The sequence below is a fragment of the Urocitellus parryii genome, chromosome 7 (assembly GCF_045843805.1).
Source record: "Urocitellus parryii isolate mUroPar1 chromosome 7, mUroPar1.hap1, whole genome shotgun sequence".
Classification (NCBI taxonomy): domain Eukaryota; kingdom Metazoa; phylum Chordata; class Mammalia; order Rodentia; family Sciuridae; genus Urocitellus; species Urocitellus parryii.
The window spans coordinates 183,351,321-183,419,250 of record NC_135537.1 but is presented as its reverse complement, the minus strand read 5'-3'; the positions used below and the strand labels follow the sequence as shown (position 1 = coordinate 183,419,250).

At 56.0% G+C, this 67,930-nt stretch overlaps 2 protein-coding genes and 2 long non-coding RNA genes across 8 annotated transcripts; 2 read left to right on the top strand and 2 right to left on the bottom strand.

Annotated features, from left to right (window-relative positions):
• Nucleotides 1-9,312: 9,312 nt before the first annotated feature.
• On the bottom strand, nt 9,313-15,706 carry LOC113198173 (uncharacterized). The gene is made up of 5 exons (XR_013344003.1): nt 15,583-15,706; nt 13,141-13,207; nt 12,555-12,597; nt 10,865-11,215; nt 9,313-10,448 (listed from the first exon to the last, which is right to left on the bottom strand). It is a non-coding gene; the product is annotated as an uncharacterized LOC113198173 (long non-coding RNA).
• A 552-nt stretch (nt 15,707-16,258) lies between these two features.
• Nucleotides 16,259-45,601, top strand: Csnk1d (casein kinase 1 delta). Of its 2 annotated transcripts, XM_026410739.2 has the most exons (10): nt 16,259-16,656; nt 23,872-23,982; nt 31,571-31,719; nt 32,269-32,497; nt 33,109-33,279; nt 34,013-34,161; nt 35,981-36,152; nt 36,532-36,671; nt 39,522-39,583; nt 40,628-42,718. In XM_026410739.2, the coding sequence occupies exons 1-9, from the start codon at nt 16,581-16,583 to the stop codon at nt 39,552-39,554; spliced, it is 1,230 nt and encodes a 409-aa protein (XP_026266524.1). In that variant the 5' UTR covers nt 16,259-16,580; the 3' UTR covers nt 39,555-39,583; nt 40,628-42,718. The 2 variants fall into 2 exon arrangements, with proteins under 2 accessions (XP_026266524.1, XP_026266522.1); XM_026410737.2 differs by lacking the exons at nt 39,522-39,583; nt 40,628-42,718 and adding an exon at nt 45,105-45,601.
• Nucleotides 45,602-45,700: 99 nt separating this feature from the next.
• On the bottom strand, nt 45,701-54,921 carry Slc16a3 (solute carrier family 16 member 3). Of its 3 annotated transcripts, XM_026410734.2 has the most exons (7): nt 54,815-54,902; nt 50,254-50,398; nt 49,736-49,843; nt 48,693-48,941; nt 48,101-48,244; nt 47,152-47,910; nt 45,701-46,475 (listed from the first exon to the last, which is right to left on the bottom strand). In XM_026410734.2, exons 4-7 carry the CDS (start codon nt 48,913-48,915, stop codon nt 46,201-46,203), a joined length of 1,401 nt encoding a protein of 466 aa, XP_026266519.2. In that variant the 5' UTR covers nt 48,916-48,941; nt 49,736-49,843; nt 50,254-50,398; nt 54,815-54,902; the 3' UTR covers nt 45,701-46,200. The 3 variants fall into 3 exon arrangements, with proteins under 3 accessions (XP_026266519.2, XP_077656599.1, XP_026266520.2); XM_077800473.1 differs by lacking the exon at nt 50,254-50,398 and having other exon boundaries at nt 49,731-49,843; nt 54,815-54,921; XM_026410735.2 differs by lacking the exon at nt 50,254-50,398 and having other exon boundaries at nt 54,815-54,921.
• Nucleotides 50,408-57,537, top strand: LOC144255699 (uncharacterized). 2 transcript variants are annotated; one of them, XR_013343891.1, is made up of 3 exons: nt 50,408-52,651; nt 55,263-57,012; nt 57,144-57,537. It is a non-coding gene; the product is annotated as an uncharacterized LOC144255699 (long non-coding RNA). The 2 variants fall into 2 exon arrangements; XR_013343890.1 differs by lacking the exon at nt 50,408-52,651 and having other exon boundaries at nt 55,051-57,012.
• The last annotated feature ends 10,393 nt before the right edge of the window (nt 57,538-67,930 follow it).

Below are 67,930 nucleotides of genomic sequence, written 5' to 3'. Positions count from 1 at the left end.
ATAGACCACAGAGAAAGACACCAGAAAACAAGGGGCCGGAGCTCTTGGAAGACACCAGCAAGGGCTAGGCACCCTCCGCAGTCCCCTGGCTAGGCACTGGGGTCTTGGGTGCTCCGAGCCTGGGGGTCCTGCCAGCATGTCACAAGCCAGAGGCCATGCCAGCTGCACTGTGGACAGCACCATCCGCACTCGTCCACAGCAGGTGGACTGCTGTGGGATCTGAGAAGCAGCTCCAGGAGGTCAAGCAGAAGGTGGGGTGCCAGGCTGGCTGTGACCCTGTGTGAGAAGATGCCGTTGAGCTGAGGCCTCCCCCCACAGCCACAACCTCAATGTCAAGCCCACAGGGCAGGACCTGGCACAGGGCCCCCAGTGTCGCTGCTGAGGCTGAACTTCCTGTTTCTCAGGTGGGCTCCAGCCGCATCCTGCCTCCGGAGGTGTTTGTTCTCTCTTCTGCCACTGGGTCCCCAGCAGCAAGCCCCAGCCCCTCCTACCCAGGGGCCCAGCTGCCTGGGAGACCCCCACCCCTTGCAGGACCCCTTCCTAGCAGTCTCCTGGCCCCTACCACCTCAAGGCCTGGAGAGTGAGGCCCAGAGCAGACCCAGCTGCCTGAGGGCTTCTTCCGGGCAGGACCCCATCCCCAAGGAGGTGATTATGTTCCAGTGGAGGAGAGGCATCCCTTGCCTCCCCAGTCCCCGCCTTGAGGGCCACTGAAACCCTCTTGGGGAGGTGGGAGCAGGTCCTGAGGCCACAGCCGGATGAGCATGGTCACTGTGGTCACCTGGTACTGACTGTCCAGACTGCAGGGTCCCCCATGTCCCCTGGAAACGTCTGGGCGGACTGGGGTATGACTCCCTCTGCCTGCAGTCCCAGGTCATGTTTCCTGTCGGTGAAACCTGAGCCTGGGAGCTGAGCTGATGCCCTCTTCTGCAGGCCGTGGCCTGGCACCTGCCTGACCACACCTCACATGTCCCCAGGGACTGAGCAGGCTCAGTCACCCGTGTCCTGTGGAAGCCCCCTCCAAGAACCTGGCCCAGCCCCTCTTAGAAGACAAGAGAGTCAGGGAAGAGCAGCTGTGAGAGACCCCAGGTCAGACCCACCTAGCACACCTGTAAGCCAGGGGTGGGCCTAGGGACAGCAGGTGACCAGGTGGCACCAGTCCCACTGCTAGGGCTGTGGTCCTTAGCCTGGGGGGAAGCTAGTCCCCACAGAGGCCCAGACTGCCGCCACGAAGGCAGCCCAGCGGTGCCCTGGGTCCTCATGACAGGGCTGAGGGCCGCCTTCTACTGTCAGACACCACGCAGACGCCTCACCTCGCCCGGCACTGCAGTGTCCGGCCCTGAGAGGAGCCCCCTTCCCTGGGACCACCTCTCTCAGGGCTCCGTGGGTCACAGCTCCCCGGGGAGCTCCCCTGGCTTGAGCCCCCGCTGCAGGCCAGGACCCCCCAGGAGGCAGAGGTGTCAAGGACGACACCAGCCAGCCCCTTTGAGGCCCCCCACATCCCTCCAAGAGGTCTCTGGGGCAGCTAAGCCCCCTCCTCCCTTTCCTCTTGCTTTGGACCTGGGCTGTCCCCATCAACATGGCCCCATCATGGAGGTATGAGTCACATGACATCCAGAGGGCATCCCTGGGGGCAGAGCTGCACCACAGGTGTAGGGCGTTGGAGGAAACCCACACTCTCACCCACACACCTTGCACAGTGAGGAGGCAGGAGGTCACACACAGCACCTGCCCAGAGATGACCTTTACCTTGCAAATCCCGGCCGCCCCCGCTCAGCCTGAGCCCGGCCCTCCTCACCCAGCACACCATGGACCTCAGATGCTCCCCAGTCCCTGTGGTCCCAGGTGACCTCAGACGCTCCCCAGTCAGTCACTGTGGTCCCAGGTGACCTCAGACGCTCCCCAGTCACTGTGGTCCAAGGTCACCTCTGCCTTTCATTCCAAGGGCCTCACAAGAGACCAGGCTGAGTCCAGGCTAAGAGGCTGCTGCTCTGTGGGGCCAGCGAGCAGTGGTCAACCCTGGCAGTTGGCTGTGGTCCTGCAGCTGCTGCAGCCCCAGGGACACAGTGACTCGCCCTCCCTTGGTCACGGAGCGCACGGCCCCTGTCCCATCATTCCCACAGCCGTTGGAAGGACAGGTGCTGAGGGGTGGGTCGCCGCCCTCGACCCCTCCCAGAGTCTCATGTGTCTGTGGGGTCAGTGCTCCAGGGTCCAAGACCCCTGCCCAGGACCTTTCCTCAGCTTCAGACGGGCAGCCCCTTCGTACAGCCCTGGACCTGTTTTTCCTATTTCCTCTGCCCCCCACACCCAGAATGGAAGACCTTCTCCCTCTTCCCTGGAGAGCCCGCCCCACAGTGCCACCCTCTCCCTGCTCTGCACACAGATGGTGGAAGACCTTCTCCCTCCTCTGGAGAGCCCGCCCCACAGTGCCACCCTCTCCCTGCTCTGCACACAGATGGCTTCCTTCATGCCCTTCTCGCGCCCAGCCCACCTGGCCTGGCCACTTCCCCAGGCTCTGTCCACCTCAGCCTGGCCGCTCTCATGGCACCCAGGACCTCCTTGCCAGGCAGAGCCTTGAGGGTGGACGTGGGAAGGTCAGCATGTCCTGCCTCCGCAGCTGACCAGGCCAGGACCTGATTGCAGCCCTTCCTCTCCCTGGACCCTCTGAGCCAGCCGGGGTCTACCCTGAGCCTAGGGATGGCTCTGGCTCTAAGCCCTCTACTGCCCTCTGGTGACAAATTCCTGGACTGTCTTCCACCCTGTGGCCTCCCACAGCTTTTTGGCTGAGGGTCTCCCAGGCCCAGCAACACCCTCTACCCTCAATGAGCACAGGCCAGTGGCCCTCTGGTGGCAGACTGGGGGGGGGGGCAGGGGAGCCACAGTCAGACACTGCAGACCTCCCTTGGTGGAGGCAAGGCTGGCCTCCAGGGAAGGCCCAAGCTTTGAACTTCTCTGGGGCAGTTGCTTGTTAGGAGAAAGGAGCAAGCCACCTGGGTGCTGTCCTGGTGAAGACTTGGTGGCAGCAACATGGAGGGCGCCAGTCCTCGGCCCTGTCCAGGCCCACACGAAGAAAGGAGAGCTGGGGGAGGGGTGAGCCCAGAGAAGAGGCAGGCCCAACGGGTACCACGTCCCTCCTGGGGCAGTGGAGAGAGGTGTGGGGGAGCCCGCCTCCACCAGGCTGGAGAGAAAGGCCACTGGGAGGGGCCAGCTGGACATCCGTCCTCTGTCCCTCCCTGCTGTTTGATGTCCTCCAGGGCCTGCAGGCCCTCTTCCAGGTGTGTTTCCACATTCCTTAGTCACTTTTAGGTATTCCTCTGTTCTTTTCGGGGGTTTTGCAGGGGATCAGGCTCCTGTGGAAGGAAGCCTGGTGCTGCTGCCCTCACATTGGCATGGAGGAAGAGGCTCTGCGCCAGGCAAGATCTCCTCCTCGGAGCCACGGGTGACCTTGTGTCCCTGCCTTCTCCTGCCCCGCCTCCACCTGTCCTCCCTCTGCCCACCCAGGGACCCCAGCTCCTACATCAGATGAAAGACCACGGTCTCCAGAGACCACTCGGCCAGCCTCATGATCACGGGAGGCCAAGACCCCATACAAATCCCCCACTCCCTGGGAACTCCTCCACATCCCCTACAGCAAGCCCCAAGAGCCCAGTCACCATGTCCTGCTCACCCCCGGCTCCCAGACAGCATTTCCAAGATCCACAGTCAGCCACCCAGTGAGAGCTGAACTCCAGTCTCCCATCAATGGGGATGCTAGCTGGGCAGGATAACTCCTGTCACTGAATTTCTGGCTTTCAAGCTTGTTACGGTGATGAGGGCTGGGGCTAAGGACCTAGTTCAGAGGCAGTGCTTGTCTAGTGTCACGAGGTCATGGGTTCCATCTTTGGCATCACCAAAACCCAACAAAAAACCTGCAGGTGTGGAGGCTTCAATCCATTTCCCAGCTGTGCTCTGGGAGAGAGCATGCCCCCTGGCCCTTCACTGTGTAGGTGGGGGACCTAGGCCTTTCCTTCCAGGACTGGCCTCAAGGCTGCAGCCACGGCTGGGCCCTGTTCCCAGGCCCTGCACCCTGTCTACTGCCCCACCACATCAGCAGAGAGCTCATCCTGCTTCCACCCCCTTCAGGAGTCTGCGATGCAGTTCTGTCCTGGGAGAGGACTCCTGTGGGAGGCTGCCCCTGCTGATGACCAGCCAGCTCCAGGGATGGCCCCTCGGGGGCAGGAAGAGGTTTGGGCACTGTTCTGAGGAAAGGAGGCCAGGGTCCCTGCAGCCCTGGGCTGCAGAAAGGTTCAACCCCCCACCCCTTTCATTTCCTTGCCAAAGGGCTGTTTCCATTGTTCACTTTCTCTGAGCTGTCAACACTCTCGGCCCACAACTTCCTGGTAGCTGCGATCACAGTCCACGCTGATGCGGTTCTGGACTTGGTAATGGAAATGAGGTGAGTTCAGGAGTGTAGTGGAAACCTGCTTGTCACATGAACAGCCTACGTGACACAGCACCATGTCTGAACGCCACAGCTTCTGAAAAGGTTCACTTCTGCTGGCAGGAGGTACAGGTCCCAGCCACACAAAAGTTCTGGGAAGGGGCCCAGGCCAGCCTGCCCCCACCTCATGAACCCTCCCTGCACACTCTCCCCACCCTGGACCCTCCCAGCTGTGTCTCTCTTCCATCCACACACGGACACCCCTCTGGCCTCGTGAGGACTTCTGTCCAGAACTCCTGTGGAGGGACCTGGAGGGGACAGACACTCTGAGGCCAGCACTGGGCCCAGCCTTGAAAGCTGTCCTCCCCTGTGTACCAGGAAATGAACAACAGCACCCTGTTTTTAGTTATTGTGGTAGTTATTTAAATTATTCAAAAGTCAGCTTACCAATAAATTTAAAAGAAAATCAGAAACAGTGGAAACCTTGATCAGGAACGTTAGTAAGAATCTAAACAGAAAACCTCTGTGTTTGTATCCCTAAGCTTGGAAGAGCAGGGGTCATAAAAGATGAAAGAGTACTGAGTTCGTGTGGGGTGGTCCAGGTGCCGGGTGAGAAGGAAGCTCTTCACTCCCCGTCGGTGGAGTGAAGAAGGTGTCGGTGAGGACCTTGTCACCTGAAGGCGGCTTTTCTGCTCTGCCACCAGGGGCAACCAATGCAAGACTTGGGCTCGGAGCGCTCCGCCAGCAGCAGCCCAGACACGGCCTGCTCGACGACGACGGCGGCGTCATCCTTCCGGGGAGGGAACTCGTTTCCCCGATTTCTTACGATTTCGGTCGTGGTGAGCAGGGTCGGGGAAAAGGGGACCATAGCGATGACTAACCCTGGGATGAGGGAGGAGCAGACTTCCCGGAGCGCGGACCAGTGCCCTCGACCTGCGCTCCCGGGACGGCAGAGCCGCGACGCTGCTGGGGCCGCGGGCGGGCAGGCGGGCAGGGCCTGGGAAGGTCCCCGGGCCTGCTGCTCCGAGCTGTCGCCGGCGCTAAACTCGCGACGCACCTGGCACCTGCCAACACTGCACCCGGGCCAGTGCGCTGGAGCTCGGGGCCCAGCCCGCGAGGCCCGGCTCCCAGGCCGGGCTCCCGCACTCGCACGCCAGCCCACACCCGCCCGGACGTCGCGGGCAGGCGCCGAGGCTCGGCGCGCTCCGGGGGGGGGGTCTGGCCACGGGCAGGGCCAGGGCCGGGCGCCGGCGGCCGCGGGTGACGCGGACCTCAGCTCACGGGCCCCAGGGGTCTCCTGGGGCGGGGGGCCTCAGTTCGCTACCGAGACGCGGCCCCGGAGGACCCGACCCGCGAAGGTTCCGGGGATGGCCCTCCTCCGCCGCCGTAGCCCAGACGGTCGCGGTCTCCCTGGGCACGTGACCCAGGCCTGGCCAGTCAGAGAACGCCAGAGACGGCACGTGACCCACGAGGGACCCCTGAGAGCCCAGCCCTGAACGTTTAGGGCGGAGCCAGAGTCAGTGGAGCCGCTGGCAGAATCTGAAGACTGCGGAGTGCCCGCCAGGGTCCCCGGGAGACTCCCGTCCGAGGCCCGAGCGCGCGGGAACCACGGCACGCGACGTCACGGAGGGCCAGCCCCGAGGTCCCGCCCCGAGGTCCCCAGGGCGCCGGAGGTGCGGTCGCGGCTGGGTCTCGGAGCCAGACGGGGCACGCGCGCCGCGTGGCAGGTGACAGCCCTTCGCTCTGGTCCTGAGAAGTGGGCTGAGGACGCCGTCGGGCACACACCCTGCCGGTGGCCGAGACGGGAGGGCGGCGGGCATGGCCCTCGGGACCACCCCACTCCCCAGGAGCACTGGGACTCCGAGTCGAGGAGACGTCACTGATGACCGATTTTACTTTTCATTTCCCAGAAAGAACGCTGTACCCATTAGCAGCCACTCTCTCCGCTCCTCCCCCAGCCATAGAAATCTACTGTCAGTCCCTACAGATCTACCTTTAATATCTCATGGGACATACTGATACTAAAAAATTATCCTTTGCTTAAGACTTCCCAGTAAGAACCCTAAAGCTTAGGAAATAATGCCAAGAATTAATAAATGGGATGGCCTCAAATTAAAAAGTTCTGCACAGCAAAGGAAGTAATTAGGGAAATAAAGAGAAAACCAACAGAATGGGAGGAAATCTGACAGGATTAATAAATAGAATATATAAAGAATTCAAAAAACTTAGCAGCAAATGATCCCATTAATAAAGGAACCAAACATACATTTCTCAAAATAAATACATATGGCCAACAAATATATGAACCAATGTTCAACATTGTTAACAATTAGGGAAATGCAAATCAAAACTACATGAGGGGCTGGGGTTGTGACTGGGTTTGATCCTCAGCACCACATAAAGATAAATAAAGGTATTGTGTCCACCTTCAACTAAAAAATATTTTTAAAAGACTACATTGAGATTTCATTTCACTCCAGTCAGAATGGCAGTCATCAAGAATACAAAAAAATAAATACTAGACAAATGTGCAGGAAAAGGGACACTTTTACACTGTTGGGGAGACTGTCAATTAGTACAATCACTATGGAATTCAGCATGGAGTTTTCTCAAAAGTCTAGGCATGGAAGCACCTTGTGACCCATTTATACCACTCCTCAGTATTTATCCCAAAGAATTAAAGTCAGTATACTACAGTGGTACATGCATCCCTATGTCTATAGCAGCAGGATTCACAAGAGCCAAACTATGGACCCAGCCTATGTGTCTATCAGTGATGAATGGATAAATAAAATGTGGTATATTTTGGAGTTATATTCAGCCATAAAGAAAAATGAAAATATGTGATTTTCAGGAAAATGGATGGAACTAGAGACCATCATGTTAAACGGCATAAGTCAAGCCCAGAAGGTGAAGGGTTGTATGTTTTCACATGTGCAGAAGCTAGAGAGGAAAACAGCAAAGGAAGGTAGGGGTGAATCTCTTGAAAATTGAAGGGAGATCAGTAGAGGAAAAGGACCAAAGGGAGGGATGGAGGGAGGGGGAAGTGCTGGAGAGTGATATTGGCCAAATGATGATCATATTGTGTGCATGTATGAATATGAAACAAATCCCACCATTACCTACAACTATAGTGTACCAATTAAAATGTGGAAAATTTATATTTTGCTTATCTGAAGTAAAAATCTATCTATACTTTTTTTATTTGCTAACTCTGGCCACCCTGAGGTGGGTATTGGAGCACCCTCACCTAGGAGGTGATAAGAACCCATGGACATTTGACACACATCACTACCACCTCCAGGTTTCCAAGAAGACAGTCAGGCATCCGATCCCATCCCTGACTCTGCATGGATCCTCAGGGGCTCTCCTTCATAGCCCTGTGAAGTTTCTGGACTCAAGGTGTGATGCCAGGAGAGGGAGAGTTAGTAAGGATGATTTTAGGCCTAACACACCCAGATCTTTCAAGAGTGTATTATTGTCCAAATTTTTCTTTATTCCATACTTACTAGTTCTCTTTCCATATTTAAAAATAGTTCTATTTGAGTGTTTCTTAAATTGTGACATTAATTTCTGTTGTTTTTCTTTTTTTTTTATAGTTGGACACAATACCCCTATTCCATTTGTTTACTTTCATGTGGTGCTGAGGATCGAACCCAGGGCCCCACACATGCTAGGCAAGCGCTCTACCGTTAAGCCACAATCCCAGCCCCTATTTTTTCATCATCTCCCATAACTTCACAGTGGGTATCCTGTGGCTGGTGCATCGAGTGGCCAGTCTTCTCCCTGCCAGGTCAACAGATGCTCTCCAGAAAGTCAGTGAGGCTCTGCAGCTGGCTCACCAGCTTTCTATCTTACAACCAATTTTCTTCTTTTATTTGTGTTTTGTTTTGTTTTTGCAGTGCTGGGGGTTTAGACCCAGGACCTCGCATATGCTAGGCAAACACTCTACCATTAAGCTACATCCCCAGCCCGTTTTTAAAAATTATTTTGAGATAGGGTCTCACTGAGTTGTCCTAGCTGACCTTGAACTTTCGATCCTCCTGCCTCAGCTCCTGGGTATTGGGACCACAGGTGGGACCCTTGCCTGGCTTCCTTCTTTCTTTCTTTTGATGGACCTACTTTAGGCAGTCCCTGGTGCCGCAGTCTTGGCTGGGCACAAAATCACGAGCCACCACACACCTTGTAGATTCAAACAGCAATTCTTTATTCCCGAACTCACACCGGCCCTGTACAAACACGTTCTGAGGAAATCCAAGTTCTCCCGCACAATTCACATCCTAAATACTTTCTGAATTCCACGAGAGCTCAACGGGAACTCAGGCAGCAGGAACGCCCTATTCCCAGCAGCAATAACCTTAAACCTGGAACTTCCCTAAACCCAGATTGTCTTAAACCGGGAACGCCTTAAACCCAAATTATCCTAAACCGGGATACTTCCTAAAACCTGCAGGATACACCCTAAACCTGGATCCACCCTCGTCCTTGAGCAGGGTCACCTTTCTCAAACACACATGCAATGTCACAGCAAATTTCCAAGGCAAGTCCATTTAACATGGGGTACGCTGGCAAGAAATTTCGATGCGTCATTCCTACTTGGCAATGGCCCTCAGCACCCTGGGTCATGGAATATGATTCCATCTCAGCACTCCACTGAATCATTCCTTGCTCATTCCCCTGACCCACGGGCAACCCTGTTGATGTGTTTTGTGTGCTTCTATTTTATCATCTCAAGAAATGATAGATTTAAAGACCCATTGTTATTAGCAAGCTGGGAGTAACAGGGAAGACCTTTAGCTTGTTGTGGGAACAATCGGAAAACTAAAGCAATTTTTATTTATTTTATTTTTTTTTTGAATTTTTTTTTTAATATTTATTTTCTAGTTCTCGGCGGACACAACATCTTTGTTGGTATGTGGTGCTGAGGATCGAACCCCAGACGGGCACGCTACCGCTTGAGCCACATCCCCAGCCCTAAAGCAATTTTTAAACATTTTTTTGGTAACATTTTTAGTTTAGAGTGAATTTAGGTTTACAGATCAGCTGTGGAGATATCAGAGAGTTCCCGTGACCCCACACTCAGTTTCCCTTCTGTTAACAGCTTCCATTAGGGCCAGTGTTGGTGCATCACTAAAGCTTATACTTCATCCAAGTTCCCCGAGATGCTTTTCTCTCCAGGATCCCATCCTGGATCCCACGTGACACTTACTTGTCCTGTCTCCTCATGGCTATGCTTTTCTCAGACTTTTCATTGTTCTGGTCTTCACAGTTAGGAGCACTGGTCAGTTGTTTTTACTGGTCAGTTGTCCCTCTGCTGGGATTTGCCTGATGTTTTCCTCCTGTTTTGACTGGGGCTTGGGATGTTAGGGAAGGAAGATCACAGAGACAAAGTGCCTTTCCCATCTCATCGTTTCAAGAGGCAGTACTCCAATGAAGGATTCTTTCCCCCAACTCCTCATACTGTACAGTCAGTATGCACAGTCCACATGGGGGACCAGGAAGCTGATGGGCAGCACCAGTGGTCATTCTGTCCACTGCTTGGACAGACGGGCCTCTGATGTTTCCAAGAAGTGATCAGGACAGGGTTGGATAGCAAGCCTGCTGAGAGCCTCTGATGGGGATGGTGGTTAGAACCCGAGTCTGGAAGTCTCTGGGCCAAGTGCCTGCCATTGCCTCAAAGCCTGGAGCACCCAGACCCCAGACTGCAAGCCCAGCTGGCTCTCCACCACTCTAGGGCTCCCCCGTGCCCCGCAGGCCTCCTCTCCATGGAACCCTTGCACTCACCCATGGTCAACAGAGCTGAAGAGCTTCTTGCTGCCATGTGGGTTGCTGCGCCTCCCTGGCCTTGTGCAAGAGGCAGGCCAAGCCCTGGAGGGCTCCTGGTCCCTCCTCTTCAGGGTCTGCAGGAAAGGATGCCATCCTGCTAGGGGGCCACTGTCCATTGCCACAGACAAGGGCAGCAGAAAGGACCCATCGTCCCCACTAGCGCAGAGCTCTTCTTGTCCGGAGGAGAGAGCATATGGACAGTGTCCTGTGGGAGAGTGGGGCAGACGCCAAGAACCTTGGTTAATTCCAGCTTCCTAGGGAAGCCCACCCACGGGGCTCTGTGGTCTGCCTGAGCTCAGGGGGGTATGGGGCTTCTCACAATGCCAAGGCAGAGGGAGGGATGTTCCTGAGCCAGGAATGAAATCCTGGGCCAGGGAACCCTGGGACACCTTTGCCCACAAAGACCGGAGCTGCACCCAACCCAAGGGCCAGTCAGGTCCAAGCATCCAGTATTGGGATGAGCATCCTAGCTCAGACTCTAATGTCAGACCTGAACCATCTCCATTCAGAGAGCACAGCCCCTGCCTCAAATATCCACAACGTGGGCCACCTCTACCTTGTCCAGGGCTAGCATAGTAGAACTCCTGCCACTGCCTGGCCTCTTCGGGGGTCCATGCTCACCTGACCCAAAGCCTCAGCAGGAGTCCGTTCCACTGAGGCCACCTTTGCATGGCCAGGGGTTGCTGCAGTTGGGGGCTGGGTCTGGCAGGAGCTCTTTGTCTTGGCCCTACTGGGCCATTCCCTGTGGCAGGGAGCAAAATCAGCCCCAGCTGAGACACCTGGTCTCTGGCAGACTGTGCAGCTGTGCTGCCAAACCCAGGTATCACTGAGGTTGGAACGTGGTTTGAGGCTGAGCAGCTGCTTCTCTACTTTAGTTCCACATGGCCAGTGGCTGCTGTCTTGGGTAGTGCACCCGGGAACCCGGCACCACAGCCCTGGGCTCTGTCAGGCCTCAGTTGAGCTGGGATGGATCTAAGGAGGTTAAGACATGAACTCACTTCCGTTGCTCTGGTGTGGGTCAGGGATTGCTTTCCTCTGCCCAGTTAGTCATCAGGGTTGCCACCAAGCTCTGAGAACCTAAAGGACTTTTTTCCTTGGGTCCCCTAGATGTCTGGGTCTCACCTGAGCCCTAGGTGACCCCAGCACTTCCTGGCCTTACCCTCGGCCTTTGGCTGGGTGTTAGCTTCATTCAACATGCACATACCCCACCTCTCTCTCTTGGAACACCCCTACATCGCACCATGGACCTTCACCCTAACCCCTCTCCCTCTGGCTAAGGCTACTCTTTGTCCTTGGGACCTTAGTGAGCCCCCTGGAAGCTGCCAGAAGCTGCTAACAGCAGCCCTTCTGGGTTCCCCCATAGCCTCTGTCCAGCCAGCAACTGTATTCACTTGTATGTGGGTGGGCTTGTCCATCTTCATCCCCACCTTCGACAAGGACAGGGACCCTATCAGATCATGCTACCCCCGGGGGCTCAGACCAAAGCCTGCAAGTAAAAGGGGAAATAATCCAGCCAGAAATGGTCTCCCAGAGGTTTCTTCCAGGGGTTCCCTGGGGGCAGGGAAAAGAGCACCCCGATGTCAGGTCCACTAATCCCAGCTTATGTGGACCCTCCTCAAGCTCCAGGAAGTTCCCTGGACTGGCTGCCTTTCCTACCCACCAGGCAAGAGCAGGTCCCCAGAGTTCCACCACAGACAAAGGCACAGGCTCCTAAGCTCCCCAGGCTGTCCACAGCTCCACATCACCTCCAGGGGCTGACTGCCCATTTCCTGTGCCCCCCACACACTTCCTGGCCTCTAGCCTGCTCTCCATACCTCCCTCCCACAACAGTCTCCCAGTTGCCACCAGGAGCTCCCTGAACTTGGAGCAAGGGCCCAGAGGAAGCAGCCACCAGGTCTTTAATCCCAACACCCAGGGTGTTCCATGAAGCCCAGACCAGGGCCAGTCACAAAGTTCCGCAGCCAAGAGGGCTAGTCACATCAGGACCCAGGGGCAGAGGCTAGGGCCTTGGGCTCCAGTGGGTATGAGCCAGTCTCAAAAAGCCACTATTGCAGGGGCTGGGGCTGCAGCTCAGTGGCAGAACACTTGCCTAGTATGTCTGAGGCACTGGGTCTGATCCTCAGCACCACATAAAAATAAACAAAATAAAAGCATTCTGTCCATACACAACTAAAAAAAAAAGCCACTAGTGCAAATCCGTTTTTTGCTGTTGGAACAGAATACTACTGTCACATTCCTCACGACTAAAACACTCAGGGTCACTCCAGGTGAACTGGGCTGCATGAAATAACCACACAAGAGACAGAGATACCTTTTCCTTTTGGTCCTGTGACGGCTCCTCTGACCTTAAGGGTCTGCAGAAAGAGAGAGAGAGAGAGAGAGCAGGTGCCGACCCCTTTTATTGGGGAGAAGCCACTCAAATGAGGCAAGGGGTCAGGTTTTAGGGAGATGAGTCCAGCTTCCTGATGTCCACTGTCAGCAGACTGACTGACACCTGGGTAGGCCACACCCAAAGTCAGAGCAAGAGAAGGGGACACACAAAGGGGGCTTCCATGGAACATTCTATCCCAAACAGGGCAAGGGGTTAATATCACAAAGGAACAGGTGAGCACAGCTAGACCCCATGGGTGACACACCTACATCTGAAGTCACGCCCTCAACTTCTTGAATGGGGACAAGGTCCAAGTCACTGTGAAATGTAGGGATTGGTCAGAGCCTCTTGCTTCAGTATGTGCAGGCTGGGTCATTCAGAGTGGCCCCCCACCTACCACCCACTGGGTGATCTATAAGGAATAGAGCTGGGGATAGGGCATTTGCCTAGCATGCGCCAGGCTCTGGTTTCATGCCCATCACTGAGGGGTCAGGGGCCAATCAACGAGCAGAGATAAATTTCTTACCCTTTGGAGGCTGAAGAGCCCAAGGTCAAGAGGCTTGCATCTGGCAAGGGCCTTCTGTGCCATCCCCCTGTGGAAGGTAGAAGGCCAAAGGACATGTGTGAGGGGTGGAGGCGCCTAAGTACCCCCTTGTGCCAGGAGCCACTCCTGGGTCTACTTGAGCCCAGAACCGTCCTGTCCTGATCACTTTCTGAAGGGCCTGCCTTGCAGCTCTGTCCCACTGGCATTGTCCACAGCACCTGAACTGTGAGGGACACATTCAGACCATAACCCACAGCCTTGACGATGACCTGCCAGCTGCCCAGGACCACCAGTTTGGGGCAGAGGCAGGCCTCCCCTGATCATCCCCACCAGGATCCTGCTACCTCCCATTTTGCTCTCTCCACATGGTGGCTCTACTTAGAGTGTGGGCAAGACTGAGGGGCATCCAGGCCTTGGCTTTACAGTAGGTGAGTGGGGCACAGGATCTCTCTGCAAAGTCAGCAAAGGAGCAGCAGGGAAAGGTGGGATGGCCCTTTTTTGCAAAATCTGGCTATGGTTCAAACAGCAGACTGAAGGGAATAAGAGTAGTTACTGGGGCAGGGGCTAGGACATCAGTCAGCAGAGAGCTTCAAACACCACACAGGGGGTTAACTCCTCGCTGCTGGCCATAGAGACCCACCAAGGTTCTGGAGACCTCTCCTGTCACGTGGAAGTGTGAGTGAGTGAGTCTGACCTGGAGTCTGCAAGCAGGCTGACCCCAGGCTGAGGCCCCCTCAGCACAGGCTGGAGGTCCCCAGGGTTATCATCTCTCCGTCACTAAGGGAAACACAGGGTACTGCAAGATGATCCAGGGCTTACAGAACATGGCCCACAAATCGGAGGCCCCCAACTGTGTGGGGGGCAGCATCTACCAAGCACTCCTTGCAGTGTCTGGGGGCATGCTCAGCTTTTCAGGTGGTCAGTTTGGGACTGCTCTAGCTGCAAGCTGAGCTTGTGGGGGCATAGTAGTGGAAGGAGAAAGAAGGTGCTGGTGTGGTTCCTGAAGTCAGGTTCTATCCCAGTCAGAAATGATCTGGATCCTAGTGCAGAATTATGACCTTAACTCCCACACCCAAGGGTTGGCAAGCTGCCAGGAGAGAATTGACACCAGTCACTAAGAAGAAAGCACGAGGAGTTGCTGTCAGGTCAGAGGGATGCTGGGACCAAGAGCAGGTTGTGGGGGGCCTGGGATGCCTGGGATGTGGGGGGAGGTGTTGGACAGACAGCAGTAAGACAGACGGGAGCACACAGGATCCCACAGCCACTCACTCCACTGCTGTGAGTGAGGGAGTTCAGGCAACGTCTTGAACTGGACTCTCTTTTTCAGGGCAACCTGACCTGGTGGTTGTCAGTTGGCCTCTGACCAGGCAAGGTCAAAGGTGGTTTCCAGCCAGGAGGATGGGGAGGGAAGAGCTAAAGGGGGCCTGGCTAAGACCAGTGAGACTGTGCTCACCTCCCCATGCTCACCCTTTACAGTCCAGCCAGGCACAGGCCAGTGGCAGCAGTTCATGGGGCATTTTGGGGGTGATCCTGCCCAGAAAGAGAGGTCATGTTTTTTTGTGGGAGTAATGCCCCCTGGATACTTTGTGCCTCTGCCCAGCCCAAGGGACCCCTCATGGGCAGTTTATCCTCCCCACAGGCAAGGTTAAGAAGTGCCCCTTTGGTGGGTCTTCTGTATGTCAGAGGTCCCTACATACTGCCGTAGTGCTAGTCACATGTGCCAGAACATGGGTGGTCTATCTGTCCAGCACACAGTGATTCCTTCAGACTCCCAAGAAGCATCAGGGCCACAAGCAGGTTAAAGACAAAGCAAGACACTTCCAGGTGTCTCTCTTCCTTCAGACTTGATGACACAATATCTGAGATGTTGGCTGCTTCTTCCCTCTGGTCTCATGGCATAAATTCTTTTTTTTGGGGTGGGTACCAGAGATTGAACTCAGGGGCACTGTACCACTGAGCCACGTACCCAGCCCTATTTTGTATTTTATTTATATTTTATTTAGAGACAGGGTCTAAGTTGCTTAGTGCCTCGATTTTGCTGAGGCTGGCTTTTGAACTCATGATCTTCCTGCCTCAGCCTTTTGAGCTGCTGGGGTTACAGGCAGGCACCACCATGCCCTGCCATCATGGCATAGACTGTTGATGTTTTAAGTCTCTGGGCCTGGGTCTGTCTTACTGCCACATGCCCAGCTTGGCTGACTATACAGTCTGTGACTATCTCATCTCAAAATGTCCAGCGATTGATAATGGACTTCTGGCAGGTGCTGCCCTGTGGGTACAGAAGAGCTTTAATCCACAGAGCAGGTGCCAAATGTTCTGACACAGGCATCAAGCTGTCGAACGGTCAGGCTGTTGGATGGCCCTTCGTTTTCTGCTGGGCTGTGAGCAGAGATGCCTGATGAGAGAGCCTGTGCCTGCACTTACTGTGTGGGGCTTCTCTGGGGGATTCCTACGTCTGAAGCCAGTTGTCAACTTGAACTTCCACATCCTTGTTTGCTTTTTCCAGAGCAAGTTCACATTCAACAAGGATCAGATAAAGATGTTGACTTCGTGTCCAGGCTGATGGCACTGCAGGGAGAGGAGACAGACGGCTGGGCCTCACCCTCTGCACCCTGGGTGGTTTCACCATCCACCCATCTTATTGCCCACTCTGAGGGCCCCAGAGGTGGACAGAGGTGGACCAGGAGGCCAGCTCTTCCTCCCCCTTCGCTTGGTACTGAGAAGGGGTGGGCAGCCAAACACCGCAGGTACCGATGTCCTGCAGCGCCCAAAGTCCAGAAAATGGCAGCTCCTGTCAGGGTGGACTGCACACTTATGACCCCTGATCCAGGGCTGGGGGGCCCTCTGTCCTCGTGCAAAGGGCACTGCCTGGCACCTTTCCCAGGTCTGTCGAGAGGACCGGCTGGCTTCCCTGACACTTGCAACCCAAAGCCCCGCGCGACCCAGGGGAGCCCGCCAGTGGGCAGGCGGGACAAGCCCCAGATCCCGGAGCCCAGAGCGGATGCGGCTGGGCGCATGCGCCAGCGCCGGCCAGAGCATCGGGCCCCGCCCCTTCCCCGCCCCAGCGGCGTGGCCCCGCCCCTCCGGGTTGCTAGGGGAAGTGACGTCACAGCGCGATGGCGGCGGCTCCTTTAGGCAGCTGAAGGGGGACTTAGGCCCGGAAGATCCGAGTCCATCCGCGGCGGGGAGAAGGCAAGCGGGGCCGGCAGGGGCCGGAGCAGCGGCGGCGGCGCTCGGACTGTCCCATCCGCCCCGTATTGAGGCGCTGGGAGCGGCGGGGCGGCCGGAAAGCGATGGTGAAAGCGGGGCCGTGAGGGGGGCGGAGCCGGACCGGACCCGCAGTAGCGGCAGCAGCGGCGCCGCCTCCCGGAGCGCAGACCCAGGAAGCGGCCGGGCGGGCAGGAGCGAGCCGTATCGCCGTCATGGAGTTGAGGGTCGGGAACAGGTACCGGCTGGGCCGCAAGATCGGCAGCGGCTCCTTCGGAGACATCTATCTCGGTGAGACCCGGTCGAGCGCCGCGGGAGGGTGCGGGGCCGCGGGCGGGGTCGCGGGGGGCCGGGCCTGCGCCCAACGGCCACGGGCGAGCGGGCTGGGCTGCGGGGCCGGTGGGCCGGGGAGGGAGGCAGGGGCCCGCGGCAGCGGGCCTGGGGCTGAGTCTGTGGGGGAGAGGCTGGGGGCTTTGGGCCTGGGGTTGAGTGCAGGGTAGAGGCAGGCGCTTGGGGCCGGGGCTGGGGCCGGGGCTGGGGCCGGGGGGTGGGCGGGCCCCGGAGAGGCAGGGGCTTGGGGGCCGGGGGCTTGGGGCTGGGACTGGGACTGGGACTGCGGGGCCGCCGGGCCCCAGAGAGGCAGGGGTTGAGGGCAAGCCTGGGGCTGGGGCTGGGGGGGCCCCGGGCCTGGAGGCCAAGTCTGCAGGGCAGGGGCAGGGGCGGGGACCGCGGGGTCGTTGGGCCTGGGTTTGGGGCTGCGCGGGGGCCGGGTGGAGGCTGGGGCCTGGGGGTGGGGCCCGGAGGGGCAGGGCCTGGGCTGCCGGGCGGGGCCTTGGCTCCCTACCCCCATCTAAGGTCACAGCAGTAAACAAAGGCCACGCGCGGCTCCACCGCGGGTCTTGCTCTGGCTGTCTCCACCCACTCACTTGCAGGCTGACCCCGCTTCTTGCACATGGTGGGGGGGGGATGTCAAAACAACCCAAGTGCAGTGTGGAGGTGGGGAGTGACCCAGTCAAATGGGGAAACCCTGGGCTGGTTCTGAAGGCTCCTTGTTGCTGTCTGATCTTGCCTTTTCCAAAAATGGCAGCTTCAGGTAACTAACCCACTGGAGGGGCCCCATGTCTCTCCAAGTTACCACCTTAGTCATAAACAGACTGAAAATGTTCCCCTTGAGCTAGGACTTTGGCTGGCCCTGGTCAGAGTCCCTCCACCTTGGAGTAGAAATTGAGTACATTATAAGCATCTGAATTGAATACTTAATACCTGGAAATAAAAAATAACTAAACTTAGCTGATTTCAGACAAAGATAAGATGTTGGCAGAAGTGGAGGCTAGGGGAGCGGTAGGAAAGTTCTCATGAGTTGTACTTTGGACTTAAAGTTCTCAAGGTAGACTTGAAAAAACATTTGGGTGGGGATGTCCTGAGTTGTGTTAGTAAAAGGATCTATGTGGGTATACACGGGTAATAAAAGGTTGGCTTAAAGCTTCTAGTTGGGAATTTGAACTTTTCTAGAAAACTTAAAATTCCATTAATTTTCTCAGTGGAATTGTGTACAAATTCTTCCAAACCCCTGAATTTGAGAGTGTGTGGCCTAACAATGATGGGTCTGTAGAGCGACTGCTGCCTGAGTTAGGGTAAAGTTATGATGTTGAGCAGCCCTGCCTGGGTGTGTATCTCCCTGTCAGGGATGGTTGAGAGTCAGCAGTGCCTTGGGCCTTGCCTTTCAGATTATCCCAAGTTTGAGTGCTTCTCACTCTCACCCTTTCCAGGACCTTGATGGCTGACAGTGTTAATGAACTAGCACTGTCCGGTAGTTCTTAACTCGTTTTGGTTCCCAGTTAACCTACAGGGTAACCCCATCACATGCCATTTGATGTTTTTGAATTTGTATTTCTGCTTTAATGGCCTGCTGAGAAAAGTGTGCTGTAAAGACATTTGGGTTTCACTATTTAAATATTTATAATTAAGTAGTCAGCCAGATGCCTTCTCACCAGTGTTTTGGGACTCAGAAGTGCTGGGTAAATGGAAGCCGTTTAGCTTATTTATAGAACAATGGATTTTGGCATAGGTTTTAACCTCAGGATCTAGGAGTTGTACTGAAAAGTCAATCTGTTAGGCACCCTTTTGCAGGCACCAAAAAGTAGGTGTTTTGAAATTTTTTGCTTTCTGAGACCTTGCCAAATAACTGTGCTTTCTGAAGATTGACTCTGACAATCAAGTTGTGGTTTGGCTGCCACATGTCATTCAGAGGTGTAAGCATGTTGCATGAGCATGCAGACTTCACAAGTGTTCTGCTTCCTCAGTGTTGCATCCTTTGGGTACCTTGTGCTGGACACAGTGGGCACTTGACCATTTGGGTCAACCTCTTCGGAGGGATTTGTTTTGTCTCCTCTGTGTGTTTTAAAAGGAACTGGTTTGTCCATCAGGGCATACTCACTTGCATGGGGTTGGGTACCACAAGTCTTTACATTGGCATTGTCTCTTTGCCCACGTTGCGCCCCTTTCAAGCCACCCCACTTAGGAACTGAAACAAAAATGCTGTACTAACATGAGTATGGAACTGTGGGTCTATGGAAGGTGCAGAGTCTGAAGACCATGGGATGGGTGGACTAATCTACCATTTTTCTGCAACCAGACATGAGGAACTGGGTCTTGACTTAAAGTCTATGTGTGAGTTCTGGTGTGAGTATGATTAAAACCATTCCTAACTGTGGCAACTCGGGTTGTTTTTCAGAAAGCACTTCACTCCTCCAGTGGGGCTCATCTTCCTTTGAGCCTGACACTGTAGTTTTGGATTTCAACCCAGGACTTTTCTGTATTTCCAGGTATTTGAGACTGGAAGGAAGGGAAGGCTATCCTTGAGTTTATTTTATTTTATTTTATTTTAATATTTATTTATTTTTTAGTTTTCGGCGGACACAGCATCTTTGTTTGTATGTGGTGCTGAGGATCAAACCCGGGCCGCATGCATGCCAGGCGAGTGCGCTACCGCTTGAGCCACATCCCCAGCCCGCTATCCTTGAGTTTATGGCAGTGCCCCTAGTTGGCCTGTACCCTCTGGCCTCCTGCTGTGCAGTAACCAGGAGAAAGGGCTGCAGTGCCACCATGTTGTACACATCTTTCCCAAAATTGTCCCTTCAGAGAGGGGCAGCATGTAGAGCTGTTTCTTGAATGTCCAAGTTTCAGAAAGCGTGTGTACTGGAGCTACCATGGGAGCCAGAAAAATCCAGTCTCCTTCCTCAGTCCAAGCCAACCCCGTGTGGAAGGCTCTTTAGGGGGCAGATTGGAACAGTAGCACAGCCCACAGGCCTGTGGAGAGCACATCTGGGCAGGATGTCATGTGCTGGTATTGCAGGTAGGTTTAAGGCAGTCTCAGCCCAGTGTCCTTCCCAGTGTCAGCCCATCACTGGAGGTGGTGGTTTGTTGTTTTTTGTTTTTTGGTTTTTTTTTTGATGCAGAGGAAACCAGAAATTCTTTCATTTTGGGTGGCAGTGTGCCTCTTAGAAACTTGATAACATCTGAAAATGGAGCCAGTGCTCTTGTTGTGGACCATGTGTTCCCAGTCCAATGTGGTGGTATCAGGGAAGAAAAGCCTGTGGCATGGGCCAGGCTGAAGGCCAGTTTGTCTGATGGTGTCATGGTAAGTGGAGTGTCACTGTGTTAGCCATTGTGGATAGAGTGCCTGCAAGGTGCCATGTGGTCTAGGTTTGGTCTCATCATTTGTTTTCTAGAAGCACGCGGTATGGTCAAGGACCCAGCTAGGAGAATGGAGTTTGTTCTTGACAACTGTTTCACCATCACTCCTTCAGTTTCTGGGATTCTCATCTGTCCGTCCATCTCTTACCTGGATGGACTGTGCATCAGACTATGTGATGTCCCATATTTGGGGAACTAAACTTTAGTAACCTATTCATCTCTGGTTTTCACATTTCCCCCTCACTACCCTGATGTCTCTGGCGAGTGACCCCACTGCTGGCTGACCATGAGAATAGAGCAGTCATTGCCTCTTACTGGGACTCCATTTACCTTGGAATTTGGTATTACATGAGCATCTCAGTGAGAAGTCATGATATTCTTCCACACCACCTTGTCAGTTTCCTTGAGAGATAACTTTGACCTGTTGTTCCAAGGTGGTTCCCTTTTTTCTATTGATAACCCTGGGTGGGAATTACCAACAGCCACACTGGTAATTTAGCGTGACTCCTTCCTATTCCAGGACAGAGTCATACTCTGGGTTATGTTTATGTAATTCACTATTTGTTATTTCTTTTTAAAAAGTATTTATTTTTTAGTTGTAGTTGGACATGTTACCTTTATTTATTTAATTTTTTTAATGTGGTGCTGAGGATGGAACCCAGTGCCTTGCATGTGCTAGGTAAGCGGTCTACCAACTGAGCCACAACACCAGTACTCACTACTTGTTATTATCTGCTCAACTCAAAGGACATAATTTTGTCTTTTTGGAATTAGCAATATCCTATGTCTAAACACAGACCGACATTTATGCTGAGTGAGGGAGCCCTGTCTTAACAGAAGACCAGAATCATTGAGGTGCACAAAAAAGGGTTTGATTAACGTCCTCAAATATACAACCTGAATAAACATCTGCTGGTTACCTGATTTTGTCTTGTTCTGAATCATAGCTCTTAAATGCCTTTGTTCCTTCTTAGAGTATTTCTCAGGCATACTTATAATAAAGGAACAGGTTTTATAATTTCCACTTTTATAAAATAAGATAGACATGTTGCAACAATGCCAAATGGCTGTCAGACCTTGTCAGTGCTTCCTTATCCTGTGTTTGTCCCCTTGAGGATTAGTAGCAGTGTAGGGAAGCATTGCTGGTGGGGCATGGGGATGCTGCCAGCCAGGGAGGTGGGGCAGGGCTTCAGGGCTGCAGGCTAGTGGGTTTGCATTGGGACCTGCAGGGTGCACAGAAGCTGTCTGCCTGGTCTTTCTTCTTGATAGGTAATGAAGTCCATGGAGGAAATCCTGGAGGGTGTAAGAGTGTACTACTTTCAAGCATTTGTCTTTTTTGGCTGATTTTTGCCTTTGTGTGTGTGTGTGTGTGTGTGTGTGTGTGTGTGTATGCGTGCCAGGGATTGAACCCAGGGGTACTTAACCACTGAGCCATGTCCCTAACCCTTTTAATTTTTTATTTAGAGACAGGGTCTGCTAAGTTCCTAAACAACTACCATTCCTTTCCAGCTGGTCAGCAGATTCAGGGCAATCTTCCTGTATGGTCCTGCAGGAAAACCGGCTCTGTTTGCTGTTATAACACATGCATGGCAGGATATAATTCAGGTTATGTTTCAGAGTTGCCAGTGGTCATTTGTTCCCACAACTGTCAGTATTGTAGGGGTGACGTTAGACATGAGCTTTATCAGCTGCAGAGTACTAGGTAGAGTCATCCTCTGTCTTCGTGAAGATCCTGGTCCTAGGTTCATTGGTCCTAGACTGTCCTATCAGTGTGGACTTGCCAGCTGGCAAGGAGCGTGGTGTTGTCCCCCGGAGCTGTGCTGCTTTGAGGTGCAGGGAGTCGCTGATGTAACTGGTGAGATGAGTCATCATTCCTCCTGGATGGTGAGTTCAGCTCAGAGTCCAGGTCCTTAGGGGAACTCGGAGGTCATTTTTCATCCGCATGGTATGTTTTAGATGAAGTCATTTCTTTTGCAATTGGATAGATTGTCCCAGCTGTGGGCAGGAAGAATGAGCTCTGTTACCATCTTGTGATTGCCCCCAAAGTGTCTATTGAATGGTATGTGAAGTTAAATCTGAGTGGTCACTGGTAATGATCAGGTGCTATTAGCTCTGCAGATCTTCAGCGTTGCCCAGGGGCTTTGGTAGGCTTCTGGGAGTGCTGCGTCTTGTGCAGAACTCTGAGCCACCAGAGTGACTGGTTCTTGGGTCTGAGCCACCAGAGTGACTGGTTCTTGGGGGCTCGCTGGACAGCAGTCATGTCCTCATGCTTGTTGGCCTTGATCTGGTATTCCTCTGGGACTCAAGCTCTGTGCAACCATAGCCCCTTCATATCCCCAGCTCCCTGTGAAACAGACTGCAGAGTCCCCTCAACCCGTCTCAACTGAGAAGAGAAGCTGAGTTGCTTAGGGCTGGCCAGACTGCTCTGCCTCCACTGCAGTCTGTCTAGCACAACCTCCAAAGGGGGGGGGGGTCTCCTAGGAGTCTCAGCTTGTGGGAGCCCTGTTAATCACTTTGCAAATGACCACATCCCTGGGCAGGATGAAAGTGTTCTGTACTTTTGTCAGGGGTGGGCATGGTATTGGGGATGGAACCCAGGGGAGTTCTACCACTGAACTACATCCCCAGCCCTTTTTTGTTTGTTTTATTTTGAGTCAGGATCTTTCTAAACTGTCCAGGCTGACCTTAGTCTTATGACCTTCCTGCCTCAGCCTCCTGAGTAGCTAGTACTTCCTATTTAGAAGGACCCTTTGAGGGGAGAGGAGGGCCAGGTGTGCCATCGCAGAAGACCTTGTTTCTGTTTTCAGAGCCCTTGGCTGCATCGTGTGATGAAAACGGGTCAGGAGTTATCAAGCAGGGCTTCAGGTCAGGCATGGGCTCGGGAACATTCTTGTGAGCCTGGAGAAAAGGTGGTTGCCAGCTCTGCGGGTCCTTATTGGAGAAAAACAGAGGCATGACATCCCTACATAAAAACTCTAAACTGGGCTGAGGTTGTGGCTCAGTGGTAGAGCACTTGCCTAATGTGTGAGGCACTGGGTTTGATTCTTAGCACTGCGTAGGTCCATTGACTACTAAAAAAATATTTTAAAGAATGAAATAAAAATAAAAAACTCTAAACTCATAGAGTAGTTCATTACAGTATTAGTCACAAACTGACAAAAGTTGTGTGCCCAGTATATGTTCCATAGGTGGTACCAGTGGAGCCCTGGGAAGGGTCCTTTTTTCTGATCTAACGTCCCCTGGAAGGGAGTGAGGGAATCCTTTGGCTTAATTGAGAGTCTGGCTGGAAATGGCTTCTGCAGCTATGTAGGCACTGGGCCTACTTGAAACTGCCTGACTGCCGAGGGTTGTGATGAGTGGATGCTATGCCTGTCTGGACTGAGGCTGTGGAGGTTTGGCATTTAAACCCCCTCCCTCATTCTAGAGGGAGACTCAAGCACACTCCCAAAGGCCTATTAAGGCAGCATGGAGAAATATCATGGCACTTTCCAGTGGCATGCCCTGGGCAAGTGAATGCAGAGGCCGGTGGACAGGGCTGAAAGGAAGTTGGAGACCAGAAAGGAAGGCCCTTTGGCTGTGGCAACCCTGGCATGGGTACAGATGTAAGCAGGTGGTAGAATTCCAAATGAACTTTCTTATGCATGTCAGACAATTGTCAACCGTTGATACCATTTTTGAAAATGGAGAGCATCCATCATTGGTTTATCTCAGAAAATTAAAAGCTACCAGCATTTCTGCAGTGAACTGTGACGTTGGGTCATTTGGTAGACATCAGATGATTAATGTGTATGGTTTTCTTTCTTTGCCAAGGTACGGATATTGCTGCAGGAGAAGAGGTTGCCATCAAGCTTGAATGTGTCAAAACCAAACACCCTCAACTCCACATTGAGAGCAAAATCTACAAAATGATGCAAGGAGGAGGTATGTCCTTTACCTGTTGAAGGAGAAAGCCAAGGTTTTATCCAATAAGAGAGGATGTGTCTCAAGCCAGTCTCTGGTTTATTTTGGGAAAGTAGGGAAAGGTATCTGTCCATACCCTTGACCAAGTTGTTTGTGGCTTCTTCCTTGAAGAGACTGGCTCAGCCACATAAGACCTCACTCAACAAAGAGAAATAGTTGTATACTTTTCTGCTTACATACCACTTTTCTTAGCTTCTGCTAGGTTATACTGTCCTTGAAATGTAGGATTTGTGTGAATTTTAAAATACATGGTGTCTATTGATGGTGGCAGGTGTCACCAGTGATATTGCATATTGTACTATGGCCTCTGGTGGGTCACATATTGTGTTTACAGCTTTGGGGGTCCCTTCAGACTGTCTGGCTTCAGTTTTCTCTTGAATACAATAAAAGTTTTCAACTGAGCAACTTTTGTGACACTTTCCAGGTCAGTCCCTGTTCCAGTTCTGTGGAACCTTGCCCCAGGACCTTGGGGTGCTTGAATCCAGTAGGTGTACCAGATCTGGAACCAGAGAGTATCCATCTTGATCTCAGAAGTGTTGCTTTTAGAATTTTCTGGACTTAAAATATAGTTTTAGTGGAGCAGAAGAGAATTTTTATTGGGAAATTCAAAGCCATGGAAACAGCAACATTGTGGAGGGTGGGGCTCACCAACATGTTCATCTGAGGGTGCGGTCTTGGCCTGAGTGAGGGAACCCATTTGGGAGCAGTGTTTGTATCTGAGGGATGGCTGCACTTTGCTAGAAGTAGCCTTCAGTACTGTTATAGTTGGAGGGTAGAGGGAGTCCCCCTCATTTGTCCACATTGTCTTCATTGACCAAAAGGGCCAGTAGGAGAAGGAGGATGTTGAGGGAATCTTTGAGGCTTGAGGTCTTCTCACCACAAAAGCAGCATTTTTGTAACAAAGTGTCTTTGGCTGCAGATACATCTCAAAATAGCATACCTGTACCTGTTTCTGTGGTTCATCTTAGTGATGTCCAGAGCACCGTGTCCTGGGCTTTGTGACCAGAGGAGGCTACGGTGATGAAAACTCTTCTGGTGTCATTCCTCCTCCACTGTCCCAAGGAGAGGTCGCCAGAGACTTCTCTGAGGGACCTTCTGTAGAGGATCAGCTTCTCTGGGGCGTAGAAATTATAATGCAGCTTTTAGGTTGTGACGAGTAGGGTAGAACAAGGTGACACTGGGTTTGACCTTTGCTGGGGGTTACATAAAACCTACAAGCTTAAAAAAAGCATTAAGGAGTGATTCTTCATGAGAACATGCAAACTGGGGGAGCCTGTGATGGGAGAGGGAAGAACTGTCCCACTGGTGCAGACATCTGGCAATGGCCAGAGAGGAACCTATTCCACCCAGGAGGTCTCAAATCCAGCACCATTGCTGCTCCCTGTGCATGCTCTTCTCTGCCAGTTGCTTCTCTCCTCCTCAGTTGTGGAGAGCTATCTGCAGACCATGCCAGCTGCCCCTGGTGGGCAGTATTGCCTCCTGCTTTGAACTTAATGTAGAGTGGGAGGAATCACTTGCTCCCTTGTTTTTGCCCACATCGCTTTTCCAGGATTCTGGAATCCAGACATGATTCCAAAAAAATGGGCTTTCTTCCATTTGGGCCTTTGATTGCCATTCCCCAGACGTGGGTCGGGTTTTACTATTGGATAAACCAGGGTTTTGAACCCTGTTGCGTGTTTGGTAGATACCTTGAAGGTTTGCTCTAGAAAACACATAATGTTGCACCTGGGCATCACAGTGCACTCCTGTAATCCCAGTTACTTGGGAGGCTGAAGCAAGAGGATCACAAGTTGGAGGCCAGATTGGCCTACTTAGCAAGATTTTTGTTTTAAAAAAACAAAAAGGGTTGAGGGTGCAGCTCAGTGGTAGAGTGCTTGCCTGGCATGCACAGAGCCCAGGTTCTAGTACCACAAAAGGGGAATAAGAGCATGCTGTGTTCAGCAGTTCCTGTTGGATGAATTCTAGCCAGGACCACACTAGGGTCAGCAGGTACAGGATGAAGGCACCTGCTCTGCTTGGAAATCACTGTGCTTTGCTGCACTCCAGCCTCTTGCAGCATGTCCTCTGCATAGGTGGTTGTGGGTTATTCTTCAGGAAGAGACAACAATTAACTCTAGACAGTGCTTGTTCTGACCTTGCTTAATGTGGGTCATCTCAGGATGTGCTGGAAGAGAAAGTCAGGGCAGAATGGATGTGATCGTTCTCTGACTTGCAACACATTCATCTGGGAAACTTGTAAGGCTGGTAGTGCCACAGTGCCTGACCAGAGAGCTACTGCACTCGGGTGGTCACGCTGCTTCAGGGAGACACGCTGTCCTCAAGTCAAGGTGTTTCTGTGTAGTATATACTGACTCCTCAACCACATGCTGCAAGTGAGGTACAGGAGACTTCCTGATGTTCCAGGGACACAGGCAGGAACTTGAGTATTCTGCCCTGCAGCACTGAGCATCATTAGGAGCCCAGAGAGTTCCATCTATTCACAATCTGGTTGAGACAATAGGTTGAAAACAGTGGTGCACACATATAATCTCAGTGGCTTGGGAGGCTGAGGCAGGAGGATCACAAGTTAAAGGCCAATCTCAGCAATTTAGTGAGGCCCTAGGCAACTTAGTGAAACTTGTCTCAAATTTTAAAAGGGTGGTGCTGGGGAGATGATTCTGTAGTAAAGCACCTTAGGTTAAATCTCCAGTACCAAAAGGCGGGGGCGGGGAGAAAACTTGAGCAGAAATAAATTAAAATTAACCATGTTGGTGAAAGATTGGGATAGACAGCCAGTGTTTACCGACACTAAGTGACTGCCAGATAGACCTAGAGACCAAAGTCACTGCTCTTTTCCAACCCTAATGTGCCCAGGAGTAGCTTTAGAATGCTCTTCTTAGTAAGCCCCCCAGCAGAGAACATTTTACTGGGTTCACAGCTGCTTCTGGTCCAGGTTGAAAGTGGCTGGTGTGGTCTGGGGCAGGGAGAGTGGGGTCTCTGTAGGCAGGGGTGCACACACCATGATCCTTCTGTCACGAGGTGTGGGGAACTGTAAGCGTGTGTGTCAAGAAAGGTGTGGTGGGTGATAGAGTGGACACTTGTGCCACTCACCCCAGCAGGGAATTGGGCTCCCTGCTGGAGCATGGGCACCTGCCCTGCACGAGTTTGTCTCCACAGGCACTTGCCCCTTGATGTTTCCAGGGTTTTTGGTTTTTGTTTTCCAGTGTGGGACATCAAATTCAGAGCTAATGAACACTAGGCAAGTCCTCTGCCACTGTGCTGCACCCCAGCCCTGCTCTGTTTTTATTTCTGTCATCCCACAAGACATTAATGTTTTAAAAAATTTAACTAATGATATGTCAGGAAACATTTGGCAGGTGTTTTGTTTGTTAAATTGGGGTCTTGCAGTTTTGCCCAGTGAGGCCTTGAACTTGAGATCCTCCAACTTCAGCCTGCCCGAGATCTGTGATTGCAGGCCTGCACCAATGTTCCCAGTTGCCATTTTTATTTTTAGTCATCTTTTTTTTTTTTTTAATATTATTTTAGGTGTTGATGGACTTTTATTTTATTCACTTATTTATATGGATGCTGAGAATCAAACCCAGTGCCTCACACTTGATGGGCAAGTGCTCTAGCACTGATCCACAACTCGAGCGTTATTTTTAGTCATCTTAAAATTGCTGAAAAATTCATGAAGACTTTTATTTGTATTAATGCTGAGTCCCCACATTTGTAGTGTATCTTCTTGTAAATCATAAGGAAGGTTTGTGCCAGTATATGACTCTGTCCCCTGGTTTTCATCCCAAACATTTGTCTGGTTCTTAGGCCCCATAAGGGGAAGCATCTGGGTTCACAGCTATAAGTGGCAACAGCAGTAGCTGGTGTCCTCCTTGTGGTGCTTGGGTCTCTGCTGGCCTCAGTTGTTTCCACAAAAACACCAGAATTGGTACTTTTCAGGCACAGATCCGTTTCTGGATTTTTTTTTTTTATTTTATTTTTTTTTAAAGAAAGAGTGAGAGAGAGGGAGAGAGAATTTTAATATTTATTTTTTAGTATTTGGCGGACACAACATCTTTGTTTGTATGTGGTGCTGAGGATCGAACCCGGGCTGCACACGCATGCCAGGCAAGCGCGCTACCGCTTGAGCCACATCCCCAGCCCCCCGCTTCTGGATTTTGCTGGTGTGAAATGCCTGGTTTCACAGAGTCCTGTTTATTAGCCTGTGACCAGAAGGTTCTTTACCTTGCATCAGCAGGATGTCCTCTTGAGTGTTTCTGTGGCCACTCTGCACAGGCTTCACCTGTTTGCTGGCAGCTGAGAATGAAGCATGCCACAAAGCTTCATCTTTTCTGGCCAGGGATCCCTGAGAGCAGGAGCCCTTTGGTGGTAACTGTACTTTATTCTGTTTTTAATGCCACAGGTGGTAACAATGTTACCACTGTGTTAGTGCTGCCCTCATCCTGGAAGGAGAGGGCACTGGATTGGGTGCACCCAGAGTTTGGTGAGTCTGTGCCACTTGTGTATCCAGATAGACACAGCTCTGAATGTTGTATAGTACAGTTATATTCTGTAACTTTTTTTGACCTAATACATTGCTGAAAACTGCTATTATTTATAGACAATAAAATTTTTACTTGGTGAACCTAGAAAGAGATAAGTTTTGTTTAGCTGAAGAGTAAAATATGGTCTTTTCATTTCATTACACCAACAATAATCAGTTAACAAAATGTAGTTTTAAAAATGTGTTTAAAGTAGCAAAAAAAGAAACCCATACAAAAGCTATCTGGAAAGGAATACTTTGAAATGTCAGTTTTCTGAGTTGCTCTTAAATTCAGTGAAATTTTCATCAAAATCCAGCAGCTTTTCTCACTTGATAAGATGAGTCTAGAATTGAGGGAGAAGAGGGAAGGGGCAAGTTGAATTCCATACTCCAAGTAGTGCAGCTTGCTGTGGAGTGCTTCTGATCAGAACTGTCTTGCTGTGGCTCTAGATGGGACCTAGGAGCAGTGACACACCTGGCCCTTGCATGGTTCCCACTGAGAGGAGCCCAAACTGCTTGGAGAAATGGCCAGGTCTAGAGCAGGGCAGGAAGAGCTACAGTGAGCCCAGAACATGGCGCCGAAGGAAAGAGGTGCCCACTCAGCAGGTGGGCCTGCATGTCCAGGGATCCTGCGGCCTGCGTGGAACTGGTTCACAGTGACCACTGGTGTTTTAAGGTCACTCGCTGTTCTCAGAATCTTGAGATTAGAAGTAAACTGGATTGTCAGAGTTATTGTGTGTCTTATGTGTGTCTTTGCTATTTGAAGACTTGGTCTGATTCACACACTGGTGATCAGGGTGCTGAAATTTTTCAGAGTGCTTTGCATTCGTGAGTCAACTCTTTGAGTGACTTCTGCAATAGAGGGTTACCCATGATCCCAGGTAGGCTTATTCTTATCTTTCAATTTTTATCAAATGGCCAATTTGATTCAAATAAAATAATGATGACAAGGGTGGGCTGTCGGTGGCTGCTGTGTTCCCCTTGTGAAAGTCCAGGCCTGGCGCCTGGCTTTTCCTCCTCTGCAGAAAAGACTTCCCTCCTCACTGGTGGTGCGGGGCTGCTGGGGCTGCAGAGATACCCACAGACCATGCAGCGTGCCTAGCGTGGTTCTGTGCTTCTGCTTCACAGAGCTGGCGTCTGTCCTCTTCCCTTTTTCCCGTCCACGGCTCCCGGGGGCTCTCGCTGGCCTGCTCTGAGTCTCAGTGCTGGCTGTTGTGGGTGAGTCTGTGGTGTGATTCCTTATTCCACTTGGTGGGTTTTTTCGCTCCAGACGCTGTAGTTCTCAGCCCTAGACATTAGATTTGGGTCTTTATATCTCCGAGCCTTTAACTTCCTTGTCAGTTTTACCTCATTATAACTTAGATCTTGTGCCATTCTCGGCTGATTCCAGCAGCTGGGTCAGTTTCTGGGCCTGACCTCACTGGGTGGTTTTCTGCCTTAAAACCTCCTCGTGTACCTGGTGGCCTTCGGATACCAGGCATTGGTAATTCCACCCTCTTGTGGGCCGTGCATTTTCACGTTGCTCACCTTTTTTTCAGTTGTGTTCTGGAATGAAGTTCAGTTACATGGGTCTTTTTGATTCTTGCTTTTATGGTCACACTCAGAAACTGGGGTGCAGGTGAGAAGTTATGTTTGTTGTCTGCCTGAGACTGTGATTGTCTTAGAAACTTTCTTCCATGTTTTGTGTGGTTTGGGGGTTTTCCTTGGATATTTTAAGTGTGAGGATGTTTGTGTTCCTCTTACTCCATCTCTGCTAGAAGTACAATTAATGACTTCTACATTTTTATAAGAAAGTAATAAATAGATTTCTTCCTGACTCTGAGGTAAGAAACGATTTCTTAATATAAAATATTTAAAACATTACTTACCAAGGAAAAAGCTAACGACTTTTTTTTTTTTTTTTTTTTTCTTTTGGCACTGGGGATTGAAACCAGGGGTACTACTGAACCACATCCCTAGCCTTTTTACTATGAGATGGGATCTTGCTAAATTGCTGAGTCTGGCATTAGACTTGTAGTCCTCCTGTTTCAGCCTTCCAGGTTGCTGGGATTACAGGTGTGTTGTCACCTTGCCCACCTTGAAATGATTTTTGATGAGTGGATTTTCCTGCTGGCATCAACGCGTACTATAAGGCCGAGTCTTGTTTTGGAAGGGCCAAGAGACTTGTGACCTGCCCCCAGGACAGTAGTCAGGATATGTGTGAGGAGGGTCTCATGGGAGTTTGCTGTGGGGCAAGCAGAGAACCAGGCAGTGTGCTCTGGAGGTCCTGTGAGCATGTGCCTGCTCCTGTAGCACTCAGGTCCTAACCTGGAGGCTCCCATCAGCTCATGCCCTCAGCTTCACTGTGTGCCTTCCTGTAGCTGGTGGCTGTGCGTGGGCTCTGGTGCCAGTTTTTCAGGAGTGGGTCACACTAATTCATGTCTTCAGATCTGCCCTTCCCTCCTGTGGCGTTCTGGGTCAGTTGTTTCTGTTAGGTTTATCCTGTCTTCTTTAATCTGTCTTCCACTGAGTTGTCTATTAAAAATCTGGGTTATTTGTATCCCCAAGAGTTTCCACTGCTCTTGCTTTTCTCATCAACATCAGAAGTGAATAACAAGAATGTCTTCTCTCCTGCCAGCCCACAGCAGCTCCTCTCTCTTTTGTTTCTTGATCTGGCATTGCACATCTCTCTGAGGCTGTGGTCTCTCTCCTGTAGGCCCTGCTGGCCAGTCAGCACACACGGCTGTCTTGCTCCTCCTGCCTTCTCTTTCCTGGGCTTTGCACTCCCCACCCTTGGAGGTCAGCGGTGTGAAGTCAGCATAGGTGCATCTCATTTCCCATCACTGACTGCTCTAACCCTCAACAGAGTCTGTTCTGTGTTGTTTTTAGCATTTGTGGCTTAATCGTAGCTTCAGGTTCTTGAGGACAGGTCTTGCCAGGATCTTCTGACCCCCCCCAACACTAGCCCGTACCTCTGATGCCTGTCAGTTGAGTAGAGGCTAGTTGGTGCTGTGACCTAGGCTCAAGTGCTCTGTTTGGCTTCTCTTCCAGTGGGCATCCCTACCATCAGATGGTGTGGGGCCGAGGGGGACTACAACGTCATGGTGATGGAGCTGCTGGGGCCCAGCCTGGAGGACCTCTTCAACTTCTGCTCCAGGAAGTTCAGTCTCAAAACTGTTCTGCTGCTTGCTGACCAAATGGTAAGCTTTCCTGTCTCTGCCCAAACACTATGGACCCTTGGTAGACACTTATTGCCTGATGGAGTATGTTACTTCACTGCTGTTGCACCATTATTAGGCATGTTAGACAGGAATTTGTTTAGGCTTCCTTGGCCTCAGATAATGACACGGGTAATTGGATTGGAGAGAGGACCCCCACCCCCCTGAGTATGTGGTTGCGTTGAATGGGCTTCCCAAGTTCTCTCAGGATCACACAGTTGATTCCCAGCACCTCTGGTATGGTTTCTGAGGGGATTCTTGTGTGTGGCCGGTGCAGAGTCTCGCTGGTGGACACTATTGTCTAACAGAGTCTTTTGTCTGTCCACCCCTGTAGAGCTAGGGAGAGGAGAAACCCAGGCCTGGGGCAGGGGAGCTGGAGCTGCCTGGGGATGCAACTGGTCAGTTTCCAGTCCACCTTCCTGGTGGTGTGTTCACTCTGCTCTGGCTGAGGAAGAGAGAGCATGTGCCTCTCTTGAGGCTGGTGTTCTAAGAGGTCTTGAATTGCTTCTTGCATTGATTTTCCCCTTGTAGATTAGTCGTATTGAGTACATTCATTCAAAGAACTTCATCCATCGAGATGTGAAGCCAGATAACTTCCTCATGGGCCTGGGGAAAAAGGGCAACCTGGTCTACATCATTGACTTTGGGCTGGCCAAGAAGTACCGGGATGCGAGGACCCACCAGCACATTCCGTACCGAGAGAACAAGAACCTCACTGGGACGGCGCGGTACGCCTCCATCAACACACACCTCGGAATCGGTGAGCCTAGGTCGTGGTGCCACTGGGCATATCTGTCCCTCAGCTTTGGGAAAGGCCAGCTTCTCAGGTGACCTTGGGGTTGTGGTCATGTACAGTGCTCAGAACCCAGAGGTCTGGAGGCTGTTGTCCAACCATCATAGCAGACAGGCTAGCTTCAGGACTGCTGGAGCCACTGATGGTACTCAGCTGGGGTGTTTGGGGATTTCCTTAATAGCATGCAAGGGACACTTCTGGTAAAGAAGCCATTCATATACATTTTTCTGTTATTTTAAATGTTTTTATGTGTGTATGCGCACACTTTTTATTGTTGTTGTTGTGATACTGGGAATTTTGGACCCCAGGGTGTTCTACCAGTAAGCTACAACCCCCCTCCTCATCCCTTTTGTTTTTGATTTCAAGACAGGGTCTCACTAAGTTGTTAAGGCTAGCCTTGGACTTGGGATCATTCTGCCTCAGCCTCCCGAGTTGCTGGAGTTACACTGCTACACCACCACACCTGGCTATTTTTCTGCTATTTTTAAAGTTGGCTTCTATGGTCATGCTTGCTTAATCTTTTGCTTTTATGTGTGCACACATGTACTGCCCTTCATACTTTCCCCTTTTCTTTCCAGAACAATCTCGAAGGGACGACCTGGAGTCTCTGGGGTACGTGCTGATGTACTTCAACCTGGGCTCTCTCCCCTGGCAGGGGCTGAAGGCCGCCACCAAGAGGCAGAAGTATGAGAGGATCAGTGAGAAGAAGATGTCTACTCCCATCGAAGTGCTGTGCAAAGGCTATCCCTGTGAGTCCCTCGCCGTCCTTCCTCGTAGCAGCCACAGCCTGTTCCTGTGTGGGGTGGTGCCTGTGCCCAGGGCCACTGCAGAGTCACTCTGCCTACATCTTCTACAGGAAGGGTGGCAAGAAAGGGGTGTTTCTGTGTAGGGTAACAGGCAGCCCTCTCCTGCTGATGCATTTTTGAGAGCCTTTCTATGAGGCTCGGGAGAGACAGGACCCAGCCTCAGAAAACTGCCTGTGCACTTAGGAAGGGGAGGGACACAGTGATCATTCTGCCTTTAAGCTGACTGCAGTCAGCTGCCCCTACTCTACTTCAGCCTCCCCAGATAACCCAGGGGCGCTGTCTGTGTTTTGTGACTGCCCCTAAGATAAATTAACTAGATAAAAGCTAAATTTTGTCCTGTGGTGGTGATTTTTTGTTTTCTTTTTTGGTGTTCTTTGGGGATGGGCTAAAACCCAGGGTCTCTTGTTCTTTCAAGAGAATAAGAACCTAGTGGGAACAGCTTGATACAGCTCCATCAACATACATCTGGACTTGGGATTCACCAGTTAGTGATGGCACTTAACCTAGCTCCATCCCTAGCCCCTGCTGGCTCCCAGCAGCTCCTCCTCAGCATGACTGTGAAATCCTCCTCAGATTTCACCTGCATGCCGCCAGGGTGGTGTGCAGGGGTTGATAACTACACTCTGGGTTGTAGTCGGCCTCCGTCATTAGCCTCAGGTCTTTCCTTGTTTTACAGCTGAGTTTGCCACGTACCTGAACTTTTGCCGCTCCTTGCGCTTTGATGACAAGCCCGACTACTCCTACCTGAGGCAGCTCTTCAGAAACTTGTTCCACCGCCAGGGCTTCTCCTACGACTATGTGTTCGACTGGAACATGCTCAAGTTTGTAAGTGGCATTGCCCACTCAGTCCTGTCTCCTCCTGGGACAGGCAAGTCCAGCCCTGGGTAGGTCAGAGCTGCACCTCCTAGTTTTGCGTGCAGATCTGTGCTGTGTGGGATTCAGGTGTCAAAAGTCACTGGCTGAGGTGAGAAAGCTGATCTTTTGGTCTTCTGTGGGCATCTACCTGCAGGCTCAGGATTCTAAGAAGCAAGCTGCCATCAGGGCAAGCAAAGGGGCCTGTGGAGACTGCTGGTGTGGGTAGTGTATGCCCTGGAGTGAGCCCATGGTGCAGATCTGCCCAGAGCAGAGCACCCAGGTTGGAACTCAGGGCACTCTTCCTATCACTGAGCCACATCCCTAGCCCTCTTTATTTTTCATTTTGAGACTCGGTCTCTAAGTTGCCCAGGCTGGCCTTCGACTCATGATCCTCCTGCTTCAGCCTCCCAAGTCTCTGGGATTACAGACATGCACCGCTGGACCCATCTTGCCATCACCAATTCAGAGAACCTGGGGGCTAGCCCCCTGTAGGGATGTAGCCTGGTACCTACCAGCACACTGCTGGAAAGCATGACAGTCTCTCCAGGCTGCCCCCCTCTCTCAGTTCATCTGAGTCCAGGGTGTACCCAGGAGCCTTAAGAGAACAGGCAGGTGGGCAGCCTAGAGTTCAGCCTGGTTGGGCTCTATAACAGGCTGTTTCACCTTTGGTCTCCTCTGACATCCCAGTTGGCTCATCAGAAGTATGTGAGAATCCCTGGGTGCAGGAGGGAGGCCCAGGAGCCGCTGGGCCACCCATCCTGGGTTGGCAATGTGAGTTTAAATCACTAACGTTAGACACCACTGACAGAATTCAAGTTTCTGGGGAATTTTTGTGTCTTCTTTTATTAAAAATGTATCCTTCGTAGGTGGAAATAGAAATTAAAACCTGATGATCAAATCCAATGGAGGAACAGAGGTGTCTTCTCAGGAGTGCAAAATTAGAAGCCTTGTCTTGTCTAAACCACTATTCCATGAGTCCGGTCTCCCCGAGGGGCAAGGGTGAACCCTGAACTAGAGCCATCTGACCAAGCATGGTGCTGGGAGGAGAGTGCTCTGCAGAATGGGCTGGCCCAGGCTACAGGACCTGGTGCCTTTGTCGGGTTGAGAGGGCAGTGCTGTGCTGCTTCTGCAGGCTGCCCAGCGCGGAGCCCCAGAGCACCCTTCTCCAGTGTGGTTTCTGCACTATCTCGGTCTCACAGCCAGCCAGGCAGAGCTGCTCTGGAAAGGGCCAAGGAACACATCACCAGCTTTCCTGGCTATGCAGGATCACAATCCCTTAGTTCTGCCATATAGCCTCATGGCAGCCATGGGCCACCTGGGAGTGGGTAGAGGTGTGTCTCTGTCCAGTAATACGGATGGCACTGGAATTTGGCTGTGGGCTGGTTTGCAGAGTCTGCCTGGTAGCATTGGTGGTGAGAACAGACCATTCAGTAAGCTGGTGCCTCAGCTTAGCTGCTCACAGTCAGATGCCCAGAGCACTGGGGTGGTCCTGCAGGGACTTGAATGTGCATGGGGCAGGTGGGGCTGTCATCACTGACATGACCTTCCCTTTGGTCTGGGATCTGGACTCTGGCTGGACCCTTTTGTGACCCATTGCTGCCACCCTGCCTACCCTGGTCTGGGCAGTCTCCCATCGTCCCCCTCCCCCATGCACAATCATGTTCACAGGTAAGGACTCAAAGATAGAAGCTAGACAGACCCAGGTCCTTTTGCCACAGCAGTAGGAGTTGGGTTTCCTCTAGGAGGCAGGCTCTTGCCACTCAAGGGGATGGTGCTGTGTCTTCCTCAGGGTGCCAGCCGGGCTGCAGATGATGCTGAACGGGAACGCCGGGACCGAGAGGAGCGATTGAGACACTCCCGGAATCCAGCCACCCGTGGCCTCCCTTCCACAGCCTCTGGCCGCCTGCGGGGGACCCAGGAAGTGGCTCCCCCAACACCCCTGACCCCTACCTCACACACGGGTGAGCACACCTCCCAGCAGGCCCAGGGAGTGGACACCGGGTTTCTGTCTATCTTGTGTTTGGTGGCCTTTTGGGAGGCCAGGGCATACAGCCTGTGGGATGTTGGGTTCCCTGAAAGCTCTCCACCAGGGTTGGTGATTTCTCAGATGAAACTTCCTTCCCATACAGAAGTGTCCCCCTCATGAACTTCTCAGTCCCCTGTGTGCAATGATGTTGGGCTCAGAGTGCACTGCCAGCCAGTGTTGCTGGGCTGCCTGGATCAATGAGCTGTGAACAGATGTGGGAGAATCCATCCAGAGCCCTTGTGGTGGTCTGTGGCAGGCCAGTGGGATGTGGGAAGCCACGGGGCCTCAGCAGCCATGGCTCTTTCCCTCTCTAGCCAACACCTCTCCTCGGCCTGTCTCTGGCATGGAACGGGAGCGGAAAGTGAGCATGCGGCTGCACCGAGGGGCCCCAGTCAACGTCTCCTCGTCAGATCTCACAGGCCGACAAGATACCTCTCGCATGTCCACCTCACAGGTATGTGATCAGAGCTGGCCATGGCCAGGGCAGTCCAGGCCCAGGTGTAGGGACACACGTTGGCCTGGCCTTCCAGGCACACTGTCAAGAGTGGGGTGAGATGTGAAGGGTCTGTTTCCTTCTCACTCCCTGGACCTCCCCGCCCACATCTCTGAGTTCACCTGGCGGGCAAAGCATGCTCTTAGTTCTTGCTTGCCTTTTGGTTGGAGCCTGTGCTGAGCTGCTGGTGGACTTGTTTTCCCAGCCACAGCTGCTATCCCAGCAGGGAACTCTGTGGAGCTTCTCCCTTCTGTGATCTCCAGGCGAGGTCCCACCTCCTTTCCCCCCAGGCAGGGCTCCACACTGTGCTTACACCTCTGAGGGGAGGCTGTGGCACACTACCTTCCAGGCTCCTTCGTCGCCAGTTGCTGGGAGCCCACCCTAACAAAGCGCCTGGGAGGGGCGGCTCCACAGGAAGGGTCCCCGTGAGGAACCTCATGCCAGTCATCCCTGCAGCTGAGTGCAGGGGCCTGTAGGAGCCTTGGGGGGGGATGCGTCATGCCACTAGGGGCCCATCGTTCGCTGGTCAGGTCTGATCCTCTGAGAAGGAAATACTTGGAAACAGGCCTGGGCCCCTGCCAGGCCTCTTCCTCTCATAGCCATTCCTTCCTCACATCCTCCTCTTGCTCTGCCTTTGCAGTCCTTACACACTCTAACGTGCCTCTCTGCACACACCAGAACCACTTTTACTAAATGTGTCCGTTTCTTTGCTTCATATGAGTTTAGGGTCTGCCACCCGTGGGTGGGGTAAGGGGTCAGGGATAAGCTCCAGCAGGGCTGTTGCTCTCTGGATCACCCCAAGGAGTCTTCCCAGGTGAGCAGGAGCTCATCTCAGAAGTGCACTGGCACCAGCCTAGCTCTGTCATGGGGTGGCATCCATCTGGTCTCTAGGAAGGACCTGTGCAGCTTGCTGCCCCACTTGGGGAGCTGAGCATGTTGCTGAGCAAATGCAGTGTCCCTGGGCCACCAAAGCTCAGCCTGCGCCAGGGCTGGCCCAGAAGGAGCAGGAAGACTGTAACAGGCATACTGTGAACGAGGGCATACTGAGCATCTCTGACCTGCTGGTGGTCTCCACAGCAGTGGACTTTTGTGTTGTGGATTTCTTGGAGACCAGAGCTGCAGGAAGTCTGTGAGGAGCTGCTTGAACTGCTGTGCCCCGGGGCTCTGACCAGCTTTGTGAGAGTGGTCCCTTGGTGGGCAGAGGCAAACACTGCTCCCTCACAGCACCCAGGGATCAACGGGCCTCTTCTATAGGTGTTAGCATCCACAAGGGCCACTGTGAGTACATTCTGGGCAGGCAAAGCGTAAGGAAAGGGCTGGGTTTTAAGAAAATGAAACATCTGATAGTTGGGGATTTGGTAGTGGAGGGAAACGAATGTCAGAAGGCCCTGCAGGAGCCAGGCAGTCAAAGCTGCAACTCAGCAGCCTCCTCTTGGCACGTGGCCCCAGCCAATACCAGGGCAGGACTGTCTTTTGCTCGTGGTTACAATAGTGTGTTTCCTTCTGCACTGTGGGCTCAGCATTCTGCCTGTTTGCTTGGCCTCTTGTGGCTGTGTGAAGAGGTGTAACGTGGGCTTGAACACAGGGAGGCTCCAAGCCATCAAGGAGGGCTCCTCCTTCCATAGAAGTAGCTGGGCTTTCCCTCTGGCTACTGAGGTAAAGCTTCTGGAGCCTGCTTGTGTTGAGACTGTCCCCAATGTTTCCATCCCACCCCAGGACTGGCTTTTACCTCACCGACCTTTAGGACAGTTTTGTTGGACTCCAGAGTGCATGTGGCCTTCAGAGCATCCCTTTCCCTCCATCATGCCAACACCAGTGTGCTCAGTAACTGCCCCTGTTTTTAATCCAAAGGTTCAAATAAGAGTTCTCCCCTCTACCAGCTGTTTCTAGACCCATAGCCAAAGGACTGGGGATTACTCCAGCTTCCACAGTTCTATAGTCACCCCTTGGAGCCCTCTCAAGAGTAGGGATAAGGTAGGAGGACCAAGTGTGAGAAGCAGGCCCTCCTGGGAGTGCAGCGAGGTATTGGAAAGGTTCTGTGGCACCCTTGGGTATGTCTGGACAATGCTACAGAAGTCACCCTTGCTGAGGTGTGGCGACTCCACAGTACTATGTGCAGGTTGAAGACAGCCTCACTGTCATAGATCCTTGTCGCTGCCTTGGCTTGGCTTGAAGGTGACTGCTTCCTCTTGGGCCCTTTGTCTTCTGAAGGGCCACTGTGTTAGCTAGCCTCTGGGGAGCCCAAGAATCCCACCTGGCCTGGTCTGCAGGTGTAAGGTGTTCTTATCAACCACAAGAACACAGACCTGCAGAGTGTCTGGCCAGTGACCCCTAAGAGGGGCCTTCCTTGTTCAGTACTGTCCATAAAGGTGCCAGTTACTCCTTTTGATGGCTCATTGAATCCACACCCTGCTCCCAAATAAGGTTTGCAGCCCAGCGCCTCCATTAATGAGGTAGTGTCTCCTGGGAGATGCTGAGAAACCCTGTAGGGCCTGCCCAGCCCTGCCATTCCCCTGGATGCTGGCCTCTTAGTGCATTTGCAGTCAGGAGGGTCTGTCGCGTGTCCTCATTTCTGGAGAAAGAGTGGCCACTCTCATCGGAGGGCCAGCAATGAGAGGGCAGTGAGCCCTGAGCCGCGTGGAGAGATCGACTTTCCCTGGTTCCTGAGGTGGCACTGTCAGCATCTGTGGACCTGGCCAAGGCAAGGAGGCACGTCCGCACACAGGCCCCACGTGGGCAGTCGGGTCGGGGCCTCGCGTGCTGGTCCAGCCAGAGGGACGCTTACCAACAGCTGTCTTTTCCCCACCTCAGAATAGCATTCCTTTCGAACACCACGGCAAGTAGCTGCTCGTCTCCGCAGAAGGCAGCACTGGGTGAGTGTGCTCATGGTGGGGCTCAGCAGATGGCCAGCGCCAGGCGGGGAGGGAGCCACCACTCCCCACCGCCTTGGGGACTCAGTGGGCTGGGCTTGCATGCCAGGTGCTGGCAGTAGAGTGAGGCTTCTTCTGCTTTGTTCTCCCTGCGTGGGTCCTAGAGCAGCCGTGGTCAGCTGCCCAGTCTGGGGGAAGATCCATCCTTGGTCTCGGACGGAACAACCCCAGGGGACCATCCGCTGTGGCCTCGCCTTTGGCCTCCCTGTGCTGCAGTTGGGCGTGTCTGTCGTGCTCAGCTGAGTGGCGCCACGCTTGGTGTCGGGCTCTTGAGCTCTTGCTGCCTTCAGGCTCCTGGTGGTCTCTACCTATCCCGGCTTTTTCAGTCGTCCCACTTCCTCTCTCATTTATCTCTGTCCTCATTTTGTGTTCTTTCCAAACTTGGTCCCTGCCCACCCATCCTGTCCACGCAGCTGTCGTCTGTGTTAACCCACCCAGCCACAGCCACCTGCTCCCTACCGTCGGTGCATGGCCGGGTGTCTACGCTGCGCTGCCTTCTTGTCGGCCACGTGGCACTTGTGGCTCCTTCCCGCAGGGGCTTGGTTTTCCCAGGGCTTGGAGTGCTGGGGACCCGTGCAGTGTTAACACCATGCACACTCTCGGAGATGCGTCGACAAGACTGCTTTTCCTGTCTTCCCCCAAGTGGGGTGCCTGTTTTTAGAGCAACCGTTTGCTTCTCAGGAGGGGACCCTGGGAGTGGGCATCTCTGCCCAACTTGGATCCTTGCCATCGCTGCTGAGCGCAGCCCCGCGGTCTCCTGGCTTGCACGCCTCTTCTTCCTTTCCCTCTTCCTGTCACTTGTTCTGCTCAGCACGTGTTCTGGCCGCAGAGTCCCCTCTGTGCAGCTGGGGCACAGGTGTCTAGACTGGGGCCAGGCAGCAGTGTGTCCCCTCCCCAGGATGCATCGTGTGGTACTTGTGCCTATCACCTTGCTGGCCAGCCCCTCTGGCCTCATGCTGACCTTGTCCTGTGCTTTGGCTCCGACAGATTCCTGGTCGGGTGGCTTCCAGCGGTCTTCAGTCTGTCGTGCACCGATGAGACTCTCCTTTTTGCTGTGAAGGGCAGACAATGCATGGCTGATCTACTCTGTTACCAATGGCTTTACTAGTGACACGCCCCCCGGTCTAGACCCGAAATGTTAACGCCGGGAGCCCTCCAGGCCACTCACCCAGCGATGCTCATGGGGAATCAAAACAAACTAAACGGACAGGCTCTGAGAGCCGCCATCGCCAGGGGCTGCCGGCGTGGCCCCCACGTGAGCCCGGTTTCCACAGGGCTGGGCAGAAGAGCAGAGTGTGGGAGACTTGCATAGAGAACCCAACTCCCTGTCAAGAGCCGCAGCTCCTTCCAGTGGTGGCGAACCTGTGCTCCCTGGCGATCCCACTGCAACTACCAGTCTTCTACTTGGTTAAGACAGTTTTGTATCATTTTGCTAAAAATTACTGGCTTAAATCTGTGTAAAGAAATCCGTCTTTTTATTGTTTCTTTCTTGTCTGTTTTGCGGTCTTAAAAAAGATGTTGATTTCAAAGACTCCTGAGACAGACCCTGGCTGGAGCGTCTGTGTGAAATGGAGGCAGAAGAGGGGTGCACGTGAAGGACAAGGATGTGTGTTCTGTTTGTTTGTTTTCTCGTGTTGTGTTGTCCGTTGAGAGAAAATCTCGTCAGAAGTTGTGGTTATATGCGCCTGTGTGCCTCGGACCCACCAGCCACCCCCCACTGCAGGCTGAGGTGCCTGGTCGAATGCAGGTTAGGCTCAGGCTGCCGCGGAGAAGGGAGTGAGGCCTTGGGGGTCAGAGCTCTGCGGTGCCCAGGCAGAGGCCTGGGGAGTTCCGAGACTCAAAGCTGGGTGTGCGTTCCTGGTTTTCTGGGGGGAGAGGACTGTGAGTCGGCCACCCCGAGTTCCTGTTGGGTGTCCCGTGTGGTCACTTTGGTGGTGGTGGTTCCTCTCTACCTTTGACTTTGCGAAGTTTCTGAACAGCTTACACACTGCTGCGCACATGGTCACCGCCATCGCCTCTGCTGGAAGCTAGGGAGCAGGCTGTCCTCACAGACTCGGGGTGTGCTGAAGGGAACCCGCCCTAAAGCGCCAAGTCGGGTGCTTGTCCAGCTGCACCAAGAATCTTCGCCTCCAGAAAGGTGGCACCACCTACTTCATGACCTTGAGCTGGACGTCTGTGAGGAGGCAGCCCCTGTGAGCCAGTCCAGTCTCTTCCTGTCCTGTCCTGTGCTGTGGGCACTGGTTGCTCTGCTGCTGCAGCTAGAATTTAAGATGCTCTTCCCTGCTGAGATTCTGTGCTGTCATACACCAGATGGTAGAGACAGCAGTGGTTCTGGGGGCCCCATCTGGGAAATGGGGTGCAGTATACATGTGCATGGGTCCGTTTCCATTTCTTCTGCCAGCCTGTGGAGTGAGTGCTGCTGGTAGCCGGCACCCTTGGTGGGGCCTGACAGTGCCACTGTGGCTGCCCCTCCTTCCCCAGAGCTCCCCGGCCCAGCACCGCAGTAGGCTGCTGGTGTGCCGTGGTGTCCCCACGCACAGTGGCGCTGTCCAGTGGGCCGGCCGTCTTCCTGAGCCTGTGAGTGCTGCTTCCTGAATCCTGAACTGGTTACTCTGTTAGAATTTTGGAGTGTGGGGCCTTGACCGGGTGGGCTGCATTTCTGGGAGTGCTGAGGGAGTTCGGGACAGGTCATGGTGAGTGTGAGGTTTTCGTGGTGGCGAACCCCTTCATTAAAGTTGGGCCTTGGCCTGTCAGCAGCTGTCCCGTGTGGCAAGTACCCTTTGTCAATACCCATGGTCCCAACATGGTTCCAGAAGGCTGGTGGCAGGCAGCCTCCGACCCTGCACCAGGCCTGGCCTGGGACTGCTGGCTTGCACTGGGAACAGACCCGTCCTGATCCCTCGGGTGTGGCTGTTGCAGTTCTCGGCCAGTATGTAACCCCGTCATCACTGGCAGGCAGCGTAGTTGAGTGTGTATCATCCTGTGTCTTGTGACCAGTCTCTGAGCTGTGCATTTGTACTACCACTGTATTTGTGTACTTTAACAATTATGTAAATAATAAATTCATAATGACTTCTACCTTTGTTCCCAGCCCCTTTTGAGTGGTCTTTATTTCATCAGCTGAGTTTTCCAAGGGTTCAGGTTGACCATGGGAAACTGACAGGGAGGGTGGCAGTCTGCATGTCCTCTTAGCCTGTGGTGTTGAGGACCTGCTTAGAGCAGGCTCCAGAAGGACACCTCCCACCTCCCCAGAGTGGACTGTGGTGGGTGTGAGCTGGAGCCGGGGGTGCATGCAGTGATTCCAAGGGCCCCTCTCCAGCCTAGTGCCCTTTCAGAGATAGTCCCCTGACCTCCATGCCCCAGGGGCTACGTTGGCCAGAAGCACACCAGCACCTCAGGCTTTCTGGAAAGTAGACAATGAGCAAGCTAGCAAGATGACTGGTGAACCCCACGGTGGACAGCATTTTCCCTATGGTGACTGCTACTCAAATTCCCATAGGTGCAGGGAGAGGGCGTACACTTCACCACAACATACCTTCTCAGGGTGGGCATCAGGCCGCTGCTGCTGGAGCTGCGCCCAGGCCTCTCCTAACCTCCTGGTCTGCCTTTCTGCAGGCAGCAGCCAGGCCCCCCGGGTCAGGGTGCATTTGCAGCAGTCAGGTGTGGACAGGACTTCCTAGTCCACCCACTTGGAGGTTGCTGGAGCCAGGAACAGACAAGCCCTGTGCAGGCATGTGCGCATGTGCCAGAGGGGAGCTCCCTCGGCAGTCCTGCCAGACTCCTGCAGTGCCTTCCCACCATCTCACCCAGCTAGACGCCCGTAACCAGGACACCTGGCCCTGGGCCTGAATTGCCTTTTCCCAGCCCCCTGCAGCCTGCCTGTTCCCCAGACACTCCAAGTTGGTCAATCCTGCCTCACACGGGTTCCCGGAGGTGCTGGCAGGGATCTCCCTGTCCCTCCCCTCCCTGGCTGTGGGGCAAGACACTTTTGTCAGCTCTGCCCAGGCTGGCACCTTCCCCAAGCAGAACCAGAAGGCATGGGGTAGTGGTTCACCCACTGCCTCTGCAGCCATCCACATTTGGGTGCCATGAACCTTTAAGGGTGCCAGTGCTGGAGGTGAGGAGCTGGTTGTGATCCTGCATCCCTGAGGCCAGGCTGCAGTGTTGAGCCCCACAGTGGGCCTCGCAGGGGTTCAGGACATGGTGTCCCCCAGCCACCAAGGCCCTCTCTGGGTCCCACGCATGCCTGGACCTGGGAGTTCTTGGTAGAGGCCCAGGAGGGGGCGGCCCAGGAGAGCATGAGGGCAGGGATCAGAGTTGCGCCCCCAGCACGTGATCAGGCAGCAGCCCAGGTTGTTGGACCCCAGTACTGGTGTGGGGACCAGGGGATGTCTGTGCTCTCTACAGGCCTGCGTGGGCGCACTTGGCATGGGCCTGATGGATGTGCTGCTCAGGGTTGGCCTTCACAGGGTGCTGCATGTGAGCTCCTTTGCTGCCCAGATCCTCACTGTGGGGCAGCCCTGGTCATAGCCCAGGTTCTGGTGTGCCCCAGCTTCCTCCAGGGTATTTGGGGCCTTCCTTGACTCTTTTGGCCCTCTGCCACATACCTTGCCCACTGGTCAGTATCACCTGCCTAGCAGCCACAGCTTAAGGATGTGAAGTGTCCTTTTCCCTGTGCTTGGAGACCATCTAGAACCACTGGCTCATAGGTCTGGAGGGCTTCAGGGCCACGCTGCCTCCCCCAGGAAAGGGCAAACCCGCAGTGGGTCCTTCCCAGCTGAGCTGTAGTCGTCTTCCCAGGGAGCATCCCAACATCCTGACCATCTCAGAATCACTCGGGTCCCCAAAGCCTAACTTTCAGGAATCACCATTTCCTGGCTCTCTTATGCCCTGGCCACGTGCTCTGGGTGTAAGTGTGGGACAGGAGGGAAAGGCCTGACAGCCCTGGAGCAGTCACCCAGGGGAAGAGGGCCCGCTGTAGGTGGGAGACTCGGGAACCAGGAGAGAGTAATCATTGGTGGTGGATCAGCTCTTGCCATAGTTTCAGGGGCAGCCAGGTCCAGGAGGGAAGAAACCCCATGTTTTGTGCCGCCCTCTGGTTCCTGGAGATGGCCTGTGGCCATGACCTGGACTCATCCTGTCCTGAGGCCTGGGGTTCCCACTGCATGTGGCAAGGTTGATAACCTGAGGACATGTATGGCCCTGGGCCATCTGGGCTAGCCCATCACCTCTGCAGCTGCTAGCACTGCCCACCAGCCAAGCCCCTGATTTAGGGTACAGGAAGACCAGAGAAGGCAAGGGCACCCCAGAGCCATGGGACTGTATCAGGGCTGCCAGCAGATGAAACTGCCCCTGGCTTCCTCACAGAAGCGGACAGGGCCAGGGCCCGGGCCCAACGAAGCGAGGTCGGGACAGAGGAGAGACTGGGCCCGAGACGTGAGCTCTCGCCTCCTTTTCGTTGCAGAGGAGCAGGGACATGGCGTCTCTTCGGCTGCACGCGGCCCGTCAGGGTGCCCGCTGCCGTCCCCAGCGCCCACGACGCACCACCTACTGAGGGGCTTCAGCTGCCTCTGACCGGGCTCCCAGCCACGCAGGCCGCCGCTGGCCACAAGGGCAGGTGGGTGTGAGGTGCCCAGGGCAAGCCCGAGCGCTGAGCACGGGCTGGATGGAGGAGGACGGGGAGCAGAGATCAACAGGTGCTGGCCACATAGAGCAAATCTACCAGCCAACCAGGGGACAAATAAATGGAAGGCAGGAAAGTGTGTTTTGAGGCCACACGCAGGAAACGGAGCTCCCACTGCACCTCCACTCAGCCCTCGCACCACACTGGGTCCTGCGGGTCCAGGCACCCAGCTGGGGACCCCTCTAGCTTGCAGCCCCCTCCCTGCCTGCCCCCTTCTCTCCACCCTCTGTGCCCTGTGAACACAGTCGCTGCTCAGGGAATGTTCCAGAGCAGACAGCAGTAGGAAAACTGACGAGGACCAGAGCAGTTTGTAAGAACAACCAGGTCATTTCCAAACCCAAGCGAGCTGAGGGTACACCAGCACACACCACACGTAGTTCCGAGGACCAGGCCCCCCAGACTCCTGCCACACGCAGGTTTATTTCGCACCTTCACAGGTGGAATGAGCTCTTTGTACCCTAGACAGAGAGGGGTGGGCACCGTAGGAGGTGAGGGCAGGGCGGGGGGTCAGACAGGCACCAGGGAAGGCCTCGGGGAGGTGTCCGCTCGCCAGCCTGCCCCAGCCCGCCCTCCTATTAAAGTCATGTTGTCTCAAAGCCTGGGCTTCTAGGTCCTTGACCACGTGGGGGGCATGGGCTGCTTGGGGTGAGCAGGCGGCTTGTAACCATGGGCTTGGCTTCACCGCAGATCCGCTGTGGAATGACACGTTCCCACCCCGCCACCTTCCCCGCAAAACACAGGTCAGGTGATGACCCGATGACCAGCATCCAGCGCTGAGCCAGTGGCCCTGCCTAAGCTGGTCCTGTTTGTGAAATAAATACAAGCGTTGCCAGTCTCTGTAGCTCTTCCCTGCACCCTGCCAGCCCCGCCAGGCCACTCACACGCTGGTCTCCGGGGTGTGGACCACCTCCCCGTTTTTCTCAGGCTCTGCCTTCAGGAAGTGTTCCACCTCCCGGGAGTCCACCCTCACATCCGTGGGGGGCTTGTGGAGCCTCTCTGCCTCTGAGGTAGCCTCCTCAGGCTGTGACGCCTCTGGCCTCTTCTTGATGCAGAAGAAGTTGCCCAGCAGCAGCACGAGGGAGGAGGTGAGCACCTCAATCCCCGCCAGGATGAACACGTACTGGTAGACGTGGGTCGCATCCAGCAGCTTGCCTGTAGGGGGACTTGGGTCACCAGCTGCTCCAAGGGCACGGCCACACCCCAGGGCCAGGCTCCTACAGAAGCCCCTGTGGTGTCTGACTTGCAGAAGTGCCCCCTCTCCCTCCCCCGAGGCCCTCTGAGGTCTTCCTGCCGTCCCCACGTCCCCTCCTGCCTCCTCTCAAGAGAGTAGAGACAGGCCCTAAAAGCAGAGGTGGCACTGCAGAGTACCCAGGTGTGGCCCTGCTGCCCACTCAGGAGGGGCACTGCTGGACTCAGCCTGGCCCTGTGCCCTGTGACCAAGCAACCCCAAGACAGGGAGGGCCACTTGTGTGACCTCTGACCCCACCCCACCCCACCCCAGGATCCTTCTGAGGAAAAGGAACAGCCAGGGGCTAAAGGGGCTAGGGCCTGCTAAGTGACCTCTCCTTGAGCCAGGACCTGGCCATGCTGCCCTCCAGTTGGACTTTCCAGATCCCACTGGGAGTTTCCTCAGCAGAGGCCCAGAGTTTCAAGCACGGGAGTGGCCCCCCGCAAGCCGTCCCTCTGTGTGCAGACGGCCTGAAAGCAGCTGCCAGGCCTGTGGGTGTTCCTGCCCGGCTGGGGGCCCGCTGCTCACTCCTGACCAGGGCCCTCAGTGAGCCCCTAGGAAGCCCAGGGCCTGCCCGCCTTTGCCCCCAGCAGTACTCACCGCCCGACGGGGGTCCGACGAGAACAGCCACAGCCTCCAGCAGCAGCACAAGGCCAATGGCACTGGAGAACTTGTGGGTGCCCACAATGGCCATGAGCACCTCAAACTGCAGGGCCCCCACCATGCCGTAGGAGATGCCAAAGAATATGCAGAAGACCACCAGGCCGCCGTAGTCGCTGGCGGTGGAGCCCGTCAGGTCGGTGAAGCCGTTGAAGAACATGGCGAAGCTGAAGAGGTAGACCGAGTAGGGCCGCACCTTCTTGAGCCCGGTGATGAATCCAGCTGTGGGCCTGGCGAAGATGTCGATGAAGCCCAGGATGGTGAGCAGGAAGGCAGCCTGCGTGTCGGGCACACCCAGGTCCTTGGCGTAGCTCACCACAAACACGGGTGGTACGAAGAGCCCCAGCACCATGATGGAGGCGGCGGCGGCGTAGATGACGAAGCCCCGGTCCCGGAAGACGCTCAGGTCCAGCAGGCGCCGGGCAGGCCGCTGGGGGCCTGGTGCCCCGGCCGGCTGGGGTGCCACCAGGGGCCTCATGAGCGCAGCGCACACGCAGCAGTTGAGCAGCAGGCCGCCCAGGATGAGGAAGCCACCCCGCCAGCCGTACCGGTCCTGCAGCAGCTGCCCCAGCGGCGACAGCGCACACAGGAACACGGGGCTGCCCGCGGCCGCCAGCCCATTGGCCATGGGGCGCCGCTTGTTGAAGTAGCGGTTGAGCATGATGAGGGAGGGTTGGAAGTTGAGAGCCAGGCCCAAGCCTGCAGGGGCAGGCGCAGGCACAGGGTGAGACCCTCCCGGGCCCCAGACCTGTGTCCCTGCCCCCGCCCTCCACGCTGGCCCTGTGCTGTGTGGTCTGATAGGAACCCCTGCTGCTTGCCTGGGGGGGGGGCTGTGCTCCCTGCTCCCCCAGATCCCACCCCCAGAAGCTCCCGGCCAGGCCCTGCTCACCAGTTATGACCCCTGTGGTGAGGTAGACCTGGATGATGCTCCTACAGAAGGAGGCAGCCACCATGCCCAGGGACGCGAAGAGGCCACCCACGAGCATGACAGGCCTGCAGCCAAAGCGGTTCACACACACGCTGCAGAGGGGACCTGCGGGGAGGCGGCTGCTGAGGAGGGGCTGCCCCGGCCTCCAGCTAGGCTGTGCCTGTCCAGTGCCCAGGGCCTCTCCTCCCAATGCCACCCTCAACTCAGCAGGGATGCCAGGAGCCCTGCAGACCTGGTTCCCCAAGGGCAGAGCCCAGCCACCCATGGGGCGTATTCCCATGATGCTCTGGTGGGCCTGGGCAGGTCATCAAGGACTAGCCATGGTGCAGAGGAGGGCTCCCTGCGACCTCGCCCTCTGGGACTGTCTGAACAACCCACATGTTGGGACAGGGGTGGAGACAGACTGCTTTCTAGCAGGTCCCCGTCTCCAGGGCTCCCTTTAGGCCACTGTGGATCTACAATGGTTTGGGCTCAACCCTGGGACAAGCCCCACCCATTGGGCTCCTGTGGCCACCAGGACTTGGCCAGCCTGTCCCAGAGCCGACGGCCTCACCTGTGCCGTAGAGCATGGCCAGCAGGATGGAGGAGATCCAGGCTGTGTCGCTGTAACCAATCCCGAACTCCCGCATGAGCTCCTTGAAGAAGACGCTCACCGCCTTGGGGAAGGCGTAGGAGAAACCCGTGATGACAAAGCAGCCAAAGAGCACGGCCCAGCCCCAGCCCCCATCAGGGGCCTTGACGCCCGTGGGACCCTCGTCCACCACAGCTCCTCCCATGGCCAGGAGGGCTGGTTCTGCCGCACCTGGGGAGAGAGGAAGCAGGGCTGAGTTGGGTGAATGGGCCCAGAGTCTCAGAGGCAGGCAAGGGCTAGCACTGCACTCACGGCTGCAGGGGCTCCGCGAGCAGCCTGCCCTGCTGCACCCACCCCTCCCCAGCCTCCTGCTCCTGCGGCTGGCTTTCTGAAGGGCAAGGGCTGATTTGGGCTCAGCCAGGACTTTTGCCTCCTGGAAAGTGCAGACCCCGCTGGGTGGACAGCCTGGCTGGTGTGTGTCCTACCCCTGTGGCCCGCTGCATTCAGCCTGCAGGAGCTGGCATTTAACATCCCTCCCCCTCCTCGGGCCATGTCAAGCCCTCCCCTGGAGGGCGTGCGAGGGTGCTGCCAACCTCTGCCCCGCTGTCTAGATAAGATGGCCAGGCTTACCCTTGCTCTCCTGCCCCCAGAAGGGTCAGGCTCCCTGCCCCTGTTCTCCCCACCCCTATTCAGCTTCCTGGCTGTACAGGGCAGAGGCCTTCGTATGGGAACAAGCCAGATTGGGGTTGGGGAGAGGCCAAGGGTCCCGACCTGATAGGTCAGATGAGGGCACCTGACGGTATACCCAGGAAGGTCAGGAGGAGGCTTCCATTGCCCCCCCCCCCCCAAGGCTGCCAAGGAAGGAGCGAATTGTCCTAAGCCCCACACAGGCCCAGGGCTGACTTCCCTTGTAAATTCCAGGAGCTTAGCTCCTCTAAGACAGAGTAAGTCGGAATGTTGGGACCAGATTTCCACCTTCCCATCCCATCCCATTGGAAGTTGCCAATCCCACATCCCCACCTCACCAGGGAGAGAGCTGTGACAGGGTCTGTGTCCCTGGGTGTCTGGAACCCGAGGCCTTCAGTGTAGCCTGCGCAGCGTCTCCCACCAGTGGTGTGCAGCCAGCCAGCTCTCTGGGGAAGAAAATGCAGCCCTGGCGTGTCAGGTTAGCCATTGTCCATGGTGTGACCGCCCCTGCGGCAGGTACCTGGGGGGGGGGATAGGCTTGGGCCGCATCCCACCCCCTTCCCCACGTCTTCCTGAAAATCGGGCCCCAGGGGATACCTTCAGGCATGCTAGAGACTCCACTCAGCTGGGTGGCCCGTCCCCCCATCCCCCCTGCAGGGGCCACACCAGTTCTGTGATGCTGTGCCCAGCTGAGACCCCCAGCCGGGAGTGGGGCCAAAGGAGGAACATCATGCACAGTGAGGACACACTGCAAGGGGCACTGAGGGCAGGATCACTGCATCATCTTAGTGCCTAGATAAAAGACCTAAGAGCCCACACAGCAGGGAGCTGACCAGTCACCCTAGAGACCACTCACTGCGAAGGAGCCAATGTGGGAGGGGCGATTGTCCCTGCCAGCCCCCACTTGCTTGGAGTGTGGCCTTGGATGCTTATAGCACTTTCTGAAATGAGTCAGGCAGGCTGGGACGTAGTGCAGAGTCCTGGCCTAGCACACATGAGTACTGCAAAAATTAAATGAATGAATCGAGGGCCTTGCAAAGTCCAGGAGGGGAGTGCTCAGTAATGGCCACAGCAGCAGCCTGACCCCACATGCCCAGGGCCCTCCCCAGAAACAGAGTGAGGCAGCTGGGGCTGTACCAGCCCTGCCCAGTCCTGCTAGGGGAATCACAGGCACCCCGGCCTTTTGAAGTCCCCCTTGCTTGTCCACTGCCCACCGGGGCTGGGCCCTCTTGGAGGCATCCAGGGTCCTCAGGAGGCAGTAGGGACTGCTGGGAAGCAGAGACATCTGCCACCTGCTGGAGAAGAGCACCCCTGGGTTGTGGCTTGGGAAGGCAGGCAGAGGGGGGCTGGTGCCAGGACTCAGGCCAGGAGAGCACAGCCTGTACTAGGCCCTTCAAAGTTGGTCACACGTGGAAGATCCTCTGTGCCACGGAGATTGTGGCGCCTGGGGCAGAAGCTCCCAACCAAGGCCCAGCACTGTGGTCCATTGCCACCCAGCTCAGGCACCCTGAAGTGGCTCTCCAGTGCCTACTCCAGCCTGTCACCCAGAGACACTGCAGAGTGAGGCTTCAGCAAGGTTGTGGTTTTTCAGACCAGAGGTTGACTTTAAGCTGGCTGTCTGCCAGCCAGGCTTGGGGCAGGGTAGGTGGAGTGAGGGTCTAGGACCTCTTACACCTGGCTACTCAGGAAGAGCAAGTCTGTGGCTCCACCTCCCAGGGACCCTGAGCATAGGTAGGCTGAGGTGTGTGCAGGCTAATTATCCATCTGTCTCCACCCAGAGGAGGAAGCAGCACCCACCATGGTCCCTCTCCCACAGCATATCCATGGGCACGCCCAGCAGCCTGGCCTTTTGGTGACATTTACCCTCCCAGGGAAGCATGTGAACCAGCCCAGAAATAAACTGGCCTCTGGGTTACAGAAAGCTGATCTCCCTGGGTGCATCTGAGTTAGCAGGAGCTCCAGGTACTCCCCAGGGCTGATCCCTGGAGGTCCTTCCAAGGCCCCATACCCCAGACCGCCAGGAGCTGACGGGGGACAGTTCACGGGAGGGGTACATGGAGAACCTTGGCCCTCGGGGAGACTCCACGGTACCCTCCCAAGTCAGGGCTGTGGGGCCCCTGTACTCTCCCCTCTGCCTGTACTGCACACCTCCCATACAACCCTGTGCCCCAGCCTGCTCTTTCTTGGCCTCCCCAGAAACCTCACCCTTCAGCAGCCTGAATCCTTCGGCTGGACTGTCAGCCCCAGGAGTGCAGGCCAGGTCCCTGCAACGACCCTGCCTTTGTGGTCCAGGCAGGTGGCAGGCACAGGGACAATTATATTCCTTCAATCAAATTCCAGACCCCTGAGAACCAAGGAAGCAGTCCCTTTGTGCTAGGACCTGGCCTTTGAGGGTTGGAGGTGCTGAATCAGGGAGAGGGAGGGCCTGCTTCCGGGTTCCCATTCTTCCTTCCCTCATTGACACTGTTGTGAAAACAGGTAACCAGGGCTGGGGATGTGGCTCAAGCGGTAGTACTCGCCTGGCATGCGCGGGGCGCTGGGGTCGATCCTCAGCACCACATAAAAATTAAATAAAGATGTTGTGTCCACCAAAAACTAAAAATAAATAAATAATCAGGTAACCAGCAGTGTGCCCCTCCCTGCGGGAGGAAGCCAGCACCCTCAGCCCTGTCCCCACCAGTGCAGAGATACACAGGGGCAGGGGCTGCTTCCAGGGAGAGGTCAGAAGGCTGGGGGGGGGGGCGCTGGCCTGGGCCCTCCACCCTGGTTCTGCTGCCTGCCTCCTACCCCTGCAGGCTCCCACTTGTCCGCTCACATCCTCTTCGCCGGGCCAGTGGGGTGGAAACACTGGCCTCATTTGCCAGGCTGGATACTGCCACCCAAGGCTAGCAACTGGCTGAGTACAGATTTCGGCTAGGACCCCCAGAAGTGTGGCCCCGGGGATGGCGCCCTCAAGTCCCACCTCCTACAAGGAGGCGTCTACCCTTGGCTGCCACACAGTGGACAGCCCTGGTGATCTGGTCTAGCTTCTCAGCAAGGCTGCGGTCAGTGGCTGAGGCTGCTGTGGAGGTTGGGGTGAGCGCAGAGCTGCCCTCCCCCAACACCAAAGCCTGTGGGACCCTGCATGGGCTGCCCCTCCGCCTGGCCATCTGGACCCATTCATCCACTCCCCTGCAGCCTTCCGCCTGAAGGCCAGGGCTCCGGAGGTGCCCGCCCACCCAGGATCAGGCGTGGAGGGAGACAGGTGGGAAGAGGTGAGATGAGGCGAGGGCACTAGGGCTGGGCGCGGGAAGCCGAGGCCCCTCCTCCGATGGACGGGCCTGCTGGCTCCTGCCGCCCGGCTGGCGGGTGGGGGTCGGCCACTCTGGGCGTGTCCCACCGGAGCTGGACCGGGAGGGGGAAGGGGAGGATGCTCCGCCCGTGCGGCCGGCCGCGGGACGTGGGGGACGTGACCGCGCCAAGGGAGGAGCCGCCGCCGTATTGCCTGGAGTAGGCGCCCTTCCTCCGCTACCGTACTAGCCAGCGCGGGTGCCACTGGGGTCTGCCCAGCAGCAGTACAGCGCTGAGCGTCCACCGCCCCGCCCCGCACACCGCAGGGGCCGCGCGTCCCCCTGCGGTGCGCCCCCTAGGGCTGGGGCGGCGTCTTCTGTGCTCCGCAGAGGCAGGACGGGTGCGCCCGGCTGGGGGCCGCTGATTCCTAAACTCCAGAGTTTCGCCTCCTGGCCAAGACTCGAACTCTGGCCAGGGGCGCGCAACCTCGGTGCGTAGGACTGCAGCGTGGGACCCTTCCCACAGATGGAGACTGAGGCTGGGACCGCAGGCCCCGCCCCTGTGCCAGGGCCCAGTGCCTGGTGGCCCACGGCCTGATCCAGAGGTGCCTCCAATTGCTCAGCACCACCATGCAGAAGGCCCCGCCCCGGGCCTTAGGTGCAGCTGGCACTGGGCTCCTCAGCGGCCCCTCCCTTCCCACACTGTCAGGTCACCGCAGGACAACCCAGGAGCCCACAAGCCCGGCACACGGCATGCTGTGGGGTCCCACCCACAGGCCCCCTCCATACACACTCTTAGAGGGCTGCTTGGGGTCAACAGAGCCCTCTCCTGTCCCTCCAAAATAGGTATCCATGCTGTGGGCATTGAGGGCCAGATGCCTTCTGGGTAGCAGGCACTACCCAAGGTCACCCAGGGAGTCTGTCTTGGGACGAGGCCTCCCCATGGCCACAGGAGGCTCTGACCACACCAGAGCCCTGGGCAGGAAAGTGCAGTGCCTCTAGTGTTCTGTTGGGAGCAAACCTGCCCCCATCACCGACTTAAGACACACACACCTGCCCACCCGAGAGCCCAGGCACTTGTGGGATTGTTCCCATCCCTCTCCCCATCCACCAGACACCAGCCAGCTCTTGGGCCTGTAAAAGGAAGCTGAGGACCTCTGGACACCCCCCAGCTCCTCCCACCCCCCTCATCCCCACCAGCACCCACGCCTGCTGTAAGCTTTGGACAAGTCCCCTCAGCCTACCAAGTGGTCCTGACTCTGGTCATCAGAGTGATTCTGTCAGTTTGGGTGGCCTAGACAGGCAGCCCGGTGCCTCTGGGATATGGCCCCCAGCTGCCCCTTTGTCACTAACCCAGACTCCAGGTGCCACCCACACACCGGTACACAAACCCAGACCCACACACTCAGCCCAGAGCTCAGGGCTTTCCTTCCACTAGGTGCCTGCTCTCCATGGGCCCAGCATCCATCTAGTCATCAACCCACTTTTCAGATAAGAAAACTAAAACTCCTCCTAGTTTTTCCTCAGGCTGGGGAGCTGGGAGGGTGAGGCTGGGAGGCTAGTCCACTTCTTGTCCCACCAGTATCCAGCCTGCTGGCTTTTGGCCACGGAGGGAGCGTGGGTGTGTAATGGTGAATTTAGGGACATAGTAAGAGGCAAGAAGGGGCGGGAAAGGAAGATCCGAGGGCTTCCCTCCCCAGGGTCCAGGCCTGGCGCGCACGTGCACCGTTCAGGGAGGTGGCCCCACCAAATATAGCCCGCGGCCCTGGCCCCGGGTGGCCCGCACACCGAGCTATTTATACTCGGGACCAGCTCTGCTGCCAGGCGCTATCTCCTCCTGGCCAGAGCCCAGTCCCCGAGGGCCGCCCGACGGATGGGTGCCCAGGCGGGCTGGAGGCAAAGCTGGGCGCCTGGGGTTGGAAGGCACACAGCTGGCTGCCTGGAGCCCTGGGGGGGCGGGGGGCAAAAGGGGCGGGAAGGCTCGTCTAAGCCGAGACGCCCCCAGAGCCCGGTAGACCGCGAGGGGAAGGGGCGAGGGGGCGGGAAGCCGCGGCCCCGAGGAGGACGACGCGCGGCGCCAGCTCAGCCCACCAGCGACTCGGAGAGTCCGGCCTCCGCCCGCGCGCCCAGCATCCCGGCCGCGCCTACCTGCCGCCGCTCGGCCGCCGCGCCCGCCGCTGCCCGACTCGGCTGCCAGGCGCCGCGCCGGGGGCGACTTTAAGTGCTCTCGTCGCTCGCGCGGCACGTCCCCTGCGCACGTCACCGCTGCCTGGCGCCGCCCCTGCCGCCCCGCCCGGACCCCGCGCGCCGCCGCCGGAGGGGGCGGCCCTGCCGCTGCTCCCCGACGGCGCGGCCCGAGGCCTGCCAGCCCCGCCGGGCCCACGGACACCCGGCCGCGGCCCGCCCTGTCCGTGCTCCCCGAGCGGACCCCGGCCCGGACGCGCTTCTGGCCGGCCGGTCCGCGTCCTCTGCGCCCCGACCCGGGCCGCCCGGCAGCCTCCCCCTGGCGCTGGGCCAGGAGTTCCCGCCGGCTGCGACGCGGCCACTTCATTTCCTCTCCCAAGACCACGGTTTCCTTCTGTTCCAACTCTGACAGGAGCCTGGCCGCGTCCCTGCGACCTCCGGGACTGGGACCTCTCGTCCTGCACTCCCGGGGCGCGCCCTCTAGCAGACAGGAGCGCACACCCACCACCGCGCGCAGCAGGGCTCGGCGGACCCCGCCCGGTCCCACCGTCCCACCGCCTGGTCCAGCCCTCCGCCCCACGCCCGGCTCGCTGAGGCCGCATCCGAATTCCCGCCTGGTCCGAACCGCCGCCTGCTCCCGGTGCCGGGCCGGGCCGTGCCGGTGCTGGTGCAGGCGGTTACAGCTTGGGCAATCTTGGGCAAGGCCTTCAGCCCCTCTCAACTTCCCTTTCCTCAGTAGCTCTGCCCTCTGCGACACCAGATAAAGTCCCAAACCCAGCCCTGACCCGCCGCCCCTGTCTCCCTGCCCAGAACCACGGAGCTGCGTCTGCCCCCAGCCCCCGCCCCGGAAGGAGTAGGATTGGAAGGCCAAGGGGCTCTTTCCAGCTTGAGGGAGTCCACATTTGTCCTCCGTGGGTGTGTCTAGGCCCAGTTTTCTTATTGGCACCATGAAAGTAGCCCAGCGGTGCTAGGGTTTGAGGAGGTGCCAGGGAACTGGCCTTTCTCAGCCTGGGCCTGGAACACCATTTGTCCTCTGCCATCCTTGGGGACCATGGGAGCACTCCAGGTCTTCTGGGGCTAAGGAGCCTGAGGTGGGTGACTTGACTTTAGCAGAAAGATCCCAACACCAGGATGGGGGTCCGGGAGAGAGTGGGTGGTGGACCCTCTTCCAGAGAGCTCTTGGCCCAGTAAAGGAGGGGGGGGGGCAGCATGGCATTGGCCTTGGCCTCAGAGCCCACTGTCTGGTGCCCTAACATCTTGAGATGTCCAGCACAGTAAGGTCTATTGCTCTTTTTTTCTTTTACTTTTTTGTTGCTGGGCACTTACCACTAAGCTACATCCACGGTTCTTTGTATTTTCTATTTTGAGACAGAATCTCACCAAGTTGTTTAGAACCTCACTAACTGCCTATCAGTATGCAGTGCCTTTTAAATGCTCAGACTTCAGAAAGGCCCCACTGGGTGCCCAGCACCTGGTAAGGCCTCTAGGCCTGTACCTGGACTTGGGTCTTGGATGGCCAGGCTGCACCTGACACACAGCCCCGGAGGGCACCTGGGGTCTAGGATCAGGGACCCAGGGGAGAGGTCAAGCCCTCCCCTGCCTTCCCTGTGTTCATTAGAGGCCTCAGTTCCCATCCCAGGGCCTAGAGCCACGGGCACATCCGGTGGGTGTGGCTGGAGCCACCCGGGAGAATGGAGAGGTCTGCTGCCCAGCTCTGGGTGGTGTTGGGAGCACCCACTCCAGGCCCGGCTCCAGTGGTCAGTTCCCACACAGTGGCCCCAAGCTAAACCCCAGCCCAGCCTTCCCTCTATTTGAAGAGGAAGAGCCATCCTGGTGAAGGGGCAGCTTCCCAGCACTGCCACCACAGTCCACCAGCCCTGCCCTCCCTTTCCAGGTCACAGCCCCAGGTCCTGTCAGGTCCTGAAGGTGCTCTGAGGAGCCTCAGGGGCTGAGCCCGGGGGTGGGGGCAGCCTGGAGGGTGGCCCTGCCTTTCCTGGAAGCAGTGTGTGTGGACCGTCCCTGAGCCAGTGTCACCTGCAGATGGTGGGAGCCAGGCTCTGACTGCGTCTCCAGAAAGGATCTTGAAACCTGGGGAGAGTTTCCTGACAGTGAGGCCAGCAGCCCCCTCAGGGGGGTGGAAGGACCGGCTTCACTCCTGTCAGGTGCCAGGGAACCTTCTAGGCTTGGAGAGCCATGCGGACCCCACCCTGAGTCCTGGGGGCCCCCAGGTCCCAGCCTACTCACCTGCCCTCCACGCCTGGCTGTACCACCCTGAACCAGCTGTGCCCCGTAGGCTGGACTGGGGCTGAGACGGACCAGGTCGGGTGAAGCAAGCTGAGTCCAGGGACAGACGTGCCACTGAGCCAACTCCCTTCCTGGGGTCCCCAACTGCCTGGCTCCTGCTGCTGCTGCCTGAGGGCTCCCAGTCCCGAGGATCTGGTGACACAACTTCTTCAGCCTGTGTCGTCCCCCCCCCCTCCCGCCCACGGCCCGGGGCCACACCTCTGCACAGACTCCAGGCCTCTGCAGGGGTGGTGAGAAGCAGCCATCGCCAGCACAGCCTGGAGAGGGTCACGCTGTGGCCCAGGTCTGAGCCCAGCCCTGCCTCCTCCTCATGCACCTTCTCCAAGGCCTTTCCCTCAAACCCTCTCCATACTCCCAGGAAAATAAACCCAGACTCAACAGCTGCCTGGCCCTCCCACTGAGCTGCAGCCCAGGCAGTGGGCAGAGGAGACTGCGGGAGAAGCCGGACCTGGGCCCATCCCGGCTGGACACACCTGTGCTGCAGCCTTCTGCGGGTGTGGCCCGTGGTGTGGGTGGGTGAGGGTGGGGTGCGTGGTGTGGGCTGTGCTGTGCCTGGCTGGGTGGCAGACGCCGACATAGGATGGCCAGGTCCTGTTCTTGGTGGCAGCAGTGACCTGTCCCTCACCTGTCATTGGGAGGCAGAAGTGGGCAGGAGGAGCTCTGGAGCAGGGAACCCAGGAGGCTGGGGCCAGCTGTCCGGCTGAAGTGGGGAGGGGAGCCACAGCAGGAGAGTGTGGGTATCCTGTCCCGGGTGCTGTGGCCCACCTGGGCCTGGGGCTTGGCCTCTAACCCTCACCTGTGAGGTGGGTCCTCCCTCCGGTAGCCCTGAAGCCTCTCTCCATGGCCTTTCCTGCAGTCCACTGAGGAAACCCCACGTTCTTCTCACCTGTTCGCATCCCATCTTTGTCCCCACACTGGTCACACCCAGGTGTGGACTCCTGGGCCAGAGTTGAAGTCCACTAGCCCCTCCCCACACCCTGTCCGCCCTGCCCTGTGGCTCCACCCTCGGGGTCAGGTGGGGGCTGAATCCTGCTGGCCTCCCTGCCATCTTCTGAGCCCGCCAGGTGCCCTCTGCTGTGCTGTGCTGGGAAGGCCATGAGTGGGCACAGCAAGGTGGGGACCCAAGGCCCGGCCCCCAGGGATTCTTAGGGACACAGACTGAGAACAGGCCTCCTCTGTCTGCGGACCACTGCGCTGGGAGAACTGGGCATGTTGGTGTCCACCGCCTGGCCACACCTGGGACTTGGCACTCCATCGAGGGGCCCTCCCTACCCCCCCTCGTTACTGATGAGGAGACTGGGCCTCAGTGGAAGCAGGACTCCCTCAGTCCCACTGGGTCATGCCTTCCCTGTGGCCTGCATGGGTGTGACCACAGCCACAGAGGTGAGTGACAGGGAGTCCCACGGCAGGCTGTGAGGCTCCTGGGAGCCTCAGCTCTTCTTCAGGCCTGCATGCTACTGGTGTGCAGTGCCTTCTTCCTGGACACTGGGGGGTGGTGGTGGCAGGAGGCTTGATCTCTCAGGTCCAGACCTCCGAGGAAGCTGGAAGCCTGCTCCATGGTTCTGGGACCTTCTGTGATGAGGGTGACCAGTGGGGCTAGAACTGAGCGCGCAGGGGCAGGTGAGCTTGGGAGGATCTGAGGCACGGCTCTGTCCTGCCTCTTCTGCAGCAGAGACCCCATGGAACGGCAGTGTGGACGACTCTTGCTGCCCCATCCCAGTCTCGCAGTGAAGCCTGGGCTCTGGGAGAGGGGCTGGGTGGCAGCCAGCCTGGGCTAGCCCACCCAGCCGGCAGTGGGGCCTGGTGGCGAGATCTTCGGACGTAGGACTCGTGTTCATTTCCTGTCCCTCATAAGAAATCACCCCAGAACTCAGTGGCTTAGAGCCAGCAGTTACCATCTCACCGTGTCCAAGGGTCAGAGATTGGAGCAGCAGAGCCGGGCAGTTAGGGTCTCAGCGGGGGCTGGACACCCCGCTCCCGGCCTGTCTGCTGGGGAAGGCACCCTCCCCCTGTGGGCCAACCCCCTGGGGCTGCTGGCACCCTGAAGTGAACGCTCTTCCACACCAGCCCCTCGAGGGTGCCCCTCGCACTGGCACCGTGGTCGGAAGGTGGGAAGCCAGCCTGGCCCGGGGAGGGAGGGAGGGCCAGGCAGGATCTGGGGGGCACTCACTGCCAGCAGGGCCTCGGGGTACAGGCGAAGGGGAGGGGCTGCTCCTTTTCCCTGGTAGTCACATTTCTGGTGGTGGGGACCCTAGGAGTTGCCCAAGTAGACTGCAGGGCAGACTCCAGGGCAGAGCAGGGTCTCACGAGGGGACATGGAGGCCAGTGCACCCTGAGTGGGCCCCTTTCCTCAGTGTCCCACTTTCCCAGCAGGCCAGACGTGTTACTTGTTGTCACTCCTCTTCAGAATCCAGGTGGCCAGGTGCAGTGGTGCACAGCTGCTGTCCCAGCTGCTCCCGAGGCTGAGGCGGGAGGGTCACTCGAGCCCAGGAGTTTGAGGTCAGCTGGGCAACACAGCAAGACCCCATCTCAAAATCTATAAACAAAACAGATCAAGGTGAAGCCTACCCAACAGGCCATGATCATGAAGCAGACAGCCCGTGACATTTAGGGCACTCAGCATTGCGCAACTGCCCGCTCCCGTTTCAGAACCTTCCCCTGACCCCATGACAACACCCTGCACCCATTACCTAATCCTTCCGAGGCCCGCCGCCTGGTGAGCACTGCTGGGCCTTCTGTCCCTGAGGACTCCACGGTTCCCGCACTGGCCTTCATGCAGACGGAATCACACCCATGGGCCTCTCTCCCAGCACCATGTCCTTGCAGGATTTTCAACACTTCTCTCCTTTTTATGGCAGAATAACATTCCATGGCACACAGATGCTGTGTTTTGTTTATTCAGTCACCTGCCCATGGACAGGGACACTTGGGGCATTTCAACCTTGGGCTGTGGTGAACCGTGCTGCCGTGGATGTCCACGTATGAGTACGTGTGTGGACATATGTTTTCATTTCCCGTAGGTTTGTACCTAGGAGTGGCATGGCTGGGGAGTTTGTGAGTCTGGCTTCCTGAGGAGCTGCCGCACCACGTTCCGCAGCAGCCCCACAGCAGTGTGTGAGGTTCCAGTTTCTCCATGTCCTTGCCACCTCCTTGCTGTCATTTTCTGTGGGGTTTTGGTATTTTTTTTCTTGATTAAAGCCACTCGTGTGGGTGTGAGGTGGGTCTCTCCGTGGGCCTGTTGCTGTTTGTAGTCTTCTCTGGAGAAATGTCTCTTCCCCGCAGTCCTGAGGACGGGACCCAAGCCCTCACAGGTGCTAGGCCAGGTTTTTAGAGTTCTTTAAACATTCCAGATATTAAATTTATTAAATATGTGATCTGCAAACATTTTCTCCGATTCTGAGGGCTGTCTTCACTCTTGATTCACAGAATCTCACCTTTATTTCTTTCATTTCTTATGTTTTGAGTATCATGTATAAAGTCCATTGCCATGAAAAAAATTGATCCTTATGTTTTCTTTCTTCTCTCTCTCTCTCTCTCTCTCTCTCTCTCTCTCTCTCTCCAGTGCTAGGATAAAACTCTACTCTTACATCTCTTCTAAAAGGTTCATGTTTTAACTCTGAGGCTGCTGTGTTGAGCCCTGCCAGTCCATGTTTACAGTGGTTAGAGACAGGCTTAGACTGGGCCCCTTTGCGGGTGGACATCCCATGGTCCTGAATTGTTACTTTGATAATGGCCATGTGGGGTGCCTGACGGCCTCCCATGGCTAAGCTGTATCAGGTGCTGCCAGGAGGGGTCTCCCCTGGGGCAGGGTCTTCCACCTGTGCTCCTGGTGGAGGCAGCTGAGCTCAAGCCTCATCAGTGGGTGGGGAGGCCCACAACAGGAGGCAGCCTCCCTGGCTCCCCTGCAAGGGTAGGGGCGTCCAAGCCTCCTCAGCAAGGGTAGGGGCGTCCAAGCCCCAGCTGCAGTGGAGCCCGGCCTGGGGCAGCTGGGCCTGGCCAGAGAGAGACACCTCTGTCCCTGCACTGGGTTGGGCAGGTGGTCCAGTGAGGGGAGGCTGGACGGGAGTTGCCCTGAGCCCCCTCTTGCTGTGGCGGGCAGCCCCTCCGGCCTCGTGTGCTGCTGCACTCCACCTGTCCTGCCCTGAGCTGGGGACGGTGGTGGGGATGATCAGGCTTCCCCTGCCCTTCCTTAGAGCCCATCTAGGGGAGGGCGTGAGTCTGGTTGAGACATCATGGCTGGACAGTGAGAGGGCACTTCCCTGCCGCAGCTTTTCCAGCCTCAGCTGGCCCCTGGCCCCTGCCACCATGTCTCGTCCCCTCTGCTGCTGCCTCGTCTCCTGCAGAGTGTGGATGATGACAGTCCTCTGCAGAGAGCGGCAGGTGATGCTCTGCTTCCCCAGTCCTGGCCTGAGATGGCACAGGAAGCCACCTGGCAGCCCAGGCAGGGCTGAGGGGGCCTGGCTCTGGGGCCAGGGGACGAAGCCTGCCAGCAGCTGCGTTCTGGGCCCAACACTGCCCAAGGCCTTCCTCAGTCCCACCAGCTCAGAGGCGCCTTGTCGGCGTGTCCCCGCCCCACACTCCAGGCTAGGCCTCTAGTCCTGGCCTCTACAGCGCCAGCCTCTGCCCCCTACAGCGCCAGCCTCTGCCCCAGAGCACTCCTGGGCGGGCTGGTCCCCACAGCCCCTCCTGTTCTCCCTGTGCAGCTCTGAGCATTCCCAGCTCTCCTGAGCCCTGCTGGGGGCCTGGTCCACACTTCCTGGGGGTGGCCCCTCCACTCACAGTCCTCCAGACACTCTTACCTGCAGCCCTCAGTGTCTGGGGCTCCCCTCGGTCCTGCTGGGCCCAAGCGAGGCCGTCCCCACCTCGACCCGCCTTCTGGGTTCCCTCTGTCCTTCAGTCCCCCTGTCAAGCTGGTGGCTGGTCCTGTGGCTCCCTGGGTCCCAGCCAGGCCCTCGGCACAGAGGTCCCTGCTGCCCTGGTGTGCTGCACCCGACGAGGCAGGCGAGTGCCCAACCTGCAGGACACGCCCTGTCCCCTAGTTCTGCTGGCTCTCATTCTCCCCTGGCCCCCACAGCCCCTTTTCCACTCAGAGGCCGGACAGAGCCTCCAGCCCCTCTCTAGTGGTCATCACTGGTCTTGTTCATGTCCAGCCTGCTTGGCCTCTGTCCCTTCTTCCTTGGCCTGGAACATGGTTCAGTGTCCTCTGGTGGGTGTCCACCTGATCTAGCCCGACCCATGAGCTCTCACCAGACCTCAGAGCTCTGTGCACCTTGTGACCTTTGACCCCAGAAGCCGACACACTTTCTTCCTTGATTTCTCCTCCTCCGGTGACCGGGGCTCAGCGTGGTTCACTCCCCAGTGTACCTGGAGCCGTCACCTTGTATCATCGCCCCCTCGAACCTCAGCCCAGAGTGCCCCAAAGCCAGGGACAGAGGTCACAACCGTCCTGCCCCTGCCAGGGAAGCCTCTCTTGAAGGGCCATGGCCCTGGCCAGGCCAGAATCAAGGGTGCAAGGGCAGTGGCCAGGCCCTGGCTGTGAGGCTGTGAGGCCAGGGATGGGCTGAGCGCTGTCCTCAGCTGGAGGGAGGGCTGGGCCTTGCTCAACCTTCCGGTGGCCTGGAACCACAGCGCGCTCCCTGTGACTCAGCATGAGAACTCGGGGGACCGCTGGGGGACCGCTGGGGCACACGGGCATGGTGGTGGGCCAGGGGCTGGGGGCCTCTGATAGCAGCACCCGCTGGTGGGCTGACGTCTGCAGCTGGGGGGGCAGAGTCCAGTCCTGGTTCTGCAAGGGCCTCGCCGAGCCCCTCAGCTCCCCGACCTGTTTCCTCATTTATTCCTGAAGAGGGTGGGCTTCACGGTCTCCAGGGATATGAGCGCAGTGTGAGAAGGCCACAGGCCCCTCAAGATGCCCCTCATCACCAGTCATCTGCTGCTCAGGCTGCTCTCTGTGGTACTGGACAGGACAGCGGAGGCAGGTGGACGCCACCACCATGGTCATTCTCTTTCTAAAACAAGATGGCCAGCTTCTCAGAGAACACTGCCATCCTGCCCGTAGGCACTGGGCACCTGGCTCTGCTTCCAGTTCCTGACCTCTGGGAAGTAGCCCACTGCCCAAGGCTCCTACTGGGCTGTTTCTCATGCTGCATTGGGCTCCCCAGTTCCCTCTGCCTAAGACCAGTCCTCCTTGTCCTTTCCAGAGCCTCTTCCTGAGGCCCCCAGCCTCCAGGCCCATAGACCCAGGCTGAGGGCCCTGTTCCTGGGCAGCCCTGGCCCTTAGGAGGCAAGATACCATTTGGCTGGCCATCTGGAGACTGGCACCTGTTGGGGACATGTGGCAGACATCTTCCCCTGGCCCCTCACCGGATCCACATCTTTGTCCCCGTCTGTACAGTGCAGGTGACAGTATGCTGAGGGCCATTGTCAAGTAGGAATGATGCTTCAAAATTTCCTTGCCAGCGTACCCCATGTTAAATGGATTTCGCTGTTGACATTGCATGTAAGGTGACCTTGCTCAAGGACCAAGGCGGATCCGGGTCTAGAGCTGATCAGGTTTGAGGAAGTATCCCGCTCCTTAGGGTGTTCCCGGTTTAAGACAAAAGGAGTTTTAGGGAAGTGGGAGGTTGAAGATGATTGCTGCTGGGAGTAGGGCGTGCCTGCTGCCTGAGTTCCCGCTGAGTGCTCGTGGAGAAAAAGTATTTTAGGACATGTATTGTGCGGTAGATTGAGAATTTCCCCCTGAGCGTGTGTGGAGGCTGGTGTGAGATCGGGAATAAAGAATTGCTGTTTGAACCTACAAAGCTGTGTGGTGGCTCGTGATCTTGTGCCAAGCAGAGACATTGGCATTTGGCAACAGTATGTACCAGAATGAGATTATGGCTCTTCCACTGAGTTCCCCTGGCCCTGGGACTCAGCAGGGAATTTGCCCCAGTGTCTGTGCCCACTCCTGGTTCCTTCTGGACTGGCCCCAGGGAACAGGGGTCAGCCTGACCACACATCCCCTTTCCTCCCTCAGCTCACTCCTGCCCCAGGGCCTGGGAGGCCAGCCGATGGAGCAGCTGCCCGGCATGCCTGTCTCAGGCCTTTCCCAAGTCCTTGCAGGTTGGTGTCCAGGCAGGCCCCACCCCACCTTCTGAGCAGATCACCTTGGTGAGGCCTGGAGCCTGAAGCTGACCACCTTGGGGGAGCCTGGGGGTGAGGTCAGCCTACAGCAAAAATCAGAGGAAGGTGCTGAGTCCTGGTGGTCAGTTAGGATCAGCTGCACCCCAGGGGCATTCTCTGATAAGTGTCGGTCTGCCAGACTGGGCTGCAGTGGCCAGTAAGCAGCTGGTATTTGGGGATCTGAGAGCCCTGGCCCATGCCTGGTGTTTGGCCTGCCTCTTGCTCTCCCTTGTTTATGCCACCCTGCAACTAAGGCCTGCCTTTCGTGTGTCCTGCCTCTGTGCTGGGCTGGACAGGGCCCTGGAGCCAGGGACACTGCCAGGAGCAGGACAGCCAGCCCCCACTAGGACCTGCCCCATGAGCTGTGCACAGGAGTGTGGGGAGGGGCAGGTCCCAGCTGCACCACTAACTGGGCCAGGCAGCGTCCCTCAGTCTGAGCCACTCTGCTTTTGCCTCTGTGATGAGGGCCATGGAGGGTGGCCTGTAGTCCCAGTGTCACCTCAGGGAAAGCAGTCACAAGTCAGGCACAAATCCTCAAATGGGACCTTACTTGGAAACAGGATCATCATGGTGTAGGGTGGTCCGGTGTCACTGGTGTCCTGAGCAGAGCAGAGTGTGAAGAGGACCACGGAGGCCATGTAGTAGCCACGGCAGAGGTTAGAGTGAGGTGGCTGCAGCTGAGGACCAAGGATAGCCACGACCCAGGAGCTAGAAGAGACGGAGGACCCTCTCCTGGACCCCTTGGAGGGAGCCCGGCCTGCTGGCCTTCTGAACTCTGCAAAATAAAGACCCATTAAAAATGGTTCAGGGGCCAGGCCCAGTGGTGCACACCTGTCATCCCAGCAGCTCAGGAGGCTGAGACAGGAGGGGTGCAGTTCAAAGCCAGCCTCAGCAATGGCAAGGCACAAACTCAGTGAGACCCTGTCTCTAAAAAAAAATTCAAAATAGGGCTAGGGATGTGGCTCAGTGGTCAAGTGCTAATTCAATTCCTGGTACCAAAAAAAAAAAAAAAAAAGGTTCAGGGGCCTTGTTATGCAGTCCCAGGACCCCAATACACGTCCTGTCCCTTTCTTCTTTGATCCTGATGGTGCTGGGCTCCAGATGAGATAAATGCAGTCTTTGTCAACCAGATCCTGGCCAGTAGCACCAAGAGGTGTGTTCAGGGAGAGCCCAGCTGGGGAGGGAGGTGTGGGTGTGTGAGGGCTGAAGAAGGACCTCTTCAGGCCGAGGTGTCAAGGACAAAGAACAGCCTCAGCCAGGTGTGGTGGTACAGGCCTATAATCCCAGTGGCTTGGGAGGCTGAGGCAGGAGGGTCACAAATTCAAAGCCAGCCCCAGCAATTTATCAAGGTGCTAAGTAACTTAGCAAGACCCTGTCTCTAAATAAAATATTAAAAGGGGCCCTGGGGATGTGGCTCAGTGGTGAAGCATCCCTGGGTTTAATCCTAGGTACCAATAAATGAATAAATAAATAAATAAGTGAAGAACAGTCTCTGCCTTGAAGAGGTGCTGATGGGCAGAGCCTTGGTGTCCCTGGAGGCTACAGGGTGTGGGCAGGTGAGTGCCACACACCCTCAAGCTGGTATTGGAGGGAACTTGGGTGCAGGGGTTGCCTAGGTGGGGAGGATGGCCGAGGGAGGCCTGGCCTTAGCCCAAGCTGTCCTGGCTGAGTTGCTCTGGGATTAGAACTCAGGCTGTGGGCCCCACGGCTCCCGACTCCTGCCCCTGGAAGGACAATGATGCTGAAATTGTCCACCCTACAGTTCCAAGCATGGCTGCCTATGATGCCATGTCTCAGCTCAGGCTGCCATAGCCACATGCTGCCTGTGACAGACACTTCCCAGTCCTGGAGCTGGGCCTCTGAGAGCAGGGGCAGGCAGTGAGTGCTGCTTTGTCTGGAGGCCTCTCTGCTCGGCCTGCAGATGGCACCTCCTCCCTGTGCCTCATCTGTCCTTCCTGTGGCCTCTTCCTCTTCTGTCAGGAGGCCTGTCCTGTCCTCCTGGATCAGGGTCTCTCCCTGTGACCCCACCTCCTGATACAGTCCCCTGGGGTCATGGCTTCAACATGGAACTTTCTTAAAAAAATTTATGTGGGAGGCCCTCACACTGAGTGACCAGCATTTTCCTTCCCTGATCAGTTGAGGCTCTGTTGGTCACTTCCAAGTGATCTGGCCACATCAAAGTGGCCTTAGATGTCTGCCCCAATCTTGGAAGTCGCAAAATGTCACAAAAAGTGTCTTAATGCATAGGAGTGTCTTCCTGCAGCCCTATGGGTCGAGCTGTGCTCACCTGTTCCTTTGTGATATTAACCCCTTGCCCTGTTTGGGATAGAATGGAAACCCCCTTTGTGTGTCCCCTTCTCTTGCTCTGCCCTTGGGTGTGGCCTATCCAGGTGTCAGTCAACCTGCTGACAGCAGACATCAGGAAGCCGGACTCAGCCCCCTGAAACCTGACCCCCTGCCTCATTTGAGTGGCTTCTCCTCAATAAAAGGGGTCGGCACCTGCTCTCGCTCTCTCTTTCTGCAAACCCTTAAGGTCAGAGGAGCCCCAAAGAAAAAGGTATCTCTGTCTCTTGTGTGGTTATTTCACGCGGCCCAGTTCCCCTGGAGTAACCCTGAGTGTTTTTGTCGCTGAGAATGTGACAATTTTAGTTGTTAAAATTTTACTTAAATAAATTTTATTTTCATGTCGTGCTGAGGATCAAACCCAGTGCCTCACACATGCTAGGCAAGTGCTCTGCCACTGAGCCACAACTCCATCCCCTTCAACATATAACTTGGGGGACACTATGTGGTCCATGGCACATGGTTTCTGGTAGATGCCCACTTTATAGGTGAGGAAACCGAGATACGCACACCACCTCCTGGGTGGTGCAGCACCTCCTCAGGCACCCAGCTCAGGCAGGCTCCCCTCAACTTTCATGGACACGGAGGCTCCAACTCAACCTGCCACCCCCAACGGAAGCACCCAGGAGCAGGGCTAGATCGGGCAGAGGCAGGGGGTGTGGGCATCTTTGTGGATGCATCTAGTCCTGGAGCTGACCCCTGGGCCGCACAACCCCTGCAGGGCCCTGCCTCCCAACAGAACAAGCTCTAATCCAGCCAGAGACAGACACAGGAGAAGCAGAGGGTAAGGGCAGAAGGATAAGGGTTAGAGCAGAGGAGCCAGAGAGGGGTCCCAGCTAGGGCCCCAGGTATGAGCCCAGAGAATGGGGACAGCAAGGAGGGAAAGCACCTAATGGAGGGTGGGGGGAGGGCTACGGGATGCAGGTGCCATGTAGGGATGACACCCATGTTGCCCTATGCAAAAGGGCTGGCTCTGTCTCGGGGCCAGGACCCAGTGTACCCACCTGTAGAAGGATAAGGAGAACAGATACACCTTTGGAGGATTTGAATGATTGGGGAAGGTGAAACCTGGGATGACAGGATCTACCGGTGATGGGCAGGAGCCTGCCATGAGCCCTGGGTCTGGGCTCTTCCCACTAACCCAACGCCTACTCCATCCCCAGTTCTCCAACCCAGCCCACAGGCACCAAGAACCTGGGGGACATTCTGCCAATACCTGGGGCATCTGTCCAGGCAGCCCTTCGGGGAGGGCTTCGTGTGGCTCCTCCCCCA

Coding starts and splice junctions, on each gene's coding strand:
- Csnk1d (XM_026410737.2), top strand. CDS start 16,581: ATGGAGTTGAGGGTCGGGAACAGGTACCGGCTGGGCCGCAAGATCGGC. Junction 32,498..33,108: donor CAACACACACCTCGGAATCG/GTGAGCCTAGGT, acceptor TTTTCTTTCCAG/AACAATCTCGAAGGGACGAC. Junction 36,153..36,531: donor GACCCCTACCTCACACACGG/GTGAGCACACCT, acceptor TTCCCTCTCTAG/CCAACACCTCTCCTCGGCCT.
- Slc16a3 (XM_077800473.1), bottom strand. CDS start 48,915: ATGGGAGGAGCTGTGGTGGACGAGGGTCCCACGGGCGTCAAGGCCCCT. Junction 48,245..48,692: donor GGCCATGCTCTACGGCACAG/GTGAGGCCGTCG, acceptor GCCTCCCCGCAG/GTCCCCTCTGCAGCGTGTGT. Junction 47,911..48,100: donor CACCACAGGGGTCATAACTG/GTGAGCAGGGCC, acceptor CTGCCCCTGCAG/GCTTGGGCCTGGCTCTCAAC.